The following is a 72,089-nucleotide window of genomic DNA, read 5'->3' on the forward strand; positions in this document are numbered from 1 at the left end:
GAAGAGGTATGCAGTTTTTATGAGTAGAAAAGTTTTCCAGATGGTACTCCTGTTCTTGGGTAGAGATGAACTCTCCAGATAGGCTGTTCTTAACACACCAAAACAAATGGACTCCTTGGATAAAAACAACCATACCCTATAATTAGAAAGAACACCAAAAAAGTGGAGAATATCCTGATATTTATATTTCTTTCTTTTAATCAAACTGAGTCAGATTGTTGTTACCAATTAAAACTTTTTATGATCAGTAAAAGAAATTGTTTTAAATTTATTCAAATATTTAATCCAAAATTATCGAGTACTTCTTAAATGTAAAATGCTATTTCTTATCTACATTTTAGTAATACTGAATTTGTTTCCATATTTAGTATTGAACCCAAACATACATCTCTTTATCATTGTTTCCAAGCTTATTTATAGCCAATGTCTTGAAAATGGTCTCTATTTGTTATCTTTACTTTCTGCATTCATTCCTCAACCCATTCCAACATGGAAAATAAGAGAAAAAAACTTCAAAAAGAAACATTTAAATTGTTAAAAAGGAGATAGGTCAATTACAATAAAAATTGGGTAAGGTTAAACTGCATATTGATGCATTGGATAGAACAATTTCAGTAGGCTGGTGAAGGGTTCTTTAGGGTAGTTCTGTGACTCATAAATGTGGTGTACTCTCCACCTATCCTATTTCCCTGAAATTCTCAAATAATTTCTTTCTTGAATTTATTTAGTGTAGGAAACTTTTGAGACCAAAAGTCAATAAACAACCAAGTCAGTAGTTAGAGTCAGTCCTAGTTGCCTGAGCCAGCACGTATACCCTTGTCCTATGGTAAGTGCACCTTTATTGATATATTCAGCCTGATGGAAAGTGTGTTGTTCCTCTGTCCTTGGTCTGGTGTTCTCAGATATATTCCTACACCTGTTCTCCATATTTTTGCCAATATGAATGAGCAAAAATTTGCAGTTGTTTGGTTGTTAAGCTTTCGCCTCTGAAGTTTGATTCTGTGACCCTGTCCCTCACCCAAAGCAGGGATATAACTCTGATTATAGGCCTTTAAAAACCCAAAACCAAACCCATTGTTGTTGAGTTGATTTTAACTCATAGCAACTCTGTAGGACAGAGTAAAACTGTCCTATAGCGTTTCCAAGGCTGTAAATCTTTATGGAAGCAGACTGTCACCTTGCAAGCATAGCTACTGCTTTAGATGTAGGTTACTGCAATTACTAGTAAAAGTCCTTGGGTGGTGCAAACACTTTGCATATGTCTACTAATCAAAAGATTGGTGGTTTGAATCCACCAAGCAATGCTGTAGAAGAGAAGGCCTGGTGATCTACTTCCATAAGATTAAACCCAAAAACCCAACGCTATTGCCATCAAGTCAATTCTGACTCATAACAACCCTACAGGAAGAGTAGATCTGCCCATATAAGATTTGCAAGGCCATAAATACAGAAGCAGACTGCAACATCTTTCCCCCATGGAGTAGCTAGTGGGTTCAAATTGCCAACCTTTTGGTTAACAGCTGAATGATTAACCACTGCACCAAAAAGTCTCCTTTATAGTTCTATAGATAATGGGGGATGTGGCTTGAAGGCACTGAGCTTCCCTTCATAAGGTCATCCCTCAGTCAACATCATTCAAACAAGACAGGAAAAATTCTATCAGGCAGAGAGAGACAGGCAGCTTCCTACAGCCAGCATCACTCTGTAGGGCTTTAGAGCTCAGGTTCCCTGAGTTGTCTAAATGCATGGTCCGTACTTGCTACGTCCAATTGTTTTAATTCATTCTTTTTTTTTTTTTTTTCTCTGATTAATAGCTAAACTTTTTCGCAAGAGACATGACAAGTCTGTGATTTAAAACTAGCAAACAACAAACGGAACTTTTAACTGGCTTTTTGGCTATGTCAGACAAGAATATGCTGGGTTTCCATCGTACAACTCATAACACTAGAGATATCTATCTCTAAATTTACTACCTTTAATCATAATATAAGCAATAGCAGAAATTTGTCTCTAATTTTACTATAGTTACCTCCCATATTGTTTTGTTAGGTGCCATCGAAACGGCTCCGACTCATAGCGACCCTATGCACAACAGAACGAAACACTCCCCAGTCCTGTGCCATCCTTACAATCTTCATTATGCATAAGCCCATTGTTGCAGCCACGGTGTCAATCCACCTCATTGAGGGTCTTCCTCTTTTCCACTGACCCTGTACTCTGCCAAGCATGATGTCCTTCTCCAGAGACTGATCCCTCCTGACAACATGTCCAAAGCATGTAAGATGCAGCCTCGCCATCTTAGCTTCTAAGGAGCATTCTGGTTGTACTTCTTCCAAGACAGATTTATTCCTTCTTCTGGCAGTCCATGGTATATTCAATATTCTTCACCAAAAGCACAATTCAAAGGCATCAATTCTTCTTCAGTCTTCCTCATTCATTGTCCAGCTTTCACATGCATATGAAGCGATTGAAAATACCATGGCTTGGGTCAGGCACACCTTAGTCTTAAAGGTGACATCTTTGCTCTTCAACACTTCAAAGAGGTCCTTTGCAGCAGATTTACCCAAATGCAATGGGCCTTTTGATTTCTTGGTTGCTGCTTCCATGGCTGTTGATTGTGGATCCAAGTAAAATGAAATCCTTGACAACTTCAATCTTTTCTCCATTTATCATGATATTGCTCATTGGTCCATTTGTGAGGATTTTTGTTTTCTTTATGTTGAGGTGCAATCCATACTGAAGGCTGTGGTCTTTGATCTTCATTAGTAAGTGCTTCAAGTCCTCTTCACTTTCAGCAAGCAAGGTTGTGTCATCTGCATAATGCAGGTTATTAACGAGTCTTCCTCCAATCCTGATGCCCCATTCTTCTTCATATAGTCCAGCTTCTCGGATTATTTGTTCAGCATACAGATTGAATAGGTATGGTAAGAGAATACAACCCTGGCGCACACCTTTCCTGATTTTAAACCAATCAGTATCCTCTTGTTCTGTCCGGACAACTGCCTCTTGATCTATGTAAAGGCTCCTCATGAGCACAATTAAGTGTTCTGGAATTCTCATTCTTAGGAACGTTATCCATAATTTGTTATGATCCACACAGTCAAATGCCTTTGCATAGTCAATAAAACACAGGTAAACATCCTTTTGGTATTCTCTGCTTTCAGCCAGGATCCAGCTGACATCAGCAATGATATCCCTGGTTCCACAACCTCTTCTGAAACCGGCCTGAATTTCTGGCAGTTCCCTGTCAATATACTGCTGTAGCCATTTTTGAATGATCTTCAGCAAAATTTTGCTTGCAAGTGATATTAATGATAGTGTTCTATCATTTCCATGTTTTGTTGGATTACCTTTCTTGGGAATAGGCATAAATATGGATCTCTTCCAGTCAGTTGGCCAGGAAGCTCTCTTCCATATTTCTTGGCATAGACTAGTGAGCACCTTCAGCTCTGCATCTGTTTTTTGAAACATCTCAATTGATATTCCATCAATTCCTGGAGCCTTGCTTTTTGCCAATGCCTTCAGAGCAGCTTGGACTTCTTCCTTCAGTACCATTGGTTCCTGATCATATGCTACTTCTTGAAATGGCTGAACATCGATTAATTCTTTTTGGAATAATGACTCTGTGTATTACTTCCATCTTCTTTTGCTGTTTCCTGCATCATTTAATATTTTCCCCATAGAATCCTTCACTATTGCAGCTCAAGGCTTGTCAGTTTGTCATACTGTAGGGGCTTGTGTGTTTCTGTGATGCTGGAAGCTATGCCACCGGTATTCAGATACCAGCAGGGTCACCCATGGAGGACAGGTTTCAGCTGAGCTTCCAGGTTATGACAGACTAGGAAGAAGGACCCGGCAGTCTACTTCTGAAAATATTAGCCAGTGAAAACCTTATGAATAGCAGTGGAACATTGTCTGATATAGTGCTGGAAGATGAGCCCCACAGGTTGGAAGGCACTAAAAAGTTGACTGGGGAAGAGCTGCCTCCTCAAAGTAGAGTCAATCTTAATGATGTGGATGGAGTAAAGCTTTTAGGACCTTCATTTGCTGATGTGGCAACACTCAAAATGAGAAGACACAGCTGCAAACATCCATTAATAATCAGAACCTGGAATGTACGAAGTATAAATCTAGGAAAATTAGAAATCGTCAAAAATGAAATGGAATGCATAAACATCAATATTCTAGGCATTAGTGAACTGAAATGGACTGGTATTGGCCATTTTGAATCGGACAATAATATAGGCTACTATGCTGGGAATGACAACTTGAAGAGGAATGGTGTTGCATTCATCATCAAAAAGAACATTTCAAGATCTATCCTGAAGTACAGTGCTGTCAGTGATGGGATAATATCCATACGCCTACAAGGAAGACCAGTTAATACGACTATTATTCACATTTACACAGCAACCATTAGGGACAAAGATGAAGAAATAGAAGATTTTTATCAGCTGCTACAGTCTGAAATTGATCGAACATGCAATCAAGATGCATTGATAATTACTGGTGATTTTAATGCAAAAGCTGGAAACAAAGAAGAAGGATCAGTAGTTGGAAAATATGGCCTTGGTGATAGAAACAATGCTGGAGATCGAATGATAGAATTTTGCAAGACCAACAACTTCTTCATTGCAAATACCTTCTTTTACCAACATAGATGGCAACTATACACATGGACCTCACCAGATGGACCACACAGAAATCAAATAGACTTCACCTGTGGAAAGAGATGATGGAAAAGCTCAATATCATCAGTTGGAACAAGGCCAGGGGCCGACTGTGGAACAGACCATCAATTGCTCATATGCAAATTCAAGGTGAAACTGAAGAAAATCAGAGCAAGTCCACGAGAGCCAAAATATGGCCTTGAGTATATCCCACCTGAATTTAGATACCATCTGAAGAATAGATTTGATGCATTGAACACTGGTGACCAAAGACCAGATGAGTTGTGGAAGGACATCATCCATGAAGAAAGCAAGAGGTCATTGGAAAAACAGGAAAGAAATAAAAGACCAAGATGGATGTCGGAGGAGACTCTGAAACTTTCTCTTGAACATCGAGCAGCTAAAGCAAAAGGAAGAATTGATGAAGTAAAACAACTGAAGATTTCAAAGGGCAGTCCGAGAAGACAAAGAAAAGCGTTATAATGACATGTGCAGAGAGCTGTTATCTCCCATAAATTTATATATTTTCATTTTGATTTTGTTTGAAATATTTTCTTTTTTCCCTTGTGATTTCTTCTTTGACAGATAAGTTATTTAGAAGTGTGTTAGTATGTTTTATCTATCCTTTTACTTTATATATATATATATATCTTTAAGATTAGGATGTGCTTCTAAAGAACAAAATACAGATTTTTTTTTAATGCGGTTGATAATCTTTGTCTTTTATCTGGTATATTTGATCCATTTATATTTATGAAATGGATTCTGTATTTAATTTTAAATATACTATTGTATACATTCTGTGTGTCCAACTTATTTTATATTTATTTTGTATGTCCTTTCTAACTTAATTATTTTTATCACTCTGCTATGCTTTATAAAATTCATATGTAGTTTATCAACATCTAAAATTAATCTTGTCTTTACCTTCCTCTTGTATAATCCTGGGATGTCACATTTTGGCTATAGTTTCTTCTTTCCCTGATTAACATGCTGTTGTTGCTATGTGTTTAAAATGCTTTTCAGCCTAGTAAAATAATATTATTGCTCTATACAGTTAATACTCCTCTTAATTACCTGCATATTTACCACTTTCATTGATCACCATTCCGTCTTGCATCTCACACCTTCCATCTGCTCATTGTAGGGTATATCCCTTCAAAGAAATTTTACTTTTTTTCCTGCAAAGTAACTACATAGTCAGTGGTATACCAAAAACAAAACAAAACAAAAAAAAAAACAGTGCAGTCAATTCCAACTCATAGCAACCCTATAAGACAGAGTAGAACTGCCTCCATAGAGTTTCCAAGGAACACCTGGTGGATTCGAACTGCCGACCCTTTGGTTAGCAGCCACAGCACTTAACCACTACGCCACCAGGGTTTACAGTCAGTATTTTTTTTTTTTTTTTTTTTTTTTAGTATAGGACTAGTTTATTAATGTCATGGACTGTTCATGTGTGGTAAATTCATAATCATGGAGTCTCGGTAATTTTTTTTTTTTTCTAGACCACCCAAAGTCTTGAGAACCTGGCCTGGTATCTTATTTATATACAATCTCCATGATTATTTACTATCCCAATCTCCATGATTACTGGAGATAGCAGCCAATCTTGGGCAGCTCAAGACTGAATACACTTGCATCTATTGCTTTGAATTTCTACATTGCTTTTGTTTCCACTACTTAGCTGTGTATTTGAGAATTTATCTGTATTTTAGTCATCATTTTTAGCTTTATTTTTTGTAACCTAAGATGTTTTTGTGTATTAATCCTCCAAAATGATCAAAGTATTAATCAATTTTGTTATTTTTAAACTATGCATTTTCTGGTACATGGACAGTTGCAGTAGTATAATTAGTAGTCCACACTGTCATTGCAATATCTACTTTTTTTTTTTTCTTTAAATATACCCCTTCCCTGGAATAGCACGTAGCAGAATGTGAAGGAGCAGACAATGTAGGTCCTCATAATGTCCATACTTTGAATAAAGGTTTTGAAAGAATCGTGATTTTTTTTTTCAGTGCAGTGAGCAATTTTTAGTTTTTATAACACACTTAAAATATTTTGTGCACTATAAATATTTTGTAACTTTGTTTTCATCATTTTGCAACATATGCAGAATTGTATTATCAAGAAAGCAACAAGATTAAATACCTGATTTGATAACTCCTAACCTCTAATATTATGATGATTTGTTATGACAAATTTTTCCTGAAGTGGCATATCATTAGTTTTAAAATGACAGTCATTTAACAAATGGGCTTAATGTACTTTTTTTTTTTTTCTTTTCAAGGCATATACATATTTTCTAACAATTTAAGATAAAACTGTAAAATCATATGGGAAATATTAGGGGACAAACATGTTAAAAATTAAGTAGAGGGATATCCAGGTCCAATGACTTGGAATTTCCTGTCTGTTCACTTACGTATCAGTTCATGGACATTTGTTGGAAACAGCAATTCTAGTTTTAAACTTGAAATACTGTTTTACCCAATGATATAACTTTAAGTCAGTGTACAAACCAAAACCCATTGCCGTTGAGTCCATTCTGACTCATAGCAACCATAGGGCAGAATAGAACTGCCCCCTAGGGTTTCCAAGGTGTGCCTGGTGGATTCGAACTGCTGACTTTTTGGTTGGCAGTTGTAGCTCTTAACCACTATGCCACCAGGGTTTCCTATGTCAACATAGTAATGGACTATTTCTACAGTGACTTTGTGGTAAGTTACTATTCTGTACCATGTAGTTGACTGATCTAGAAAAACATGAATGCTATAGAGATGCTGCATGCCCCAGAAAACAATCTGCTTCATCCTTGGCATTGATTACTAACCTTATTTAACCCTGGAATTTTATGCTTTGAATTTGGCAGATCATGTAGGATCATCCTTTGGTCCTATTCACCTTTAGACTGTTGCCTAATATAATATTGAAGCTGACACATAGCTCTCAGCCTTGATATTTGAAATTCCATTTTATTATGTGATATGATAAATGAAAGAAATAATATTAATAATGTCCGACTACATCAGTTTTAAAACAAAATTCATAGTTTGGTAATTTTAAAATAGTCTTCCAAACTAGGCAACATAGCATCCTAGCTATAAAAATTGATAGATAGATAAGTCTTTTTTCTCTTTCTTCTTCTTAATTGCAGTTTATCGTATACAGACTTTGATAGAGATATTTACAGTACTTCGCATCAGAGAAAGTTTAGGCTTTTGAGTTAAAGAGGATGATGGCTTATCCACAGAGATGATTGCATATGTACAGAGACTGAGAAACACCTGAACTATCAAGTCCAATCAGAGTAAAGTTTGCATCTGATACTTCCCAATCCACTCGAACCTCTTTCTTTGAGATTTTGTCAATGAGATTTATGTGAGTGAGATTTAGGCAATGCCATAGTACAATAGTGTAGAATCCAAATCAGAAGAAAATTCAGCCGCATTGTATCCTTCAACATGCAAATCAGGGAAATCAGGTGTAACATGAAACTCTCTGTATTGAGTTGTTGGTGAGGGGTGGGGGTGAGCAATGCTATGATTCCTCTGTCCGCAAAGGAACTTCGATGTGTTGAATTACTTAGTATGGTCTTTCTTGTGATGGTCTTGTAACTCCTACCCAGGTGATTGAGAGGGGCTGTGCAAATAACTGTGGCCTACCAAGAGGATTGGTCAGTTTTGCCTTAAAAGAGAGCCAATTCCAGAGCAGAGAAAGGATCTTACCACCACTAAGGAAGAGCAGCCAGGAGCGGAGAGCATGGCCATTGGACCAGGGATCCCTGTGCTGAGAAGCTCCTGAAAGCAAGAGACAGAAAGAGAAAGAGAGACAGAAACAGAGAGAGAGACAGGGACAGAGAGAGAAAGATAAAGGGAAACAGAGACAGAGAGAGAGACGGAGGGAGACAGAGAGAGATAGAGAGGGAAGGACAGAGAGATAGAGAGAGGGAGGGAGGGAGAGAGACAAAACAGAGCAAGAGAGAGAGGGAGGAAGAGAGACAGTGACAGAGAGATAGTCAGAGACAGAGAAAGAGAGGGAGGCAGACAATGACAGAGACAGAGACAAAGAGATAGAAAGAGACATAAACAGAGAGAGACTGAGAGGGAGAGAGAAAGAGAGAAAGCTTTAATACTGAAGATGGTGAGAAGTAGTGGCAGGAGATACACAGCAACAGAGACCCGACAGCAAGGAAACAGTGCACTGGGCTTCCCAGCCCATGGAGAGAGAAAGCCGAGTGCCTTTAGTGAGGTGCCTAGGGCCAGGAAGAGGCATGCCTGTGAGCACAGTTGGGATGAGGCTGTCCTGATGGAAGAACTGTATCCTGAGTGTTCCTGAGCCTGAATTACAACTGTTACTTTCCTATTGAAATGCATAATCATGAGTACTGTCTGCGAGTTCTGTGTGGTCATTGCAATGAATTTTACCCAGCATAGAAATAGAGAGTGCTGTGGGGAGAATGGCTGGTGTCAGAATTGGTAAAGGTGGTAGAGAATGGAGGTGTGTGGGACCTCAATCTCATAGAAATCAGCCTTGGGCTACTGGTTTTGGTTCTCGTTCCACCTGGTGGAAACCCTGGTGGCATGGTGATTAAGAGCTACAGCTGCTAACCAAAAGGTAGGCAGTTCAGATCCACCAGTGTTCCTTGGAAAGTCTATGGGGGCAGTTCTACTCTGTCCTATTGAGTCATTATGAGTCAGAATCAAATCAACAAGTTTTTCTCCCCCATGGTGAAGTTGGAGGAGGTCAGACATCACCTCCATGCCATTATTACAGGAATATGGTAGATCACTGGCTTTTCAGTGAAGCCCCTCTGTGTTCCCTGTGCATTAATTGGCATAACCCCAGGACTACATTCTGCTGCATAGATATACTCTTCATATTGCAAAGCCTCTGCTTTAGTTAGAGCAGATGAGTGGAAAGGGGAAGTTCTTTTCCGTGGCGTTGGTACAGAATGAACCAACTTGTTATTAACAAATGCCAAGTTAGTTCAGAAGGCAGGAAAAAGTGAGTTTACCAAAATAAATTTAATTGAATGTTAGACTAGAGTCAAAAATCTAGTAATGACTGTTCTGAAAGGTAAATCAGTATCTAACTAATAACTCTCAGATAATATCCAATACTTTGATTACCTTCGGTCCACAGAGTTAGGAAATGTTAATAAAGAGACCAAGAAGTACAACGTGTGCTCTAAAATTGTAGTTACTAGCATAGCACCATGTATAGATAGGCATTAAGTAAATATTTTCGTATAGATATTTGATAGAATAGTGGTCACCCAATATGGTTATTTATTAAATAAGAAAATGAAAATGTTAAAAAAATAGGTTCATAAATTATTTTCATCCATTTTTCTTTGTTTGGGATCCACTAAAAGCATTTAAATTAAATAGCAATCAGCAGTTGAATGCAGGCTTGATTATTCAGATGATTTAGGGCTTTGTCAATGTTCTTCAAGAACATACTGATGTGATCATAAAATGGAATGCTGCTTACAAAGTATGAATAGAGTATGTCTAAAGGTGTGAAAGTATGATGGCATCTTGATCAGGTGTTAGTTATGTTGAGTGTGTTTGCTGTGTGAAAATTAATCAGACTATACTCTTACAATTTTTATGCATTTTTGTATGTGTGTTACACTTCAACAAAAGGTTTTGTTAAAACATTATGATACTATTTGTTGTCCATGATTATACTATATTCTCCAGTTAATGCTGGTTTCATGAGCATGTATATGAGGGATGAGAAAAAAGTGTATAGAGCTAGAAAACAAGCAGATTGAAATATATATGTGGGGGATGGTCTGTATGTGAAAAATGTTTTGGATAGACAAGTGTGGAAGCCTTAGAAAGGTTTTTAAGGTGACCAAAACTTCTTTCTTTCTTTTTTTTTTATTGGTCAGTCATTTGTTTTCATACACCTACAACTGTTTTCCTTCTGTTAATATGTACCAAAAAAAAAAAAAAGTTGCCATCGAGTCGATGCTGACTCATATCTACGCTTTAGGACGGGGTAGAACTGCCCCACAGAGTTTCCAAGGAGCATCTGGTAAATTCAAACTGCCAACCTTTTGGTTAGCAGCCATAGCTCTTAACCACTAGGGCACCAGGGTTTCCGTTCATACTCACAGTTATTATTAAATAGCACAATTACTGTGCTGCAAATAAAAAAAAAAAAAAAAAAAAAATTTTTTTTTTTTTTTGCAAATAAGCAGGGGGATAACTTGCCTGTTCATGGTTCTTGTTAAATTAAAAGGAAGACAACAGAGTGCAGTACTGACTTGAAAGTCATGAAACCTGTTTTGGAACCATTTTTAGTATTAAATGTGTGTATAACCTTGAGCATGTCAACTGATATTTCTAGATGCTAACTGAATCATCTACAAATAGGAGGCTGATTTCTAAAACTTCTTCCAGATATGGATATTCTGTCATTATATTATTAGAATTCATTTGAAAAAGTTGAAATTATTTGTCATAGTAATTCTGAAATGTTCTGTGATTTTATTTTTGGTTAATACACGCCTGTACAATGTATATTTTTCTAGAGAATTAAGAAGTCACTAAATGTCTTTTATGCCTTTTAAGCCACGTGTGTCTTATATGTGATTTAAAAGTTGAGAAATCTTTCACTGGTGCCTCTCTTAGCAAACTCTACGTAAAACTCTCATAAGGAGTTTCTTCGATTATAGAGTTGCCTTAATATCTCGGTTGAGTCTACTTAAGTTTAAGGTTTATTACAAACTGTCACCTTTTTTTGTTGTTATCTGCTATAGAGTAAGGTTTGATCTTATAATAAAGCTGAAATACTGACTACATTGGTTAACTTCAGGATTATTATAAGTATTAGGGTTATATAGGGTTAGGGCTAGGATTTCCTCTTCTCATGGTATTATTGGTCCAAGAATCCCAAAAACCAAACCCACAGCCGTGGAGTCAGTTCCAACTTCTAGTGACCCCATAGGGTTTCTAAGGCTGTAAATCTCTTCAGAACCAGACTGTCACATCTTTCTCCTGGGAGCTGCTGGTGGTTTCAAACGATCAACCTTTTCATTAGCAGCCAAGCACTTTAACTACTGTGTCACAAGGGCACCTTAGTCCAAGAACAAGAGAATATTAACTTAAGTTTTGAACTGCTGTTATGAAAGCCAAAAATACATAGAGACAGAAAATGCTTCCCATTAGTCCATAATAGGATTTGATGTGCTCTGATTCTTCCACTGTCAAGTTTAAGCTTGACATGTTTTTAAATTTTCCTGATAACTTCTCCTTATATTTCTGCAGTGATATCTCACATTATTCAAGCTCACATGTCCTTTTATTTACCTTGATAAACTGATAGACACCTGTCATAGGGTACTATGGGCCATTAAGAGAAAGGTCTTATATAATTCATCAAGGAAATTAGGATGCCAGCAACAATAGGTTAATTTCATCGATACTTTTTTGGAGTATACTTATAGAAAACTCTTTTTTTCTATACACATATATATATATATATATATATAGAACTGGATTCAAATATTAAATGTAGATTGTTAAAACCATATCATCTCCTAACTGGTGAGTTTGCTGAAGTAATATTAATGAGGCTAAGGTTATTTTGTATTTGAACAAGAAACAAACCAACAAACAAAAAAATAAAATTGTTCCCTTAGAATAAAAAAAGACTTACGATTCCAAGACTGAAATTTTTAAATGCACATGTTTTATCACAAGTAGAGAAAGTGAGTAGCTTAAAATTATCCATTACCAAGTCTCATATAGTACTAAAGAATAATAACATTTTCATTTGCAATAAGGATGGCTATTCTTTTTCTTTAAGACCTTATTTTCAACATATTAACATTTGCCATTTTTTTGACATGACAATTATAAGCAGAGAGTGGAAAAGGACTAATGAACATCTGGAGAAAAAATATTAGAAGTTGATAGTAAAAAAAGAGAGAGAGAGAGGTATTATTGCAAGAGAAAAGGGAGGATTATATAAAATTATTATCTTCCATATTATCGCCTTGGCTTGCCTTCTTTTTATTATTCTAACTTTTCATCATCAACATGTTTTATAGTCCCTGGCATGTTTCTCAGAAACTCCGGTGGTGTAGTGGTTGAGAGCTATGCCTGCTAGCCAAAAAGTCAGCAGTTCAAATCCACCAGGTGCTTCTTGGAAACTCTGTGAGTCAGTTCTGCTCTGTCCCACAGAGTCGCTATGAGTCCGAATGGCCTCGATGGCAATGGGTTGTTTGTGAATGTTTTTCAGTCATTATTCGTTGAATTTTTGGATGGCTATTAAGTTCTTTTTCAAAGTTTTTTAAAAAAAAAAGGTGTCACTTTAATGACTAAGGTGCATTTTACCAAGCCATGGTCTTTTCAATCACCTTATATGTGTGTGAAAATTGAGTAGTGAAAAAGGAAGACAGAAGAAGAATAGACCCATTTGAAATATGGTGTTGACAAGAAATATTGAATCTACCACAGACTGCCAAAAGAACAAACAAGAAATACAACCTCAGAAGAAATATAATCAGAATGTTCTTTAGAGGCAAGGTTGGCAAAACTTTGACTCACTTACTTTAGGCACATTATTATTAGGAAAGGCCAATCTCTAGAAAAGGACATCTTGTTTGGTAAAGTAGAAGGCCAGTGAAAACAAGGGGAACCTTCAATAAGATGGACTAACACAATAGCTGCAACGATGGACTCAAACAATTACGAAGATGGTGCAGGACTGACAACATTTCATTCTGTTATATGTAGAGTCACCATAAGTCTGAACTGATTTGACAGTACCTAACAACAACAAAAACTTAACTAAGTTATATCGTATATAGTAATTCAACTAAAATTAGAGTTGACAAATTTTGAAGAATTGGAGGTAATTACAAACATGAAAGTAAAGTAAATGAGTAGTTACAGGTGTGGTGATTGTAAGGTAAGAAGATAAATAATTCTTCTAATCAGTCCCTCACTCTATGTTGCATTTGAACTTGTGGCAATCAAGTCAAAAGAATAAATCAATGTTCATTCCAAAAATCATCAGAACTTTGCTTTAAACTTTCAGCTGAAAGTAGGGGAAGCCAAAGACTATTAACACCCTACTAATTCCAATGTGTAACTTTTCCTTGGACTAGTTTGTTGTCATAGATTGAACTGTGTCCCCCCAAAATATCTGTCAACTTGGCTAGGCCATGGTTCCCTTGTATGATTGTATAATTGTCTACCATTTTATCTTCTGAGGTGATTTCCCTGTGTGTTGTAAATCCTATCACTATGATGTAATAAGATGGATTAGTGGCAGTCATATTGATGAGGTCTACAAGATTAGTGTCTTAAGCCAATCTCTTTTGAGATATAAAAGAGAGAAGTGAGCAGAAAGACATGGGGACCTCATACCACCAACAAAGCATTGCCTGGAGCAGAGCACTTCCTTTAGACCTGAGGTTCCTGCACTGAGATGCTCCCAGATGAAGGGAAGACTGAAGACAAGGACCTTCCTCCAGACCAACAGAGAGAGGAAGCCTTCCCCTGAAGCTGATGCCCTGAATGGACTTGTAGCCTACTTGGACTGTGAGAGAATAAATTTCTCTTTGTTAAAGCCATCCATTTGTGGTATTTCTGTTATAGCAGCACTAGATGACTAAGACACTTGTCATTTCTGAGCTGGTAAAATCCATACAGAAAAGATAAATACCAAAATTTGTGGAGGCTAGTCCCATGCACTTCAGTTCAAGCAACATTCCCAGGATACTAGACAAGATATTAGAGAAGATGTTTTCTTGATTTTCCAGAATATATTTGCAACTCAGAACGGGCTAGATTATTCAGATAAACTATGGATCTGACCACAAACTTTACAAGGCTTTTCTAAAGTGGGCTCAACCTGGAAACCTGATCACTTCTAATGGAAAATGTTTTGAATTTACAAAATGGCTATTGTGCTTAATGAAGCATGCATTACCATGTAATTTTATAATATTGCTCATTTAAGAGTGGAACTCAACTGATTATAGCTGCATTGCAAATACAATTCTGCTCAATAAGTTACAGCCCAGTACATCCCTGGGTACATGGGAAGAGATCCATGAGAAGGGGCCAGGTGGGCAAGGAAACAAAACCATATACATTATGCTAATGGCTGAGAAGTGGAAGCAAATAATACATTTACTTATTTCTTGGACAGTTCTCAACTACCACAGCTTTGGGGGCTATTTTTTTCTTTTTCTTTCCTCCTTTTTATTTTTTTGAGGGGGTGTAGCACAAAGTCTACTAGCCAGAAATTTATAATAATGCAGGTTATACAATGCAAAAAAGATTTTATGTTCATCTCTGGGAGGATTTTCTCTGCCAAAAGGAAAGTTGATAAAAACATAAATGTGCATGCATTTTGTAGTTGTATATATAATTTATTAATGTTCATTTTTTTTTAATGCTAGAATGTTCACTAATTTATTGATGTAAACATCACTGAATATATAACATCTGATCTGGTAGTGTGAGTAACCATAGATTAAGGCTCAGAAAAAAAAAATTGCAAGGGGGAATTTAATTTTACTTCATTAGTCACTGAGCATTTATTTAGTATTAATATGTACATGGAGGAGCCTTCGTGGAACTGTGGTTAAGAGTTAAACTCCTAACCAAAAGGTCGGCTGTTCGAGTCTGCCAACTGCTCCTTGAAAACTCTGATGCAGTTCTACTCTGTCCTGTAAGGCCACTGTGAGAAGGAATTGACTTGACGGAAATGGGATTGATTTGATTTGTTTGGGGGCATAGCAACCCATGTTGCTTTGAAAAGCCGTTATTGAGTGGGGGAGAGGATAACTTTTTTTTTTTATAACTTTTATTAAGCTTCAAGTGAACGTTTACAAATCCAATCAGTCTGTCACATATAAGTTTACATACATCTCACTCCCTACTCCCACTTGCTCTCCCCCTCTTGAGTCAGCCCTTTCAGTCTCTCCTTTCTTGACAATTTTGCCGGCTTCCCTCTCTCTCTATCCTCCCATCCCCCCTCCAGACAAGAGTTGCCAACACAATCTCAAGTGTCCACCTGATATAATTAGCTCACTCTTCATCAGCGTCTCTCTCCCACCCGCTGACCAGTCCCTTTCATGTCTGATGAGTTGTCTTCGGGGATGGTTCCTGTCCTGTGCCAACAAAAGGTCTGGGGACCATGGCCGCCGGGATTCCTCTAGTCTCAGTCAGACCATTAAGTTTGGTCTTTTTATGAGAATTTGGGGTCTGTATCCCACTGATCTCCTGCTCCCTCAGGGGTCCTCTGCTGTGCTCCCTGTCAGGGCAGTCATCGATTGTGGCCAGGCACCAACTAGTTCTTCTGGTCTCAGGATGATGTAGGTCTCTGGTTCATGTGGCCCTTTCTGTCTCTTGGGCTCTTAGTTGTTGTGTGGCCTTGGTGTTCTTCATTTACCTTTGCTCCAGGTGGGTTGAGACCAATTGATGCATCTTAGATGGCCGCTTGTTAGCATTTAAGACCCCAGATGCCACATTTCAAAGTGGGATGCAGAATGATTTCATAATAGAATTATTTTGCCAAATGACTTAGAAGTCCCCGCAAACCATGTTCCCCAGGCCCCCGCGCTTGCTCCGCTGACCTTTGAAGCATTCATTTTATCCCAGAAACTTCTCTGCTTTTGGTCCAGTCCAATTGAGCTGACCTTCCATGTATTGAGTGTTGTCTTTCCCTTCACCTAAAGCAGTTCTTATCTACTGATTAATCAATAAAAAACCCTCTCCCACCCTCCCTCCCTCCCCCCCTCGTAACCACAAAAGTATGTGTTCTTCTCAGGTTTACTATTTCTCAAGATTTTATAATAGTGGTCTTATACAATATTTGTCCTTTTGCCTCTGACTAATTTCGCTCAGCATAATGCCTTCCAGGTTCCTCCATGTTCTGAAATGTTTCAGAGATTCGTCACTGTTCTTTATCGATGCGTAGTATTCCATTGTGTGAATATACCACAATTTATTTACCCATTCATCCGTTGATGGACACCTTGGTTGCTTCCAACTTTTTGCTATTGTAAACAGAGCTGCAATAAACATGGGTGTGCATATATCTGTTTGTATGAAGGCTCTTGTATCTCTAGGGTATATTCCCAGGAGTGGGATTTCTGGGTTGTATGGTAGTTCTATTTCTAACTGTTTAAGATAACGCCAGATAGATTTCCAAAGTGGTTGTACCATTTTACATTCCCACCAGCAGTGTATGAGAGTTCCAATCTCTCCGCAGCCTCTCCAACATTTATTATTTTGTGTTTTTTGGATTAATGCCAGCCTTGCTGGTGTGAGATGGAACCTCATCGTAGTTTTAATTTGCATTTCTCTAATGGCTAATGATCGAGAGCATTTTCTCATGTATCTGTTGGCTGCCTGAATATCTTCTTTAGTGAAATGTGTGTTCATATCCTTTGCCCACTTCTTGATTGGGTTGTTTGTCTTTTTCTGGTTGAGTTTTGACAGAATCATGTAGATTTTAGAGATTAGGCGCTGGTCGGAGATGTCATAGCTGAAAATTCTTTCCCAATCTGTAGGTGGTCTTTTTACTCTTTTGGAGAAGTCTTTAGATGAGCATAGGTGTTTGATTTTTAGGAGCTCCCAGTTATCGGGTTTCTCTTCATCGTTTTTGGTAATGTTTTGTATTCTGTTTATACCTTGTATTAGGGCTCCTAGGGTTGACCCAATTTTTTCTTCCATGATCTTTATCGTTTTAGTCTTTATGTTTAGGTCTTTGATCCACTTGGAGTTAGTTTTTGTGCATGGTGTGAGGTATGGGTCCTGTTTCATTTTTTTGCAAATGATATCCAGTTATGCCAGCACCATTTGTTAAAAAGGCAATCTTTTCCCCAATTAATTGACACTGGTCCTTTGTCAAATATCAGCTGCTCATACGTGGATGGATCTATGTCTGGGTTCTCAATTCTGTTCCATTGGTCTATGTGCCTGTTGTTGTACCAGTACCAGGCTGTTTTGACTACTGTGGCTGTATAATAGGTTCTGAAGTCAGGTAAAGTGAGGCCTCCCACTTTCTTCTTCTTTTTCAGTAGTGCTTTGCTTATCCGGGGCTTCTTTCCCTTCCATATGAAATTGGTGATTTGTTTCTCTATCCCCTTAAAATATGACATTGGAATTTGGATCGGAAGTGCGTTAAATGTATAGATGGCTTTTGGTAGAATAGACATTTTTACTACGTTAAGTCTTCCTATGCATGAGCAGGGTATGTTTTTCCACTTAAGTATGTCCTTTTGGATTTCTTGTAGTAGAGCTTTGTAGTTTTCTTTGTATAGGTCTTTTACATCCTTGGTAAGATTTATTCCTAAGTATCTTATCTTCTTGGGGGCTACTGTGAATGGTATTGATTTGGTTATTTCCTCTTTGGTGTTCTTTTTGTTGATGTAGAGGAATCCAAGTGATTTTTGTATGTTTATATTATAACCTGAGACTCTGCCAAACTCTTCTATTAGTTTCAGTAGTTTTCTGCAGGATTCCTTAGGGTTTTCTGTGTATATAATCATGTCATCTGCAAATAGTGATAACTTTACTTCTTCCTTGCCAATCCAGATACCTTTTATTTCTTTGTCTAGCCTAATTGCCCTGGCTAGGACTTCCAGCACGATGTTGAATAAGAGCGGTGATAAAGGGCATCCTTGTCTGGTTCCCGTTCTCAAGGGAAATGCTTTCAGGTTCTCTCCATTTAGAATGATATTGGCTGTTGGCTTTGCATAAAAAGCATAGATGCCCTTTATTATGTTGAGGAATTTTCCTTCAATTCCTATTTTGGTGAGAGTTTTTATCATAAATGGGTGTTGGACTTTGTCAAATGCCTTTTCTGCATCAATTGATAAGATCATGTGGTTTTTGCCTTTTGTTTTATTTATGTGATGGATTACATTAATGGTTTTTCTGATATTAAACCAGCCTTGCATACCTGGTATAAATCCCACTTGATCAGGGTGAATTATTTTTTTGATGTGTTGTTGGATTCTATTGGCTAGAATTTTGTTGAGGATTTTTGCATCAATGTTCATGAGGGATATAGGTCTATAATTTTCTTTTTTTGTAATGTCTTTACCTGGTTTTGGTATCAGGGAGATGGTGGTTTCATAGAATGAGTTGGGTAGTATTCCATCATTTTCTATGCTTTGAAATACCTTTAGTAGTAGTGGTGTTAACTCTTCTCTGAGAGTTTGGTAGAACTCTGCAGTAAAGCCATCTGGGCCAGGGCTTTTTTTGTTGGGAGTTTTTGGATTACCGTTTCAATCTTTTTTTTTGTTATGGGTCTATTTAGTTGTTCTACTTCTGAATGTGTTAGTTTAGGTAGGTAGTGTTTTTCCAGGAATTCATCCATTTCTTCTAGGTTTGCAAATTTGTTAGAGTACAATTTTTCATAATAATCTGAAATGATTCTTTTAATTTCATTTGGTTCTGTTGTGATGTGATCCTTCTCGTTTCTTATTCAGGTTATTTGTTTCCTTTCCTGTATTTCTTTAGTCAGTCTAGCCAATGGTTTATCAATTTTGTTAATTTTTTCAAAGAACCAGCTTTTGGCTTTGTTAATTCTTTCAATTGTTTTTCTGTTCTCTAATTCATTTAGTTCAGCTCTAATTTTTATTATTTGTTTTCTTCTGGAGCCTGATGGCTTCTTTTGTTGCTCAGTTTCTGTATGTTCAAGTTGTAGGGACAGTTCTCTGATTTTGGCTCTTTCTTCTTTTTGTATGTGTGCATTTCTCGATATAAATTGGCCTCTGAGCACTGCTTTTGCTGTGTCCCAGAGGTTTTGATAGGAAGTATTTTCATTCTCGTTGCTTTCTATGAATTTCCTTATTCCCTCCTTGATGTCTTCTATAACCCAGTCTTTTTTCAGGAGGGTATTGTTCATTTTCCAAGTATTTGATTTCTTTTCCCTAGTTTTTGTTATTGATCTCTAGTTTTATTGCCTTGTGGTCTGAGAAGATGTTTTGTAATATTTCAATGTTTTGGACTCTGCAAAGGTTTGTTTTATGACCTAATATGTGGTCTATTCTAGAGAATGTTCCATGTGCGCTAGAAAAAAAAGTATACTTTGCAGCAGTTGGGTGGAGAGTTCTGTATAAGTCAATGAGGTCAAGTTGATTGATTGTTGTAATTAGATCTTCCGTGTCTCTATTGAGCTTCTTACTGGATGTCCTTTCCTTCTCCGAAAGTGGTGTGTTGAAGTCTCCTACTATAATTGTGGAGATATCTATCTCACTTTTCAATTCTGTTAAAATTTGATTTATGTATCTTGCAGCCCTGTCATTGGGTGTATAAATATTTAATATGGTTATGTCTTCCTGATCAATTGTCCCTTTTATCATTATATAGTGTCCTTCTTTATCCTTTGTGGTGGATTTAAGTCTAAAGTCTATTTTGTCAGAAATTAATATTGCTACTCCTCTTCTTTTTTGCTTATTGTTTGCTTGATATACTTTTTTCCATCCTTTGAGTTTTAGCTTGTTTGTGTCTCTAAGGTGTGTCTCTTGTAGGCAGCACATAGATGGATCGTGTTTCTTTATCCAGTCTGTGACTCTCTGTCTCTTTATTGGTGCATTTAGTCCATTTACATTCAGGGTAATTATAGATAAATAAGTTTTTAGTGCTGTCATTTTGATGCCTTTTTATGTGTGTTGTTGACAATTTCATTTTTCCACATACTTTTTTGTGCTGAGGCGTTTTTCTTAGTAAATTGTGAGATCCTCATTTTCATAGTGTTTGACTTTATGTTAGTTGAGTCGTTTCGTTTTTCTTGGCTTTTATCTTGAGTTATAGAGTTGTTATACCTTTTTGTGGTTACCTTATTATTTACCCCTATTTTTCTAAGTAAAAACCTAACTTGTATTGTTCTATATCGCCTTGTATCACTCTCCATATGGCAGTTCAATGCCTCCTGTATTTAGTCCCTCTTTTTGATTATTGTGATATTTTACCTGTTGACTTCCATGATTCCCTGTTATGTGTATTTTTTTTTAATTAATCTTAATTTGTTTGTTTTTGTGATTTCCCTATTTGAGTTGATATCAGGACGTTCTGTTTTGTGACCTTGTGTTGTGCTGGTATCTGATATTATTTGTTCTCTGACCAAACAATATCCTTGAGTATTTCTTGTAGCTTTGGTTTGGTTTTTGCAAATTCTCTAAACTTGTGTTTGTCTGTAAATATCTTAATTTCGCCTTCATATTTCAGAGAGAGTTTTGCTGGATATATGATCCTTGGCTGGCAGTTTTTCTCCTTCAGTGTTCTGTATATGTCGTCCCATTCCCTTCTTGCCTGCATGGTTTCTGCTGAGTAGTTTGAACTTATTCTTATTGATTCTCCCTTGAAGGAAACCTGTCTTTTCTCCCTGGCTGCTTTTAAAATTTTCTGTTTATCTTTGGTTTTGGTGAGTTTGATGATAATATGTCTTGGTGTTTTTCTTTTTGGATCAGTCTTAAATGGGGTTCGATGAGCATTTTGGATAGATATCCTTTCGTCTTTTATGATGTCAGGGAAGTTTTCTGCCAGGAGTTCTTCAACTATTTTCTCTGTGTTTTCTGTCCCCCCTCCCTGTTCTGGGACTCCAATCACCCGCAGGTTATCCTTCTTGATTGAGTCCCACATAATTCTTAGGGTTTCTTCATTTTTTTTAATTCTTTTATCTGATTTTTTTTCAGCTATGTTGGTGTTGTTTCCGTGGTCCTCCAGATGTCCCAGTCTGCATTCTAATTGCTCGAGTCTGCTCCTCTGACTTCCTATTGTGTTGTCTAATTCTGTAATTTTATTGTTAATCTTTTGGATTTCTACATGTTGTCTCTCTATGGATTCTTGCAATTATTAATTTTTCCACTATGTTCTTGAATAATCTTTTTGAGTTCTTCAACAGTTTTATCGGTGTGTTCCTTGGCTTTTTCTGCATTTATCCTAATTTCATTTGTGATATCTTTAAGCATTCTGTAAATTAGTTTTTTATATTCTGTATCTGATAATTCCAGGATTGTATCTTCATTTGGGAAAGATTTTGATTCTTTTGTTTGGGGGGTTGGAGAAGCTGTCATGGTCTGCTTCTTTAAGTGGTTTGATATGGATTGTTGTCTCCGAGCCATCACTGGGAAACTAGTTTTTCCAGAAAATCCGCTGCGTCCAGTCCAAATCCCGGCGGGACGGTTCCCTGGCTGGGACGCTGCTCTTCCTGCTCCAAGACCAGTCACTGCCTCCCGGGGACTTCTCCTACCGGCTGCGTCCCACGCCGCCCACGGAACCGGCTGGTCCCCCTCCCGGGGTTAGTTCAGGGGGGTGGAGCAGCTCTCTGTGCTTGTGCCGTACCTGACTGGTACGCTGGCTCCAGGCTCTGGAAACAATCGCTGCTTCCCCGTATTAGTTCGTTCTCCGTCTCTATATCTGTGTTTGTTGTTCAGGGTTCGTAGATTGTTATGTATGTGATCGATTCACTTGTTTTTCCGTGTCTTTGTTGTAAGAGGGATCCGAGATAGCGTCTGCCTAGTCCGCCATCTTGGCTCCGCCCCTCAAGGATAACTTTTAAGGATGTTTTATGATTAGCTGGGCCTCATGTTTCAAACAGGAGCTATCTAACTAAACATAAAGTTATGGGAGATTTAAATTCTTATATGTTATTGTTAGGTGCCATCAAGTTGGTTCCAAGTCATGGAGACTCTTTGTACAACAGAACAAAACATTGCCTGATCCTGTACCATCTTCACTGTGTTTGAGCACATTGTTGTAGCCATTGTGTCAATCCATCTCATTGAGGGCCTTCTTCTTTTTCGCTTACCCTCTACTTTACAAAGCATGATGTCCTTCTCCAGGGACTGGTCCTCCTGATAACATGTCCAAAGTACGTGAGAGGAAGTCTCACCATCCTCTCTTCTAAGGAGCATTCTGGCCATACTTATTCCAAGATTTGTTCATTCTTCTGGTAGTTCATGGTATATTCACTATTCTTCACCAACACCATAATTCAGAGGCATGAGTTCTTTTCCGGTCTTCCTTATTCATTGTCCAGCTTTTGTATACGTATGAGGTGATTGAAAATATCATGGCTTGAGTCAGACATCTTTGCTTTTTAACATTTTAAAGAGGTCTTTTACAGCAGATTTGCCCAATAAAATATGTTGTTTGACTTCATAACTGCTGCTTCCATGGATGTTGATTGTAGATCCAAGGAAAATGAAATCCTTCACACATTCAATCTTTGTTTTCTTTATATTGAGTTGTAATCCATACTGAAGGCTGTAGTCTTTGAGCATCATCAGCAAGTACTTCAAGTACTTCAAGCCCCCTTTGCTCTCAGAAATCAAGATTGTGTCATATGCATATCAAAGGTTATTAATGAGTGTTCCTCCAATTCTGATGCCAAGTTGTTCATATAGTCCAATTTCTTATATTATTAGCAAAGCATACAGTTAAAAAATAGTATGGTGAAAGGATAAAACTCTGACACACACTTTTCTTGATTTTAAACCATGCAGTATCTACTTGCTGTGTTCAAATGACTACATTTGTTCTATGTACAGGTCCCGAATGAGCACAATTAATTTTTCTGCAACTCCCATTCTTTGCAATATTATCCATAATTTGTTACCATCCACATAGTTGAACACCTTTGCATAGTCAGTAAAACACAGGTGAACATCTTTCTGGTAGTCTCTGCTCTCAGCCAACATCCATCTGATATCAGTAACGATATCCAAGTCCTCTTATGAATCCATCCTGAATTTCTGGCAGTTCCCTGTTGATGTACTGCTGCAACCATTTTTGAATTATCTTCAGCAACATTTTACTTGTGTGTAATATTAATGACATTGTTTGATAGCTTCTGCATTCTGTTGGTTCACCTTTCTTTGGAATGAGGACAAATATGGACCTCTCCCAGTCAGTTGGCCAGGTAGCTATCTTCCAAACTTCTTGATACAGATGAGTGAGCCCTTCCAGCATTGCATCCATTTGTTGACACATCTCATTTGGTATTTTGTCAATTCCTGGAGCCTTGTTTTTTGCCAATGCCTTCAGTGAAGCTTGGACTTCTTCCTTCAATACTGTTGGCTCTTGATCATATGCTACCTCCTGATATGGCTGAACATAAAGCAATTCTTTTTGGTCCACTGACCATGTGTATTCCTTCTATCATTTATAGGTGGTTTCTTAATCATCTAGTGATGCTATAACAGAAATACCACAAGCAGTTGGCTTTAAAAAAGAGAAATTTATTTCTTCACACTAAAGTAGGCTAAAAGTTGAAATTCAGGGCATCAACTCCAGGTGAGGCCTCTCTCTCTCTGTCTGTGGTCTCATCAACCTTCCCCTGACTAGGGCATGCTCTGCTCCTGGCGCTGCTTTCTTGGTGGTATGAGGTTCCCCACTACCTGCTTGTTTCTGTTTCTCTTTATCTCTTGTAAGGTAAAACGTGGTACAGGCCACACCCCAGGGAAACTCCCTTTACATTGGATCAGGGATGTGACCTGAGCAAGGGTGTTATGTCTCACCCTAATCTTCTTTAACCACAGGCAGGGGTTATGATTTATAACACATAGGAAAATCACAAAATGGAGGACAACTACATAATACTGGGAACCAAGTTGACACATATTTTGGGGGGGCACAATTCAATCCATGAGAGGTGGGAATTTTAGAGATTAGCTGATTTAGTTACAAAATAATAATAATAATAATAATAATAATAATAAATGTCTGTGTGTGTCTATATCTACATCTACACACACATATGTATAAATATGTCTATATCTATTAACCTGATCATTAATTAGATTTGTAATAGATTTTTTTTCCTTTGTTATAACCATCTGATTCCAAAAATGAATGCTTGATTCATACAAATTCAACAGCTTACTCTTTTACTGCTTTACTTCTCTTGTGTTTATCTGCATGGAAAAAGTTTTGTGTGTGTATATTTTCATTTTGACCTGGATGGTATTGTTTCTGTTGTAAGAAGTGTTCCATTGTAAATGAATGGAAGCATGGGCTCAATAAGTCTCCAGTCTCATTAAAATCTTTAAGAGAGTATGACTTGTTCTATCAATTTGCAAGGGAATGTCACTTTCTTTTTTCTGTATTGTGGGTTCACTATTGGTTGGGCCACAGATCATATGGCCCACTCCTGGCTTCTGTTTGGTGAGGGAACTTACTTGAGACAACATTCACAAGCACATACTGTGGACCAAACAAAGTGGCCTGTCCTTCTTATTCAGTGATTTGTCAAGTCAGAGCAGTGAAGTTCTCCTGGAAGAACCCCTGTTTCCTATATAAAAATGTACTATAATTCTAAATTTTGTGTTAAACTTGATAAATGGCTTTTTTTTTTTTTTTTTGGTCTGAGAACAACAATAACTATCAGAGGGAATTTTAATGTTTCAAAATATGTAAGTTAATCAAGAAAAACTCTTTAAAAAATAGAAAATAAAGCATCAAACTCAATAGTCAATATCCTTAATGGGTAAATCGAAGCCTCAAAATAAAATTCTAACTCCTAGTGATTCTTAAAGAATCTATAGGCGGAGCCAAGATGGCAGAATAGACAGATGCTTCCATCGAGCCCTCTTTACAACAAAGACCCAAAAAAACAAGTGAAATGAGTATATTTGTGACAAGCTGGGAGCCCTGAGCATCAAAGGCAAGCTTAGACAACGAACTGAGGAGCAAGGGGAGGAAGAGACCGTTCAGAAGCGGAGAGGAGTTACCGACCCTGAATCGCGGGGAGCCCTCAGGAGCCATTCCTGGAACGGCTGTGGCAGCAGCAGGCTGCTCTTAGCGTTCGGTCACGGTTTCCTCAGGGAGAAGTACCAGCCACACAGCCCACTCACACTTCCGGAACCTGAGGAGAAGGGCGCTCTCGGCAAAAGCTAAGTACTTGCTGATATTTTACCACACCCTCCCACCCGCAAGCCAGCTTCAGCGGCTGAATCCCTAGGCCTGAGATAGGCCCTGGTGAGCACCTGGAGCCATACTCCTGGCCATGGGGAAGGAAAAAATTTGCAACCGGGAGGAAAAGAAAATTTGCTAGCTCCCTTAACTGGGGATGCTCAGGACAGAAGCGACTCCTGTACAGGCATAAACCATCCGTAGACCTTGAACACTTTTCCGTTCTGCATGGAAGTGCGTGGGCCTGTTTCGGGAGAATAGGCTGTTGTTGGCAAACTCCAATCATTTCAGAGGTGCGGTGGATAGGTGGCTGTTTGATGTTTGACATAGCTTTTTGCCAATTAAATAAGGCCCTCACCTACCCACAACAGGGACCTAAGGACTGGTGGCTCCACTTGGGTCGCCCAGCAACCCATGACAGGAGCCCAGGGATAACTGGTACCTCCCAGTCCTTACAACAAAATCTTTGGGTGCCCATGGTCCCTCCGCTGAGCCCACCCACCAGCATGCTCTAGGAAACAGAGATGCATTTTCCTCAGAGACACTTGGGGGTTGGTTCTCAGCCCCCTGCCTTGTTCAGAGCATGACCCCCTGCTGCAATCAGATACTGGTATATACGCCAATCACCCCTGCCCCTCTAAGACTGTAGGACAGAGCCTGTACCACACACTTGATATCAGCTACCTGGAAACCTGAGCTGAAAATCACACAAGAAAACTGAATGGACTCCTAGGCTGATATACCTGATAACAGCTCTAGCCAGCTGGGGACAGGACAGCAGAGCTCCAAAGGTGAAAATAATCAAGCTAGCTCACTCAAGCAACCCATAGGGGTATACCAAAACAAAACAAAGCAAGCAGCTATGACACAGTAAACAAGGATAAACTAATACAGTAACTTATAGATGGCTCGGAGACAACAGTCAATATCAAGCCACATAAAGAAACAGGCCATGATCACCTCAACAGACTCTCAAAACAAAGAATCCAGGGATCTTTTAGACGAAAGTGCATTCCTGGAATTACCAGATGCAGAATACAAAAGTTTAATACATAGAACCCTTCAAAACATCAGGAAGGAAATGAGGCAATACGCAGAACAAGCCAAGGAACACACAGATAAAGCAACTGAAGAAATCAGAAAGATTATTCAGGAACATAATGAAAAGTTTAATAAGCTGGAAAAATCCATAGACAGACAGCAATCAGAAATTCAGAAGATTAACAATAAAATTACAGAAAGAGATAACTCAATAGAAAGTCAGAGGAGCAGAACTGAGCAAGTAGAAGCCAGAATTTATGAACTCAAAGATAAATCACTTGGCACTAATATATTTGAAGAAAAATCAGATAAAAGAATTAAAAAAAATTAAGAAACCTTAAGAATCATGTGGGACTCTATCAAGATAAATAACCTATGAGTAATTGGAGTACCAGAACAGGGAGGGATAACAGAAAATACAGAGAAAATTGTTGAGGACTTGTTGGCAGAAAACTTCCCTGATATTGTGAAAGCTGAGAAGATATCTATCCCAGATGCTCATCAAACTCCACGTAAGGTAGATCTGAAAAGAAAATCACCAAGACATATTATAATCAAGCTTGCCAAAACCAGAGATAAAGACACAATTATAAGAGCAGCAAGGGATAAAAGAAAAGTCACCTACAAGGGAGAGCCAATAAGAATAAGCTCGGACTACTCGGCAGAAACCATGCAGGCAAGGAGGCAATGGGATGACATATTTAAAAAATTGAAGGAAAATAATTGCCTGCCAAGAATCATATATCCATCAAAACTGTCTCTTAAATAAATATGAAGGTCAAGTAAAGACATTTCCAGATAAACATAAGTTGAGGGAATTTGTAAAAACCAAACCAAAACTACAAAAAAAAAAAACTAAAGGGAGTTCTTTGGTTAGAAAATCAATAATATCAGGTATCGGTCCAAGACTAGAACACTGGGCAGAGCAACCAGAAGTCAACCCAGACAGGGAAATCCAAAAAAATAAAAAAAGCCCAACACAGGGCAACGGTGATGTTATTATATAAAAGAAGACAACATTAAAATAATAAAGAGGGACTAAGAAATATTAATTTCTGACAAAATAGACTTTAAAGTTAAATCCATCAGAAAGGATAAGGAAGGACACCATATAATGATTAAAGGGACAATACACCAAGAAGATATAACCATATTAAATATTTATGCACCCAATGACAGGGCTGCAAGATACATAACACAAACTCTATCAGCATTGAAAAGTGAGATAGACAGCTCCACAATAATAGTAGGAGACTTCAACACGCCACTTTCGGTGAAGGACAGGACATCCAGAAAGCTCAATAGAGACACGGAAGATCTAAATGCCACAATCAACCAACTTGACCTCGTAGACATATACAGAACACTCCACCCAACAGCAACCAACTATACTTTCTTTTCTAGTGCACACGGAACATTCTCTAGAATAGACTATATATTAAGTCATAAAGCAAGCCTTAGCAGAATCCAAAACACTGAAATATTACAAAGCATCTTCTCTGACCATAAGGCCATAAAAGTGGAAATCAATAACAGGAAAAGCAGGAAAAAGAAATCAAACACTTGGAAACTGAACAATACCCTGCTCAAAAAAGACTGGGTTATAGAAGACATTAAGGATGGAATAAAGAAATTCAGAGAATCCAGTGAGAATGAAAACACTTCCTATCAGAACCTTTGGGACACAGCAAAAGCGGTGCTCAGAGGCCAATTTATATCAATAAATGCACACATCCAAAAAGAAGAAAGGGCCAAAATCAAAGAACTATCCCCACAACTTGAACAAATAGAGAGCAAAAACAAACAAACAAACAAACAAAAAAAACCCACAGGCACCAGAAGAAAACAATAAAAATTAGAGCTGAACTAAGTGAAATAGAAAATAGAAAAACAATTGAAAGTATTAATAAATCCAAAAGCTGTTTTTTTTAAAAACTCAACAAAATTGATAAACTATTGGCCAAACTGACAAAAGAAAAACAGGAGAGGAAGCAAATAACCTGAATAAGAAATGAGATGGGCGATATTACAACAGACCCAACTGAAATTAAGAGAATCATATCAGATTACTATGAAAAACTATACTCAAACAAATTTGAAAACCTGGAAGAAAGGGATGAATTCCTAGAAGCACACTACCTACTTAAAGAATCTGTAACTTTCTGGTATTTCAGCGTCTGCTTGCATCCATCTCTCTACTCAGCTTTATCTGCACAATCCATTTATGTTTCTATTTTTTTAGCCCTTTCCCCTATCCTTCTAAATGAGCTGATTTTTAGGATTTTCTCAGGAAAAAAAAAATGCTGGATTGAAAGGTGGTTCTACAGAATTTGAATTAAAGTTTGATCTAGATTTAAATTAAGAGTTAAAATTTAGCATTTTCTCATACCAAAGAAATTTGGTGCAGAATTCAAGATTTTGTTAGATTCTTATTGTCAGTAGCTACAGATCTCTGGTAACAAGTTTTTAGCCCTCATAGAAAAAAAAAAAAAAAAAATTGAAAAACAGCAGGGTAAGAAGAGTATCCAGCATTAGCCAAGAAACTGACATCTCAGTAACTGCTTATGTAACACTATATACGTCTGAAATTTCTTTCAGGAATGGTTCAAATGCCATCTCTTCTGAGACACCATCCCAATTTATTGAATCAGTGATTCCTTATTTCTGTAATGCTTGTGTAGCCAGAGGCAGTAGTCATTGAATGGTTAAACAGGAAGTATCCTAAGCTGCTGTAGCCAGAAAGGATGCTTAATAATGTCATGCAGAGAATATAAAGCTGCCAAAGCACCTTTCCAATGGAGAATCTGTAGTTGCATTCGACCTTAATCCTGCAGATGTTCTTTCTGCCAAGTTATGGAAAAATAAATGTTCCTTTTCAATACTACAATGAAGTCAGTAGGCACAGCTGGCCAGAGACAGAACAAAAGTGCTGGGCAGGTTAGGAAAAGAAATCTGGAAAAATACCAGCCTAGAGACAATTCTTTCAATGATTTTTAGATTAGGGTTTTTACACATTCTTGGAGAAGGAACTTAAAAGTTCTCTTTGAATCTTTCTGAATACAATAATATCATTTTACTTAAGTTTAATGCATAGTAATAAGCGATTCAGTATTCACTGTATAGTGTGAATTTAGTCATTATCAAATCACTGTATGACTTTGCCTTCCTAAATGTCAAGTTGAAAAAGTCTTATATTAATTGCAAAGAAAGATCTGTCTTACCTGGACCTTACATGATTTCTAAGATGAATGTGGCACCCAGTTTAAAAAGAATTGATTGTTCATGCTCTCTCTCCTATTTCTTACTGGGTGTACTAAACAATGATTAATCACATCACTTCATTATGACACCATTGTGTTATGATTACATAATGACTTTTCTATCAGATTATGTATTGCTAGAAGTAAGAGGTATATTATGTATCTTTATATCCAAAGGACATGGAAAATATCAGAAAATTAAAATAACAAGCATGCATTCCACAAAATTCTGGATTTGTTGATAAATGAATATGAATGAATGGATTAAAAATTTAAAAGTGAGTAAGTGGTGAGAAAAGGAGAATATTCATATAAAATCATCCTCTTGCAAGCTTGAATGTCAAGGAGAGGAGAGCATGGTTAAGAGCTAAAGGAAGTAAAGGGCTTTCCAGAATATAAAAGAACAGAGTATGTATATAATAGGACAAGAAACATTGAAAATAGAGACTTACATTGTCAGTGGTAAAGGATTTCCTATATAGAGCAGATTTTTAGAAGCAGCCAGAGGACATCAAACCAATAGCAAAGGTGGAATGCAATGTTTTGTCATAAAGCTTCAGTGAGACATTATTTTTCACAGGAAAAAGTTAAAGGTACAAATAATGGTGACAATGATGAGGGAATTTTGAGGTGGAGAATCAGAAATGGAAGACAGTTCCTGGGAGATAGCATTATTCACATAATGATATAGTAATCAAGTTGACTTTGTGAGGTAAATTAAGGGCCTGGTAGAGTGCATAATGTAAAGTAGAAAAAAGCGCTATGAAGATGAGACCATAGGTATAGAATCTGCACTTTCAGCAGTCTTTCTCCCAGGATAAATCCCTTATCACAGAAGATATCCTTCAACCTTGCTAACTGTGAATGTTCTCTAAGTTAAAAAAAAAAAATCACTGTCGTCAAGTCGATTCAGACTCATGCTGACCCTGTGGGACAAAATATAACTGCCCCGTAGGGTTTCCAAAAAGCAACTCGTGGAATTGAACTGCTGACCTTTTGTTAGCAGATGAGCTCTTAACCACTGCACCACCAGGGCTCTTTTCCAAGCTTAGGGGGGCTCTTATTGTTTGGTATGGAGTTCCTGGTTGGTACAAGTGGGTGAGGCACTGAACTACTAACAGAAAGTTTCACAGTGTGAGTCCACTCAGAGGCATCTCAGAAGAAGGGGCTGGCAATCTACTTTGGAAAAATCAGCCATTGAAAACCTTGTGCAGCGCGGTTTTACTCTGACACACATGGGGTCACTATCAGTCAAAATGGACTCAATGACAACTGGTATAAAGTTTGGTATTACTTCTTATTCCAGGAATAACTCCAATTCTTTTTATTGTTGTTTCTTTCTCTGTATAACCCCATATGGCAGATGTCATAATTTTATATGACTTTCAAGGGTCTAATCTCTACTATCTATAAGATACTGCAATACCTCGACAACAAAAAGACAAACAACCCAACTAAAAATGGGCAAAGGCTATGAACAGACACTTCACCAAAAAAGACATTCAGGCAGCTAACAGTTACATGAGGAAATGTTCATAATCATTAGCCATTAGAGAAATGCAAATCAAAACTACAACGAGATGCCATCTCACCCTGATGATCCAAAAAACACAAAATAATAAATGCTGGAGAGGTTGTGGAGAGACTGGAACACTTATGCACTGCTGGTGGGAATGTCAAATGGTATGACCACTTTGAAAATCAAATTGACACTTCCTTAAAAAGCTAGAAATTGAAGTGCCATACAATCCAGCAATCCCACTGGAGCATATCCTAGAGAAATAAGAGCCATCACATGAATAGATACATGCATACTCATGTTCATTGCAGCACTGTTCACAATAGCAAAAAGACAATTTCCAGAAAATTGGCAACTCTGAGAGCCCTAGACAAGAACCCTGCTTCCCCATAGCTCAGGGAGCCAGATCTCAGGAACTTCCTTTCACCTCCTTGCTCTGCCCATTGCAATAAAGTTACTTTCTTAAAGACTGGTGTCCAAATAACTGGCAACTCTGAGTGCCCTAGACAAGAACCCTCCTTTCTGGATTTGGCAACGGTATTTCTGTTATAGCAGCACTAAATAACTAAGACCGTAGGGTTTTAGATTATGAGCCCATCCCACTTAAAAAGATCCAATTAAACCCAGCCAGATCATGGTAGTAAAGTGCAACTTGAAATAGTAAATACCCATAACTAGTCAGTTCACTGACACTAATTTGATTGTGTATTGCAAATTATGAAGATGGCATAAGACCATCTTCCGGCAGTGTTTCATTCTGTTGTACACAGGCTCACTCTGAATCGGAACTGACTCAATGGCACCTAACAATGACATTGTAAATTAGAGTTCCTTTTTGTTTTTAAAATGAATAGACAAATATATTTTATAGTTAGCCCGACGGCCAAGAGAGAAACATGGTTGATTATTCTTTATGGGAATCTTTAAGTCATCTCTTTGGTCTTTTGGTATTGAGAAAAATGCTTAAGCATTTATTCCAGCAGTAGGCCCGCCTAATGTGAACAAGTTTTTGCCATGCCTTGTCAGCATTAATGCTAAATTACAGGATAATTTGCTTTCAGGTGTTTAAAAATTGGACGTGGTGAAGGTGTTTAATTACCAGCTTGATCATTCCCATTTGAGGATTATATTTTTCTCTGAATGAGACTTGATTTAACTTGGTCTTGGTCATTTAACTGAAACGTTGACATTTTAAACATTAATGATTTAGATTTCCAATTATTTTACAACATTATGGGAATCATGAAAACCTGCAATAATGCCTAGTCAGTTTTCAGAGAAAGCTTCAGGGCGTGAGAAGTGACATTAAAATCATTAGAAAGATGAACAGAGAAATGATCTCTTTTGTTTGAAAATCACAATTTTCAATCTGACAATCTTGCCTTTGAATGTTCTGCGAGTTGTTTAAAAAAAAAAAAAAAACAGGAATTTACAGCCAGAAACTTAACTCTAGACATACCATAGCCTTTTAACTTAGAAAGACACATATAAAAAGGGTATGCCAGTGTTAGAGCTGTGAAATAGTTAATAGCCAATCTGCAGGATTCAAATCTGGCTTTGGCACTTAATAGCTGTGCAACTTGGGGGATGGTGCTAAAAGCCTTGTGGATGAGTTTATATGAGGCCAATTTTGCTAGTTATTATAAGGAGAAAAGATATACTTTGACAAGTGCTTAAGTGTTTTCAGTCTTTATGAAGACTAAAGTTTTGAATTAGCTAGACGTGCCTGCATTTTGGCTCTGCTACTTATCAGTTGAGTAATCTTAGTGAAGTTTCTTTAACTTCTGTAAGCCACAGATACTTCATCTTAAAAACCAATTGCCAACAACTCTACCCTGACTCATGCCAACCACAGATATGCCAAAGTAGAACTGTGCTCCATAGAGTTTTCAATGGCTGATATTTCAGAAATAGATCTCAATGGTCTTTCTTCCGAGGTGTGTCTGGGTGGACTCAAACTTTCAAACTTTTGGTTAGCGGATGAGTGAGTTAGCCATTTGCACTACCCAGGGACTCCACCATGGTGGCATAGTGGTTAAGTGCTGTGGCTGCCAACCAAAGGGTTGGCAGTTTGAATCCTCCAGGTGCTCCTTGGAACCTCTACGGGGCAGTTCTACTCTGTCCTGTAGGGTCGCTATGAGTTGGAATTGACTCAACAGCACTGGGTTTGGTTTTGATTTGGTTTAGGGACTCCCCTTCATCTTGATAAGAGGAATATATGTATATATATAAAAAAAAAAAAATTTTTTTTTTTTATACTGGGGTATTAAATGAAATAGTGTGCCCTCGTGTCATGATGGTTAATCGCTCAGCTGCTAACTAAAAGGTCAGTGGTTCAAAATCACCCAGAGGCTCTGCAGGAGAAAAAACCTAGAAATTTGGTCCTGTAAAGATTACAGCCTAGGAAACTGTATGAGGCAGTTCTCTGTCCTATATGGTCGCTGTGGGTTGGAATCAACTTGACAGCACACAACATTACTATTAAGGTCCATAAAAAAAAAAAAAAAAAATGGGACAAATGGTTTGCACAAGACTGCTAACCGAAAGGTTGGTTGTTCAAATCCACCCAGTGCTAATGTGGGAGAAAAGGCCTGGCAATCTGCTTCCATAAGTTTACTGCCAAAAAAAAAAAAAAAAAAACCCTGTGGAGTACAGAAACCGTGTTCTGTAATGAATGGGGTCACCATGGGTTGGAATTGACTCAATGGCAAATAACAACACCATTATTATTCTCAGTTCATGCCACAGTATGTCCAGATGATGGAAAAATGTTTTTAAGTTCTTGACCAAATCACTATCCTCATTAACCCCCCCATACTAGTTTTAATTATCTATCTATATATTTCAACATAACCCCTTCATGTTTTGAGTATCTACGGCTTTCTTGGAGTGCCTGCTGTTTGACAGCATCTGAGAACCTAAATCTCTACCACATATTCACATCCTTTGGACCAAGCAAACTCCAAGTCATCGAGCTATGTAATATGTATGCTTAATACAATGGAATTAAAGCTTTTTCTTATATAATCCAAAATAATTATGAAAAGGTATGTATCCTCTCAGAGATTTTTAAAGTGCTGTCTTAAAAATTCCATGCTTAGTTAAAAAGTTGCAAAGGAGACATTTTCCACTGTATTATAAATATTGACATAAAAAAAGAAAAAAACTGTTACACTACTCTTTTAAATGAAATCAAATATCATACCAATTTTATACCCACCATTAAAAGAAAAAAATGAACAAGTTGTTCAAGTGTCACACATTTTCAATCTCTCCTTTTACTCTTCAATCTCATTTATCCATTCCTCCGTTCCACAACCCACCCTGGATTTTATCCTAATGTAATATTATTTTATGCTTTAAAGTATTTGTGTTTAACATATTATATTCTTATCTATGATAAGAATAACTACTTATGTAACATGTATAAAAAATATATACGTGTGTGTATATATACATATATATGTATGTATATAAATATATATATACGTATACACGTACACACACACACACGTTATTAGCAGGGACCAGTCCCTGGAGAACATCATGCTGGGTAAAGTAGAGTGTCAGAGAAAAAGAGGGAGACCCTCAAAGAGGTGGATTGAAACAGTGGCTGCAGCGATGTACTCAAATAGCGACAATTGTAAGGATGGGGCAGGACTGGAGATTATTTCATTCTGTTGTACATAGGGTTGCTATGAATCAGAACAGACTAAACAGCACCTAACAACAGAAACATATATATACGATGTTTAAAATTTCTTGTAAATCTATGTCTGTATATCTCTAAAAAAAATCTTCTGTATTGAGTTACTATTGTAGTTATCATTAGCTCAGAAATGAGCACAGCAACACATATTTTACAGGTTTTATAAGTAATTATAAAGCAATAAAAGTAATACTTTGTTAGTAATGAGTTGTCAGTGAGGTGAATTTTTTTCTCCCTAAGTAGTACTTGCATCCCTGTATGACTGCTATTTGTTGCTCACATTAGGAAGAGTAGATCCTCAATTATATTTCTATTTTATATTTTTATAAATGAAAGCAATAAAAAAACTTGTTCATATAAATAACGTGAAACAAAATCCAATCTAAGTTATGTGCAAAATAATCAAACATCAAATTTTATTTTTAATAATCCATCAACTGGAAACTCTGGCTCCTTCATGTTTATTGAAAAGAACAGTTTAAAGAAATGTCTTTGTTCACAAAATTGAATCATTTACTTAAATAATTTCCATAATGTGTATCACAGATACTTTGTTAGGGCTAAACTAATTGTTGTTCATTATACTCATTACTCCTTCATTTAGTGATGTCTGATTTAACTTGGCATATTCAGACATATTTGAGAATATAAAACTAATATTTACTTCAATATCTATTTGTCAATGCAACAAAATTGGTAACTTGCTTCATCTTATTATAGAATTTAAATATATTTTCATTGGAACATTGAATGTGCAGATGCAAACCAAGATTTGGGTGAATGAGAGGACTCTGGAAGGTCTTTCTTATTACTAAGAATGGCAAAAACCAGAGAGAATACTGAAAGGTGGATAGATATCTCTGAGCAGACTTTTAAAGTCATTTGACTATTCTGAATCTAAGAAATATGCATGGGTCAAATGCCTTCCCATGAATACTTAGGGTCATAATCTTGTAGGTCAATTCAGTCAATTGACATAAAATAGCTCCTAAGTTCATGGTCTATATCATAGTTTGGTTAGTAGCATGTGGGGTCTTGAAAGCTTGTGAATGGCCGTATAAAATGCAGCTATTGACCTCTATTCATTTGGAGAAAGAGAGAATGAAGAAAATCCAAGAATCATCTAAGGAACAGGAACACAGGATTGTCTCCATGAATCACAGCCTCCTTAACATCAATACTTCAACTATTTGTAGACCAGAGACTTGCACACTCTGAAGCAAGGCACCTTAGTAAGATTTGAGTGAGGTAAAAGTTTTACTTTCATAAATTGGGAGAAGGGCTATTGTGAAACAGGAAGTGGGAAAGGAAAGCCAGTAAGACATCACAAACACAGGTGTGTTCTGAATTTTAGGAGGGGAAAAATAGAACTATATGTAAATTAAAGATCTGAAAGAGCCTTTCTCTAAATTATCCATGCCCACACACAGCTTGGAAAATTTTTTTATCCCTTAGGATACGCATACCATATTTTTTAGTTCATAGCTTTAGAATAGTAAGAAGTGTGCTATGGTGGAAAGTCCACAGGGTGTTCAGGCTGTCTGACTTCTTTTTGAACCATGAGTCTGTTAATTTACTACCCTTGTGAATTCCTTAATATTCCCAAAATTTAGATTCTTTTTCTTCCCATAATCTATAAGAAAGGAGATAGCAATACATAGGGTAATGTCAGATTTATGCACAATGATATGTGTGAAATATCTAGCGTAACACCCGATACATAACTGATGTCCTAAAATGTTAGTTCTGTCTTTTGTTTCCACCATACAAAAAAAAAAAAATGCATAATTTTTCCCAGAAATTTCATGTTCTTGGTGATAAAAAGAAGATAGTAAATACTTCAAGTCACCAGTAATTTCTTTTATACCGTAAACATTTTTGAGTGCCTACTATTTGCAAAGCACTGCAACCTGCATGTGTTTTACGATATGTTATTATTGTTAGGTGCCATTGAGTCAGTTCCGACTCATAGCGACCCTATGTACAACAGAAGGAAACACTGCCCGGTCCTATGCCATCTTCACAATCCTTGTTATGCTTGAGCCCATTGTTGCAGCCACTGTGTCAATCCACCTTATCAAGGGTCTTTTTTTTTTGCTGACCCTCTACTGTGCCAAGCATGATGTCCTTCTCCACAAACTGATCCCTCCTGATGACAAGTCCAAAGTATGTCAGATGTAGTCTCACCATCCTTGCTTCTAAGGAGCACTCTGGATGTACTTTTTCCAAGACAAATTTGTTCATTCTTTTGGCAGTCCATGGTATATTCAATATCCTTTGCCGACAACGCAGTTCAAAGGCAATTCTCCTACGGTCTTCCTTATTCATCGTCCAGCTTTCACCTTCATATATGGCATTTGAAAGCACCATGGCTTGAGTCAGGCACATCTTAGGCTTCAAGGTGACTTCTTTTCCTTTCAACACTTTAAAGAGATCTTTTGGAGCATATTTTCCCAATACAATGTGTCTTTTGATTTCTTAACTGCTGCTTCCTTAGGTATTGAGTATGGATCCAAGTAAAATGAAATCCTTAACAAATTCCATCTTTTTTCCATTTATTATAATGTGGCTTATTGGTCCAGTTGTGAGGAATTTTGTTTTCTTTATGTTGAGGCATAATCTTACTAAAGGCTTTGGTCTTTGGCCTTTAGGAAGTGCTTCAAGTGCTCTTTACTTTCAGCAAGCAAAGTTGTGTCATCTGCATAACACAGGTTGTTAATGAGTCTTCCTCCAATCCTGATACTCAGCATACAGATAGAACAGGTATGGTGAAAGGATATAACCCTCATGAACACAATTAAATGTTCTGGAATTCTCATTCTTCGCAATGTTATCCATAATGTGTTAGGATCCACACAGTCAAATGCTCTTGCACAGTTACTAAAACACAGGTAAACATCTTTCTGGTATTCTCTGCTTTCAGCCAGGATCCATCTGACATCAGCAATGATATCCCTGGTTTCATGTCCTCTTCTTAATTTGGCTTGAGTTTCCAGCAGTTCCCAGTCAATAGACTGCTGTAACTGCTTTTGAATGATCTTCAGCAAAATTTTACTTGGGTGTGATATTAATACTATTGTTACATAATTTCCACATTCAGTTGGGTCACCTTTCTTGAGAATAGGCATAAATATGGATCTCTTTCAGTGGGTTGACCAGGTAGCTATCTGGCCAAATTTCTTGGAACAGACAAGTGAGCACTTCCAGTGCTGCATCCATTTGTTGAAACATCTCAGTTGGTATTTCATCAATTTCTGCAGTCTTGTTTTATGCCAATGCCTTCAGTGAAACTTGGACTTCTTTCTTCAGTACCCTTGGTTCCTGACCATATGCTACCTCCTCAAATGTTTGAACATCAACCAATTCTTTCTGGTATGGTGACTCTGTGTATTCCTTCCATCTTATTTAATGCTTCCTGCATTGTTTAATATTTTCCCGGTAGAATCATTCAATGCTGCAACTCAAGCTTTGAATTTTTTCATCAGTTATTTGAGCTTTTATGATATGTTGTTGTTGTTGTTAGGTGCCGTCCAGTCGGTTCCGACTCATGGCAAACCCATGCACGACAGAACGAAACACTGCCCGGTCCTGTGCCATCCTTACAATCGTTATTATGCTTGAGCTCATTATTGCAGCCACTGGGTCAATCCACCTCTTTGAGGGTCTTCCTCTTTTCCACTGACCCTGTACTCTGCCAAGCATGATGTCCTTCTCCAGGGACTCATCCCTCCTGACAACATGTCCAAAGTACGTAAGACGCAGTCTCGCCATCCTTGCCTCTAAGGAGCATTCTGGTTGTACTTCCTCTAAGACAGATTTGTTTGTTCTTTTGGCAGTCCATGGTATATTCAATATTCTTCGCCAACACCACAATTCAAAGACGTCAACTCTTCTTCGGTCTTCCTTATTCATTGTCCAGCTTTCACATGCATATAATGCAATTGAAAATACCATGGCTTGGGTCAGGTACACCTTAGTCTTCAAGGTGACATCTTTGCTCTTCAACACTTTGAAGAGGTCCTTTGCAGCAGATTTGCCCAATGCAATGCATATTTTGATTTCTTGACTGCTGCTTCCATGGCTGTTGATTGTGGATCCAAGTAAAATGAAATCTTTGACAACTTCAATCTTTTCTCTGGTTATCATGATATTGCTCATTGGACCAGTTGTGAGGATTTTTGTTTTCTTTATGTTGAGGTGTAATCCATACTGAAGGCTGTGGTCTTTGATCTTCATTAGTAAGTGCTTCAAGTCCTCTTCTCTTTCAGCAGGCAAGGTTGTGTCATCTGCATAACGCAGGTTGTTAATGAGTCTTCCTCCAATCTTGATGCCCCATTCTTCTTCATATAGTCCAGCTTATCGTATTATTTGTTCAGCATACAGATTAATTAGGTGTGGTGAAAGAATACAACCCTGACGCACACCTTTCCTGACTTGAAACCAATCAGTATCCCCTTGTTCTGTCCAGACAGCTGCCTCTTGATCTATGCAAAGGTTCCTCATGAGCACAATTAAGTGTTCTGGAATTCCCGTTCTTCTCAGTGTTATCCATAGTTTGTTATGATCCACACAGTCAAATGCCTTTGCATAATCAATAAAACACAGGTAAACATCCTTCTGGTATTCTTTGCTTTCTGCCAGGATCCATCTGACATCAGCAATGATATCCCTGGTTCCACGTCCTCTTCTGAAACCGGCCTCAATTTCTGGCAGTTCCCTGTTGATATACTGCTGCAGCCGTTTTTGAATGATCTTCAGCAGAATTTGCTTGCATGTGATACTAATGATATTGTTCTATAATTTCCACATTCAGTTGGATCACCTTTCTTGGGAATAGGCATAAATATGGATCTCTTCCAATCAGTTGCCCAGGAAGCTGTCTTCCATATTTCTTGGCATAGACGAGTGAGCACCTCCAGCGCTGCATCTGTTTGTTGAAACATCTCAATTGATATTCCATCAATTCCTGGAGCCTTGTTTTTTACCAATGCCTTCAGAGCAGCTTGGACTTCTTCCTTCAGTGCCATCTGTTCCTGATTATATGCAACCTCTTGAAATGGTTGAATATTGACTAATTCTTTTTGGTATAATGACTCTGTTATTCCTTCCATCTTCTTTTGATGCTTCCTGCATCATTTAATATTTTCCCCATGGAATCCTTCACTATTGCAACTCGAGGCTTGAATTTTTTCTTCAGTTCTTTCAGCTTGAGAAATGCCGAGTGTGTTCTTTCCTTTTGGTTTTCCATCTCTAGCTTTTTGCATGTGTTGTTATAATACTTTTTTTGTCTTTTTGAGAGACCCTTTGAAATCTTCAGTTCTTTTACTTCATCAATTCTTCCTTTTGCTTTAGCTGCTTGACTCTCAAGAGCAAGTTTCAGAGTCTCCTCTGACATCCATCTTGTTCTTTTCTTTCTTTCCTGTCTTTTCAATGACCTCTTGCTTTCTTCATGGATGATGTCCTTGATGTCATTCCACAACTCGTCTGGTCTTTGGTCACTAGTGTTCAGTGCGTCAAATTTATCCTTCAGATGGTCTCTAAATTCAGGTGGAATATACTCCAGGTCATATTTTGGCTCTGGTGGACTTGCTCTGATTTTCTTCAGTTTCAGCTTGAACTTGCATATGAGCAATTGATGGTCTGTTCCACAGTCGGCCCCCGGCCTTGTTCTGACTGATGATATTGAAGTTTTCTATCAGCTCTTTCCACAGATGTAGTCAATTTGATTTCTGTGTGTTCTATCTGACGAAGTCCTGGTGTATAGTCACCGTTTATGTTGGTGAAAGAAGGTATTTGCAATGAAGAAGTCATTGGTCTTGCAAAATTCTATCATTCGATCTCCAGCATTGTTTCTATCACCAAGGCCATGTTTTCCAACTACTGATCCTTCTTCTTTGTTTCCAACTTTCGCATTCCAATTGCCAGTAATTATCAATGCATCTTGATTGCATGCTCAATCAATTTCAGACTGCAGCAGCTGATAAAAATCTTCTATTTCTTCATCTTTGGCCCTAGTGGTTGGTGCGTAAATTTGAATAATAGTCGTATTAACTGGTCTTCCTTGAAGGCATATGGATATTATTCTATCACTGGCAGCGTTGTACTTCAAGATAGATCTTGAAATGTTCTTTTTGACGATTAATGCAACACCATTCCTCTTCGAGTCATCATTCCCAGCATAGTAGACTATATGATTGTCCAATTCAAAATGGCCAATACCAGTCCATTTCAGCTCACTAATGCCTAGGATATTGATGTTTATGAGTTCCATTTCATTTTTGATGATTTCTAATTTTTCTAGATTCATACTTGGTACATTCCAGGTTCTGATTATTAATGGATATTTGCAGCTGTTTCTTCTCATTTGAGCCGTGCCACATCAGCAAATGAAGGTCCCAAAAGCTTTACTCCATCCATGTCATTAAGATCAACTTTACTTTGAGGAGGCAGCTCTTCCCCAGTCATCTTTTGAGTGCCTTCCAACCTGAGGGGCTCATCTTCCAGCACTATATCAGACAACGTTCTGCTGCTATTCATAAGGTTTTCACTGGCTAATGCTTTTCAGAACTAGATTGCTGGGTCCTTCTTCCTGGTGTGTCTTACTCTGGAAGCTCAGCTGAAACCTGTCCTCCATGGGTGACCCTGGCGGTATCTGAATACTGGCGGCATAGCTTCCAGGATCACAGCAACACACAAGCCCCACAGTACGGCAAACTGAGAGACACGTGGGGGTTTATGATATAGATAATTAAAATAATTTTATATTGTGATTTTTGAACTGATATAGAGACTGTAAATTTCTATGGTGAAGAATTGTGTCCATGCTGAGAATACTCTTCTCATCCTAATCAACATATTCTGTTTCCTGAAGTCGAACTTCACTAAGGAGGCAAATCTTTCTTGACAAGCATGAGGTGAGAATAAGAGAAATAAAGAGGGGAGATAAATGCATTGCTTAATGGCATCAAGCCAATAGTTTGTATCGTTATAACAATTATTGCCTCCTATTTAGAACAACAAATGCTCAAGAATTTTTGACTAAAATATCCTCACTTTACTGCCTATTAGGGAAAAATTGTATATGGCCTTCATCTCCACTGGATAGTTTTGGATGAAAACTCTGTTTTGCCGTCTTGATTTATGTTATTTTCCCTGGGTTGCTTGGAATAATCAATCAGTATATCTTTTGATACGTTCTTTTTATTTAGTCACATTTCATAGGAAGTCCATTCAAATCCTGATGGCTTAGGAGCTAATTATCTTTCAGGTAATTTCCTGTATCAGTCTACTGATATGTTAATGATTGATTTTTTAAATCTTAACTCTCAGTGGAAAAATTTTATCTTCTTAATCCAACTTCTTAAATAAATAATAACTATGCAGTATCATTACATAATACTTTCATTGTTTTATTAAACTAAACAGGAGTAATAGAAGATAAATATACCAAAGAAATATGTATCACAACAATACCAAATAAGACAAGTTTTGGGTGGTGTCAGTAAAAGTCTTCATGTTTAAAATTGTCATACATTCATTTAGATAATGTTTCCTTTTGGGATTCCATTGTAAGCAAGTTATTTTTCTGGTTCTGTATAAAAATGTTATTTTATTTTTTAGTGGTTACGGTACTACGATGGGCTCAAACATATGAAATATCACAGAGATGGTGTAGGCCTGGGCAACATTTTGTTCTGATATACACAAGATCGCCATGGGTTGGAGCCGATTCTATGGCAACTAACAGCAAGAAGATATCACCATATTTTGTAAAGACTATATCAAGAGAGCCATGTCTCTCTAAAACACAACTGGAAAAAAATAAGAAGAAGGAAAAAAATTTTTTAAAAAATTTAAGGAAAGAAAGGGACAGAGAGGAAGGGGGGTTGCAGAAGGAAGAGATGAGAAGGAAAGCAAAGAAAGAGGAAGAAAAGGAAAAGAAAACAAGTGAAATAAAACTCCAATAACCTCCCAGAAAAACAATCACACAAACAATAAATATTTTTAATTTTAAAGCTGGGGTATGTCTTTTAACTGTGAAAAACAAAATGGTCACAGATGTAATAGAATTTTTCCTTCTTTTGCATACATACGGAGAGCAAAACAGAAAGAGTTGGTTATTTTGAAAATCCATAAACGGCTGCATAATTCCCAACTTTTTGTAAAGGAGTATAAACAATTATTAACGCATCTGTTTATTCATGAAATTTACCCAATTTCACAGAGTGTTTCAAGCAGCTCAAGGTTAGATTTCTAACATGTGACATGCCAATAGCACTACAGTACTTACTCTGGTCCCATTCTTTAAAGCTGCCACAGAATGATCTATTTACTCTGGAAACCAGGATCCTGACTACAATTGTCAATATGGTCCATTGGGCTCAGTGGTAGTACTGACAATTGCAATTACGGAGAAAACCACTAAAATTACTGAATCTACTTGATGGAATGAACCATATGTAAGTTGTTAGGCTATTAACCTAAACACATATTTTAGTTTCAACAAACCATAATTAATAGATCCGTCTAACTACAGGATGGTTGAAAAAGTTCCCAGCCAGAAGTGGATCTGGGATTTGCTTAATTTCCCAAACTTATTTTTTTTTTTCTCTTTCCTTTTGGAAAGTAATTCCTATCATATCTTTTCCAATTATTCATTGCAATTGCTCAAAGTTTGGAATTTCAATAACAGAGTATCCCAAATGTATTAGTTTAACCACTGATTTTTCTTTATCAATTATCTGTTTCTTAAATCCATGCAATATGCAATTTCAATGCTTGCTTTCAAATGTATGAGTAGCAGTCCTAACGCATATTTCCTAACAAATTTGGTGATGGTAAGTCAGGTGTAAAATGGGAAAGAGGAGCCTGGGAGGCCCCAGGAGTAACTAGGTTTATTATACTCACAGTTCCCAAAAACAAGGAGGCACAGCACGCCTTGTTTGAGGCAGGACCACCCAGGGGGTTGCACCCAGGGACAAGGTAACAACAAACTAGCATTATAGAAGAAGGTTCATGTACGGCAAACAGGGCTAAGTAGGTTGTGTGAGCTTCCTAGATTGGACATTATAGATAATTTTGTAGGCTCAGAGGGCATAGGGACTATCCCTAGTTGTTAGGAATCTGGCCCCAGGTGATTAAGACAAATGCATAGTGGCCTAGGAGCACAAGAACTTGATAAGGAGAGTGGTTGGGGGATGAATTTAATCAGCTGTTTAAGAAGAGGAACAAACTGGCCTTCAAACTTTAGAGCAGTTACCTTATTAATGCTGCTCTAGCTTTTAATACTCTATCTACACCCCTAAACATTCATTGGAAATATAAGATGAAAAATGATTAACCATAATATGCTCTGGTAAAGATGGCAGAAATTGTAACACATACATTGTTGGTAGGTGTGTAAATTGGTACAACCACTTAGGAAATCTTATTTGGTCGTATCTATGTACACATACCTTATGACCTAATTTTATGTCCATGTATATTTCTAACAGAACTACATGTATATATGTCCTAAAACATATGTTTAAAAATGTGCATAGCATTATTATATATAATAGTCCCAAATAGAAGGTAATCCAAATGTCCATCAACAGTAGAATGGTTATATACATTTTCAGTATTCATTCAATGAGAATCCAAATAAAAACAAAAATGAATAATTTACTGTTATTTGCAATTTTATAAATGAATCTCACATTGTAGAAAATAAGCCAGACACAAAAGATAATTCCAAGATTTTATCAGTCATTTATGTTTTGGGATGAAGCAAGTATGTATTACACCCCAACATAAAGTAAATAAAAATTCTCACTACTAGACCAATAAGCAACATCACGATAAATGGGGAAAAGATTGAAGTTGTCAAAGATTTCATTTTACTTTGATCCACAATCAATGCCCATGGAAGCAGTGGTTAAGAACTTAAAAGATGCATTGCATTGGGTAAATCTGCTCCAAAGGACCTCTTTAAAGTGCTAAAGAGCAAAGATATCACCGTGAAAACTAAGGTGCACCTGATCCTAGCCATGGTATTTTCAATGGGATCATATGTACGCAAAAGCTGGACAATGAATAAGAAAGGCTGAAAAAGAATTGCTGCCTTTGAATCGTGATGTTGGGGAAGGTATTGAATATACCATGGGCTGCCAAAAGAACAAACAAATCTGTCTTGGAGTGAGTACAACCAGAATGGTCCTTAGAAGCAAGGATGGTGAGACTGAATTTCACATGCTTTGGACATGTTGTCAAGGAAGTATCAGTCCCTGGAGAAGGCCATCATGTTTGGTAAAGAACGGGGTCAGTGGAACAGAGGAAGACCCTCAACAAGATGTATTAACACAGTGGCTGCAACAATGGGCTCAAGCATAACAACGATGGTGAGTATAGCAAAGGACCAAGTAGTGTTCCATCCTGTGGTATATAGGGTCACTATAAGTTGGAATAGACTCGATGGCACCTAACAACAAGTAATTATGGGGAACTAAGGAGCCCTCATGGCACGATAGTTAAGAGCTTAGCTACTAACCAAAAGGTTGGTGGTTTGAACACACTAGTGGCTTCACAGGAGAATATACCAGATGATCTCTTCCTATAAAGATTACTGCTTTGGAAACCCTATGGTTCTATTCTGTCCTATAATGTCGCTCTGAGTCAGAATTCACTCAATGGCCCATGATAACAACAGCAACAACACAAGGGAGCTTCTAGGGTGCCAGTATTTCTCTTACTGACTTGGATATTGGTTCACGGCTGTGTTTACTTTGTGATAATTCACCAATTTGTACACTTTTCTTAATATTAAAGAGGAACATGGTCAAATAAGAGGGTTTGGATATATGTAATGTAAATTCACTAAACATCTTAGACCTTCTCAATCTCTTATTCTGGAATCCTATCTATCTGGCCTTGATCTTCATAATTGATCCAATAAAGCACTGTGACCAGAGGTTCTTAGGACTTAAGTGTTGTCAGCAGTATAGGTCCAGAGAATCACTGGTTTAAAGAATGACTATTTTTGCATTATTGTATTTCCTCACCCTCCCAACACCACCCTGCTGCAGGGGATTATTTCCTGTTGTAATTCAATGAACATAGCTGCGATATAGCACAACCCCACCAAAGCGAACTCCTCTTGATACTGATAGCTCATTTGGTGAAATGAATGCCACTAACTTTTCCCCACCTGTGATAGAAATGATAAATAATTGTGTTTTCATTTCACAAAAGGGAAGCTGGGGAAGGAATTTAAGAGATTTGCTTGAGGTTGCACGTAGGGTTAGTGGCAAAGTTGGGACTGGCGACACTCAATCCATTTCTCCAAATGCCTGATTTCCCTGCCAGACATGTGTTTCCAGAGGGAACTTTTCCCAGGGCAGCACAACAGAATTCACTTGGCGGTGAAGGTCTTTGTTATATCTCGTACAGGAAGAATGAAAACTGAGCACACGCTTTCCTGATACCCTGGGATTATTGTGATGTTGGCCACAGTGGATTTACTCAACAGCTGTAAGATCACAAGTTCAAAGGATGTTAGATAAAATGACTTTCTGTTCAGGGGTTCACATTTGAAGAGTCATATTTCAAAGTCCGTTAGGGAATAACAACGAAAAAAGTAATAACAATAATACCACCACAACCTAAAAGCAGTAACCTTAATGTAGTATTTTGAACGGTTATCTGAGGAAAATCTGAGCAGCTTGTGTCTCACTCCAGCTCAGCACATCGTAAACATTCTGTGAGTCAATTTTCCCATGTAAATAGGCTGCAGATGCAGAGTTAAACAATGGGGATGATTTCTGGTGATGAAAGGTTAGGAAACCAGCCTGGATCCCTCATTGTATGTGATTGTCGGCTACATCTGCCATCTGCTGCGTTACAAGAGTTTGGCACTGGCCTAGAGGATTTACCCACCAGTCAAGTCAGAAGACACTTAACTTCTGTGACACCCATAAAACTATATAGGGGATGCAGTGGATTTCTTGTAGCCTTTAACAATATATTTTAAGTTAAAAGTTACAGTTGGGAGCCTTTTTCTCATCAATTGATTTAAATGTTCTATGTTGGTGTTTATGGGTTCCTGCTGGGTTATAGCCATGAAGTACTCAAATGTAAGAGCCATAGAAATAGAGGAAAAGAAAAAGACAACTACCAAACAACAAAGGCGTCTCCTCTTTCACACTTGTGGTTTCCTGAGTGAGGAGGTACTTTCTGTAATACACACAGGCTTGTGTAAGGATTCACGGTGGGCAGTTAACTGTGAAGACAAGGCTTTGAATGTTGGGCTTCAGAGGAGAAACAACACAATGCATTATTAGTAGTGTGAGTGTGGATAAAGCGGATTAAAATTGAGCACAAAGGCTCAACCTAAAAGTACCTCAACCAAAAAATCCTATTTCATGACAGCAAGACAGAATGTGTGTGTGTATTTTGAGGACACATATAAAAATGAGAGAAAAAGAAGTTACTTGGTAAAAGGAAATTTTTTAAAGGCCTAATTCTGTCACTACTTGAATTCTAGGATCAGCCAACTTCCCCAGAGTTTGTCTAGAATTTTGGTGTATGACTTAGTTGGCCTTTGAGGGAAAAGATAACACTTCCCCCTGAGTGTTAAAACAGAATACCATTTCAGGCCAGATGTAAAAAGAGTTTGTGCTTCTGGAAAGTACAGATTTGTCTCTTCTATCCAGTGAAACATACAGCACAAACACACATTAGCACACGCAATAAAAATGGATCTATATAAAATAATCCAGTTTAAAAGAAAGCTGGAGAAACCCTAAAAACTCGTTGTCGTCAAGTCCATTCCAACTCACGGCAACCCTATAGGACAGAGTAGAACTGCCCCAGAGAGTTTTGAAGGAGGAGCTGGTGGCTTTGAACTACCAACCTTTTGGTTAGCAGCCAAGCTCTTTAACCACTATGCCACCAGGGCTCCACTGAGACAAAGGCGGGAGCGGGGGAGAAGGGAAGGGAAGGGAGGACAAGAATTGTGTAGATTTTGTCTGATTTTCTGACTGAAACAAGTGATTACATCTCTCTTTCACCCACCTAAAAAACTAAAGGGATAATTTAAAAAGAAAGAGAGTAACTGTAAAGCAACTTACCTTTTACTGAACTTGTTTTTCAAGCTATAATGAAGTGAAATTTGAAGATTTTTAATTTCTCATGGATTCAGCATTCCAGAAGAACCCCAAAACACCAGCTAGTCATAACCTAAAGTCAGTTACAGAAGAAAGGCAACGAGTTAAATTTTGCATTGTTATTCAGAATAAAATTGTTCCTCCCTGTTTTCAAACTTCAGTCTTTTCTTATTCCACACCTTTCTCTATGCCTGGATCTACAAACACATATTTTAAGAATTTATTAGAGTCCTATATGACGAAAATCTAGAGACATAGTGGTTAAGAGCTACGGCCACTAACCAACAGGTCAGCAGTTCGAGTTCACCAGGCGCTCCCTGGAAACTGTATGGGGCAGTTCTACTCTGTCCTATGGGTTCACTATGAGTCAGAATCGGCTAGACGGCAATGTGTTTGTTTTGGATTTTTATGTGATATTAAGCATAACACATTTCCTGTAGTAATCATTTTCCTTCATTAAAGTTGAGGAAAGACTGAAAGGCACAGAAGAATGAATAAAATGAGTGCCTGACGTAGAGTACTTGAAACTTGGAAGAATGGAATCAGAGGTGAAAGTTTCTCATTTTTACAGCTTTTAGCTTGAGGGCAGGTCACATTTGGTTGCTTTGTGGGACAGTTAAAACCCCAACAGAAAAAGCTCACTGTTTCAAGTCTGTTTTTGAGGCAACCACAGCTGCTGGAAAGTAAGAAAGTAATCACAGACAGGAAAAAGCCAGAGAAGGGGAACATACAATTTTGTGCATAAGCCGTCCCAAATATCTGGCGGACTTTTGAAGTTCACATGTATGAGACAAGCTCCAGCTAAGGGTCAATAATAATAATAGTTTTCAGAGGGATATTAAAAAAAAAAAAAATCCACAACATAATATTGACATTGACCCAGACAGAATTCAAAATTTCATAACATTTGAAGAACCAGGAAAATAGTATCCTTTCTCAACTAAAAAGGCCATCAATATATAACAAACCCAAGTTGATCTAGATATTGAAAGTAGCAGACAAATGTTTAAAAGCAGCTGTTATAACTATGCGAGGATAAGATGGATACTGTTTTCACAGTGAGTAAAAACAGCCTAATGCATATTCTAGGATGGGAAACATGTACCCGAAAAGATTGCTAGATATTTGACAGAAAGATGATGACACAGAGAAGATTCAGTGAAATTGAAGATACAGTATTTGGAATTATCCAATCTGAAGAGAAAGAAAAATGACCAAAAATAAAAATAATAACCCTTCAGGTACTTGTAGGACAGTATCAATTGGCTTAAAGCACATCTGATTGGAAGTATAAAAGGAGAAGGAGAAATAATGGAGGCAAAAAAACATTGAATAACTAATAAGCAATTATTTCAAATTTTTGTAAAGACAAAGAACTATAAATTCAAGAAGTTCACTAAACCAAATATGAGAAATACATTTTAAAAAATGCTTAGATGCATTAGATTCAAACTTTTGAAAACCAAATATAAAAAGAAAACTTTGAAAGCAGCCAAAAGTGAATGATCCATTGATTCAAATTACTATTGATTTCTCCTCAAAAAACTATGGAGTCCAGAAAAGAACAGGGCATTTTTAAAGTCTGAAAGAAAAAAAGAAATTGTTAACTAAGAATTTATATCCAGCAAAAATATCCTTCCATATAAAACTTTAAATACAGGTGATTTCAGACTTAAAAAAAAAAAAAAGAACAAAACCAGAAAACAAAAACTAAGAGAATATGTCATCAGCTGACCCTCACTACAAGAATGCCAAAGGAAGTTCTCCTGGCTAAAGGGAAATCATAAAAAAGGGAAATCATAGTAGGTGGAAATTCAGGTCTTCAGAAAGGAATGAAGAATTTTGGATATTTTTTAAAAAATATTTGGGTAAATGTTCTAGACTGCTTCTACCATTTAATCTTTAAAGAATTTATGGCATTTGGAGCAAAAAATAAAGTAAAATGAAGCATATTACTTTGGAGTTTATAATGTACATAATTGTGATATATATTAAAACATAGAATAAAGGATAATGGGGGTAATAAATTATCCTAATTAGAAATAATTAGAGAAACCCTAAAAAAAAAAAAAAAAGATACAGGAAAAGCTAAAAAAACAAATCAATAAATCAAAATGTAATTTTAAATACCAGTCAAATTATCCAGAAGTAGGAAAGAGAGAATGGAAGAAAATATTTGGAGAAATCAAAGAGAAAACAATAAAATGGTAAAAATTAATAACAAATAAAATGGAACTTAAATATAATCCTGTATTTAAGTTCCATTTTATTTATTTATTTATATATAACAAATAAATTTTTTATCTGTATTTTAAACATTAATGGTGTAAATACTTGAATGAAAGGCACAGATTTTCAGAATGGATGAAAAAGCAAGATACAACTATATGCTAGCTACGAGAAATGCGTTTTTTAAATGTAAGGGCACAGATCAGTCCAAAATAAATTATACATACCATGCAAACTGTAAGCTTATATATGCAGCAGGGTTTACATTAATAAAAAATGAAGTAAATTGCAAAGCAAAGACTCTTGCCACAGATAAACTAGCACACTTCATAATGAGGTGTCAATTTACTAGGAAGACACAACAATTATAAATCTGTATGCATCTAATAAGGTGGCTTTAAATACATGATGCAAAAATTGTATCAATTAAAGAAAAGAGAAATTTGTAATTATTTCTGGGTATTGTAACACTTCCCTCTTAGTAATAGACGTAAGTAGACAAAAAATCAGTAAAGACACTGATAATCTGAGCAACACTACCAACTACCTGGATCTAATTGATTTTAATAGAACATTATATGAAACTACTGCAAAATGCACATTCTTTTCAAGTGTACAGTATACTTTAAATAAGTCTCAAAAAGATTTAAATAGTACAGAGCACATTCTCTATCTATGAGAGAGTTAAATTAGGGATAAGTAACATAAGGAGATCTAGAAAATTCCCAAATGTTTAAAAAAAAAAAAACACACTTCTAAATAACCCACTAGTCAAATATAAAGGAAATTAGAAATAACATCTTGATTAATAGTGAAAACTATTCAACATTTTTTAAATGCCCCTAAAGCAGCGCTTTCAGACAAATTTATAGCTTGAAATGCTTATACGAGAAAAGAATAAAGGTCTAAAATCAGTGAACTAAGGGATCACCTTAAGCAGCTAGAAAAGGATGAGGTAAGTAAACCCAAAGTAAAGAAGAAAATAATTGGCAGAAGAGCAAACTTCATTGAAATAAAAAAATCGACCAAAAATTGAGAAAATTAACATTTATGCTACTCTTGCCTACTACTAACTCAAGACTCCTATCATGTCAACACACTGTTACAGATATTCTCCCTCCTGCCAAGTCGCTATGGAAGCTCCACATCTCTCTCTTTATCAGATGAAGGCTACCTATATGTCTTTTGATCCACTTGGCACCCTCACTGCTACCATTTTTGGCTGCCATATGGACTTATTCCAAAATGTTTTGAAACCAGTCCCTTACTTATCATATCCTTTTACACTCCTCTAATACCCTTGTAGATTTCTTTCTCATTAATAGTCTTTCAGATGGCCTCATTTTGAAATTATTTTATTTACTCTTTTGAAGCCACAATCTGCTTTGCCACTACACATCAGTTTTCAATCAAAAAAGCTAGTCAAGGCCAATGGATCACAAAGTACCTCTCAATGACTAAGTTCATTTCTGGGAAACTTTCACTGTCACTTTTCTGCTTATGATCTTTTTCATTATCTCATATGTACAAAAATCTAGTTTCTACCTTTTCTGAGATGAAATAAATCCTTAATGCTTAAGTCACCACTGCATGGCTGTCCAAATTTGCATGACTATTTTAACCCAGATAATTTCTTTTCTTCTTGCTTGCCTGTGGTCTTATAAACACTCTTAGAGTAGTATTCAATAATGTTCCAGTATGCTTCATTTTGAATTCACTCTTGTAAGTCTTCAGTGGTCCTTGATTGATACTCAACAATCTTTTTAATTATGACAATGCATTTTAAAACACCTAACACAGAGCCTGGTATTTAAATGCCCAGTAGCTATAGTCTCCTCTCTACTCCCCCTAATTTCTCAGAGCCCTGTCACTTTTGAATCATCTTTTATGCAATTCGTGTTTTCCTCATCACGCTGGTGCTGTCAAATGCTTTCTCTGCATGAGTTTGATTCTTGTTTAACATGCCATCGGGTTGGTCATCAAGCACTCAATTGTGGATATATTTCTTCAAAACCACTATGTGAAAAACAGGAGGGAAGCCACTTTTATCCACTTTGGATGAAAAATTAGATATTTTTACAGTCCTGTCCTCACATTTTACTTGTCAGAGTCTAAAAAATATATTAAGAGTAATTATTTTTACTATTTATTTTTTATTAAAAAACAAATACATGCTCTTCCAAAATTCCATTATGCATATTCAGTATATAGAAAAAAAATCAACAGTATCCTATCCTTCAATCCTAAATCATTCCTTAAAGGCAAATAGTGTGGATTGACAATTTGAAGTGTTTTTTCACATTTTTCACTATGCCTATAACACATACACAGAATGAAAAGATAAATATTGTTTTGCAACTTGCTTTTTTTATACTTAAAAATCTAGTTTGGTCAGATTTTCCTATTATATACACAAACCAAATTATTTCCTTTTGATGAATAACCCGTTACCCTGTTGCTGTCGAGTTCGAGTCGATTCCGACTCGTATATGTAGTACATATAGATTAATTTATAAACTGAGATCAAGAAATAAAACAAATACTTCTGATAGCCACTAATATTGAACTCCCATTCTGTCTTTATTATGAAGTAATGTAAGAGAAAAAAAAAGTTTCTCTGTATGGTGATCCACTTCATTAATAATCTAGTTTTCTAAAAATGAGGACAATAACAGCTTTAAAAACAGGCACATATTCTCTCAGAAGGAGATCGCGTTCCTTTCACCATAGAGCTTTATATGACTCTCAAAAACCTCTCATAAAGACCTAGCCGTTGGGACATAATTTAGCCTTGATTTTGTGAATCTATGGATAACAATGAGGTATAGTGAGTTCCGATTGTACTTTCAAAACCACTTATACTTTAGAAGGTTCATTGGCCCTCCAAGTTGTGAATCTCCTGCGCGTCAAAGGTTGATAAAATCTGATGTGATAAATGGTCATTCTTATTCAACATGAAAGAGTACTATATGTCAGAACGCCTCTGATCTTGTATTGTAAGTTCTATTACCGGTTATTACAGATTTCCAAAAGCTCACAAAGCATATAATACAGAAGGTGTGAAAATGAAATGTTCAGCTTGGGAAATAAATCTAGAAAAAGTGAGATTTCCAGTTCTCAGTGAAAAATAATATAATACATTACATCCTTCTAGGAGCTTGCATTTCTGATCTTATGTTATTTTCATATTTTTGTAATAATAAATCAGGACATGCAACGCAAAATGGAAGAAGCCCCGCTGGTGCAGTGGTTAAGCACTCAGCTGCTAACCAGAAGGTCAGTGGTTGGAATCCACCAGCCTCTCCTTGGGAGAAAGATGTGGCAGTCTGCTCTGTGAAGATTATAGCCTTGGAAACTCTCTGGGGCACTTCTACTATGACCTATAGGGTCGCTACGAGTAGGAATCAGCTCAGTGCAATGGGTTGGGTTTTGAGTAAGGCAAATTGCATTTTTGTTATTGTCGTATGACCTTTTGATATCATTAAAAAATGTCCGGATTTTCTTAATCCAAGGGCAAATGTTTTGAAAGTGAGGAGTAATATTTCCTGAAAGTGATATTATTGTTAGATGGCACACAGTATCCCCTGTTCTGTTTGAGTGACCGCTTCTTGATTTACATGTGAGCACAATTAAGTGTTCTGGAATTCCCATTCTTCTCCATGTTATCCTTAATTTGTTATGATTCACAAGTTAAATGCCTCTGCATAGTCAATAAAGTACAGGTAAACATTTTTCTGGTATTCTCTGCTTTCAGCCAGGATCCATCTAACATCAGCAATGATATCCCTTTTTCCACATCGTCTTCTGAATCCAGCTTGAATTTCTGGCAGTTACTTGACAATGTACTGTTGCAACCAATTTTGAATGGTCTTCAGAAAAATTTTACTTGTGTGTGATATTAATGATATCGTTAGATAACTTCCGCATTCTGTTGGATCGCCTTTCTTTGGAATGGGCACAAATATGGATCTCTTCCTGTCAGCTGGCCAAGTAGCTGTCTTCTATATTTCTTGGCATAGATGAGTGAGCACCTCTAGCGTTTCATCCCTTTGTTAAAACATCTCGATTGGTATTCCATCAATTTCTGGACCCTTGTTTTTCACCACTGCTTTCAGTTCAGCTCGGACTTCTTCCTTCAATACCATTGGTTCATGATAGTATACTACCTTCTGAAATGGTTGAATGTTGACCAATTCTTTTTGGTACAGTGACTCTGTGTATTCCTTCTTTCTGCTTTTAATGCTTCCTGCATCATTCACTATTTTCCCATAAAACCAAACCAAACCAGTTGCTTTCCAGTTGATTCTGACTCATAGCAACCCTGTAGGACAGAGCAGAACTGCCCCACAGGGTTTTCAAAGAGCGCCTGGTGAATTTGAACTGCTGATCTTTCGGTTAGCAGATGAATGCTTAACTACTGTACCACCAGGGCCTTAGAAACCTTCAAAACTGAAACTCGAGGCTTGAATTTTTTCTTCAATTCTTTCACTTGAGAAATGCTGAGCATGTTCTTCCTTTTTGGTTTTCTAACTCTGGGACTTTTCACATTTCATTAGAATATTTTACTTTGTCTTCTTGAGCTGCCCTTTGGAATCTTCTGTTCAGCTCTTTTACTTCAATATTTCTTCCATTTGCTTTAGCTACTCGACATTCAAGAACAAGTTTCAAAGTCTCTTCTGACATCCATTCGGTCTTTTCTTTCTTTCCTGTTTTTTTTTTTTTTTTAAATGACCTTTTTCTTTCTTTATGTATGATGTCCTTGTTGTCATTCCACAACTCATCTGGCCTTCAGTCATTAGTGTTCAATGCGTGAAATCTATTCTTGAGATGGTCTCCAAATTCAGGTGGGATATACTCAAGGTTGTACTTCGGCTCTTGTGGACTTGTTTTAATTTTCTTCAGCTTCCACTTGAATTTGCACAGGAACAATTGATGGTCTGTTCCACAGTCATCCCCTGGCCTTGTTCTGACTGAAGATATTGAGGTTTTCCATCATCTCTTTCCACAGATGTAGTCCATTTGATTCCTGTGTATTACATCTGGTCCATGTGTATAGTCACCATTTATATTGGTGAAAAAGGTATTTTCAAGGAAAAAGTCTTCAGTCTTGCAAAATTCTATTGTGCAATCTCCAGTGATGTTTCTGTCAAAAAGACCATATTTTCCAACTACCAATTCTTTGTTTCCAACTTTCATATTCCAATCACAAGTAATTACGAATGCATCTTGATTGCATGTTTGATTAACTTCAAACCTCAAAAGCTGGTAAAAATCTTCAATTTCCTTATCTTTGGGATCGATAATTGTTGCATAAGTCTGAATAATAGTCATATTAGCAGGTCTTCCTTGTTAAAAAAATAGACTTATTGATGTTATTCTATCACTGACAGCATTGTACTTCAGAACGAATCTTGAAATATTATTTTCGACCATGAACATGACACCACTGCTCTTCAATTTGTTATCGTGATATAGTAGACCATATGACTGTCTGATTCAAAATGGCCAATAACAGTTCATCTCAGCTCCCTTTTACTTAGGATATCTATCTTTATGATTTCCATTTCATTTTTGATGACTTTGAATTTTCCTAGGTTCATACTTCATCCTGTCCACTTTCTGATTATTGGTATATGCTTGCAGTTGTTTCTTCTCATTTTGAGTTAAGCTACCTCAGCAAATGAAGGTCCCATAAGCTTTACTCCATCCATATCATTAAGGTCATTGTACTTTGAGGAGGAAGCTCTTCCCCAGTCATCTTTTGAGTACCTTCCAACCTGAGGGGCTCATCTTTCAGCACTATATCAGACACTGTTCCGCAGCTATTCTTAAGGTTTTCACTGACCAATTTTTTTTTCAAAAGTAGACTGCCAGATCCTTCTTCCTAGTCTGTCTTTGTCTGGAAGCTCCACTGAAACTGTCCACCAAGGGTGACCACGCTGGTATTGAAATACTTCTGGCAAATCTTCCAGTCTCACAGTAAGACAAAAGCCACCACGGTACAACAAATGGACAGATGTGTAGTGGTATGCCCAGTTGGCATTTATGAAACTGTTGCAGAAAGCCTAATCATATACTCTGCTTGAATGTTCAACAAAAACTTAAACCTTAACACTGAAAAGTTTCTGGAAAGTGTATGCCACAGTAATGCAATAGAGATTTTATGGTGAACAGAGAAAATTAGATTACTAAGATTACAATGCTAAAAATTAGCACACTTTGTATTCTAAAAAATAGCACTCTCAGATCTTTGCAGCTAATGTTAGCATTGTTGCCATTAGCTGATATTTGCATTTTATACACAGCTGATGTTATACATATGCATTTATTCAAAATTGTTAATATTTTATGCTTAGGAAGAAAAATAATAGATTCAATGACTAATATAATGAATAGTTTTGAAATTATTTCTGTAGTTTACACCTAATGGGTAGTTCTTTTTTCACTTCATTTCCCTTTATCACTGTGATCGTCACTGTCACCAACATTATCACAATCTCCATTTTGAAACATATTGTGTTAGATATTTTATATACAATCTCATTAAAATTATTATTCTAGGCATATGAAGTAAATCTTATGTATTTATTTTAAATATTAAAAAACTTAGGCTAGACTGGATGGGTTTAGAAAGAATGCCTAAAGTTTCGAGCTACTGGGTGGGAGAACCAGAAGTTAAATTAACACCTGACTCCAACATCCACACTCTTAAACAGATAACGATATTGACCAGCTGTCCCATAACCTTCAATATAGAAGAAAGAACAGGTAACATGGATATCTTTCTGTGAGAAATAAAGTTTTCAATAAACCCACCTGCCTTAGTTACCTAGTTTTTTTTTTTTTTTTATATAACAGAAATGCCGCAAGTGGTTGACTTTAACAATCAGAAATTTATTTTCTCCCGGTTTAGGAGGTTAGACGTCCAAATTCAGTGTGCTCACTGGCTCTAGGGGAGGGTTCTCTCTCTGTTGGCTCTGGGGGAAGGTCCTTGTCTTATTAACATAACAAAGAAAACTCATTTCCAAATGGGATTATAACTACAGGTATAAGGGTTAGAATTTACAACACATATTTTGGGGAACACAATTCAATCATAATACTCATTTTTTAAAAATATGAACTACTTATTACTTTTATGATGTATTTATGCATATCCTGTCATATATATATATCTACTTATAATATTCCATCTCTGAAACATTCTCTAACCCTTCATCTCAGTGTGTGTGATTGACTTCACATATGTTAATAGTAAGTACTATATACTTGGTGGCACAGTGGTTAAGAGCTATGGCTGCTAACCAAAAGGTCCGCAGTTCCAATCCACCAGCCACTCCTTGAAAAGCCTATGGGGCAGTTCTACTCTGTCCTGTTGGCTAGCTATGAGTCAGAATAGACTGGACGGCAACGAGTTTATGTATATTGTAAGGCAGTGGCAGTTTAGTGGTAGAAGTCTCACCTTCCATGAAGGAAAGAGACCCAGGTTTGATTGCTGGCCAATGCACCTGAAGTCAGTCACCACCCATCCATCAGTGCAGGATTGTGTGTTGTGATGCTGAAAAGATTTCAGTAGAGCTTCTAGATTATGATAACCAGTAAGAAAGGTCTGACAATCTACCTCCAATGATCAGCCAGTGAAAACTCTGAAGGTCACAGCAGTCTGATCCTCTTGTGGGTGGGGTTGCCATGAGTTGGAAGCCAACTCAATGGCAGCTAACAACAACAATATATACATTGTAAGGCAAAACAAATAATGTGTCTCAAGAAAATTTCAGCTGCATTTCAAACTAAAAGACAATGAGACACATTTAAAATCGGTAATATTTTCTCGAAGCTGTATCTGTTTATCATATTTAGAAAAATTTAATGTAATTCTTATCTGTTCTAGTGCATTTAAGTATATTCCATTATATACTTGTAGATTCTCATAATTATATAACCTTTTGAGGAGAACACTTTTAAAGGTTTACAAGGATTACTTAGTGTTCCCAGTAATACTAGTTTTAGCAACTTTCTCTGAAATTGTTTCCAGATGAGGATAATATTTTTTCTACAGAAATTTACAATGACTCTTTGTGTGTGTATGCACATATACATTCTCACAATGTGGAATGCTATTTACAAAAATGTTTTCATTTAAAAATAGAACTTTTTCAAATATATGTTCACTGAGGAATTTTTTTAAAATCAGAGAATAAAAGGAATAAATTTAATTTTACCTGTAACCTCATCAATAAAAAAATCACCTTTGATAGTTTGTTGAATTATTTCTTACCTTATTTTCTATGCCTATTTTAAATATATAGGACTTTTAGCAGATGTTTTGTAATGGAGTTCAGTTGTGTATATCTGAACAGTACATTGTTTGAACATAACTTTCAATGTTATAACATTTTCCATTGTTACAAGTGCTGTAATGTATTTAACTAATCCCCTATTATTCAATACTTGAAGTGTTTTACTTTAGAAAATAAAATATTATAAATAATTCTGCGATAATATACGTGGAAATATTGACAACCTACGAACCCTCACCATCAAACACAGAAACTACGGAATTGACCTGAGTGACAGGGGAGCTAGTTTTTTGTTTTGCTTCTAGAACTTCTACATCACAATTCACAGGGACTGGAACCTATAGATTTGTGTATGTGCATGTGTATGTGGGGGAGAGTGTCTTCCTGTTGTCATTTCCAAGTTTCTATGAAGATTTTTCTAGTTTCATTCAAGCATGTGAGTCATGTGGCAAGGATGTCTTAGGTTTTGAAAAATATCCAAGTTATATAAAAATTATTTATTCTATGCACATTTGGAAGAACTGTGCTGTAAAGTCAACTGAGCCCAATTTTTTTTTTTTTTTTGGACAGGATATTTGTCTCCCATGTATATTATTACCATGGTTATTATTCTAAAGATAATTGCTACTAATTTTTTAACTGAATTTAAATAATTACTTTTCTAAAAAAAGTATCTATTTTGGTGAATTTGTTGGTTTATTAACTTATATGCAGGCAGTAGAGAGAGAGTTTGACATAGTGACTCTTTAAGTCTCAGGCAATTTTCTAGCTATTGACCTCAGGCAATTTGGCTTCAGTTTCCTAATCTATATAAATCTATAACACAGAGCATATTAATAACATCAACAGCATGCGGGATTTGTTAGGGTTAAATGAGTTAAGACATAGAGCCTTTGGAGTCACTGCTGCTCATAGTTCGTGATGAATAAACATTGTTGTGGTCATAAGGTGCAGTCGAGTCAGTTCTGACTCATAGTGGCCATATGTCTACAGAACGAAACAGTGCCCCGTCTTGCACATCCTCACAATCATTGCTATGCTTGAACCCATTGTTGCAGCCTCTGTGTCCAGCCATCTCTTTGAGGGTCCTCTTCTTTTTTGCTGATCCTCTACTTTGCCAAGCAACCAAGCATGATGTATTAGCAAGGGGCTGGTCCTTCCTGATAACATGTTCAAAATAGGTGAGGTGAAGTCTCACCATCCTTGCTTCTAATGAGCATTCCAGCTGTACTTCTTCCAAGTAAATATTAGATCACAGAATGTATACTTTCCTTTCCAGTCTTCACCATTCACACTGAGGGTTGTGCTGAAAGCAAAGCCCACTTCCTTATCCTCTTCCTGATTTTCCACTTGAATTTAATTACCCGAGTCCTAGATAAACAAACTCTGAGTGTGGTATTTTTTTTTTTAATTAAATTGGAAAAACAGATACAGTTTTTTTTGTCATTATGGAAAATTAACTCCGTAATTGTTTCACTAAATCACGCTAATGATGAAAAGAATCAGGGCAGATTTTTCAAGGTTATATGAGAATAAATGCCCTTAATAGAAATTTAACCTAACTCGAAGCCATATTTTAATTTGTAGATACATTTTAACATATTTTGTTTTTGTTTTGTTTTTTTGAGCTGCATTTTTTTTTGTTTGAGTTGCATATTATCAGAACATGAAATACATAGAAATTTTTTACAGAAATATTTTCTGTATATTGAACTTTAATACATATGAGGTACTATATATGTATAGAATTAAATGAGGAAAAGTTTATATATAAATATTATATGCCCACTTTATAGATTAGGTCATAATTTTAAGTGGTTGAGGTAGAATTTATATTCCAATATTTCTAAACTTAAATGTTACTTTTTTCTTTGCATAGTTTTTCAATTAATAAACATTAATTAAATAATTTCTATGCACCAGGCATTTTGTGATGCAATACTTACTGTAAGAGGAAAATGTAAAGAAGTGGGGAGCAATGAATTCATTGCTTTTTAGAAAACATGTATACAAATATTTACTTTCCAAAGAGAAATCAGGTTTTAAAGTGAAGCTCATGCTTGATCCAAGGATGGAAAAGATAACTAGGTTGGCACAAAGAGCTGTGAGAGGAGTGTGGTTGGAGGAAAAAAATGGGATTATAGATGGGAGGAACAGCATGGCTGGAAACATCCAAGTTAGGAAGCCCATATGGTGACTAAGTGTAATTTTATTAGAAGCTGGGCCAATCCTAGCACAATTCTTTTTAAAGAAGAGTTTTGCAGACAGCACTAGATTGCTTCAATTTTACAACATGTTTAATCTCTTCATGTTTTATTAAAAGAAGAACTCTAGATAAGGCAATGCCCCTGGTTTCCTGCTGTCTCGTATCTCTCATATCACTTTTATGTTGGGAAAGCACTCACACCAAACTACTGACTCCTCACAATGATGGAAATGGGGAGTACTCATGCATAAATGAATTGCAATATTAATAGTAATCAGAATCAACACGTACTACTAGAAAATCAGCCTCAAATTTAACTTATGTGTCGTATGTTCTACCTACATTCATAATGATGGCAATAGAAGCAATGTGCATATACATAACCCAACAAAACTAAACCCACTGCAATTGAGTCAATTCCGACTCATAGCAACCCTATAGGACAGAGTAGAACTGCCCCATAGGGTTTCCAAGGCTGCAATCTTTATGGAAGCAGACTGCCAAATTTCTCCCACAGAGTGGCTGGTAGGTTTGAACCACTGATCTTTTTTGACTAGCAGCCAACTGCTTTAACCACTGTGCGATAAGGGATGTTTGCACGTACACAGGACTTTACATTTTGCTGGAGTCACTTCGTTGTGTAAATGGTTAACACGTTCATTTATTGACAATTAAAAGATTGACAATTCAAGCTCACCCAGAGACTCTTCCAAAGAAAGACCTGGCAATTTACTTCCGAAAAAGCAGTCATTGAAAATCCCAGAGAGCACTGTCCTGCTCTGACACACATAGGGTCACTGTGAGTTGAAATCAACTTGATGACAACTGGTCTTTACAATTTGCAAGGGTTTTTGATTGTTATGTGCATGTTAATGCTATTCTATTTAGGTCAAACTTTACTTTGGGGACACCAGAAGATGAAATTGGAAATCAGATCTTTGTACTCCAGGGACCCTCTCAACAACACTTAAAAATTTCTTCTCTGAATACCCTAAAGGTTTAGAGTCAGAGATCACTTGGATGGAATAGGATGCATTAATTATGCAGAATGATATAAAAGAGTTCAAGAAAATGACCATCTGATCATTATCCACTGTGTGGATATGTGTTCTATCAACTCCTTTTTTTTTTTTTTCTAATAACCCTTAGTTTGGATCATCTAAAAGCTAAACTTTATCTGCTTACCAGTAATTGTCCAAGATATTCTGGGTACCTCATATTTTCCAATTTTATGAATTTTTTTTATCTTAACAGAACTGTTGTTTCAACTTCTCTCTTATTTCCTCCTTCCATTGCTTCTGAGCAAACCCTGGTGGCGTAGTGGTTAAGTGCTATGGCTGCCAACCAAGATTTGGCAGTTCAAATCCACCAGGTGCTCCTTGGAAACTCTGTGGGGCAGTTCTACTCTGTCTTATAGGGTCGCTATGAGTCGGAATCGACTCGACGGCAGTGGGTTTGGTTTTTTTGGTATTGCTTCTGAGCAGACACTTCAAGCAGGCCCCTTTAATTTATTTTTGATTTATTAATATGCACATTTATCTATTATGAGGCACTGGGACCCTAAAAAGTATAAGCAATGAACCTTGCCCCCAAGAAACTCAATTCAGCAGGGAAAAGTCATAAATATTCAATTAACAACATTTGGTTAGCAGCTATCTATTCATATTCTTCTCCGTGAGATGAACTGCACACCAGAGATGTAAGCAAATATTTAGAATTGTTTGATTTCTGTCTTATCCCTGTCTCTTTAAATATCATAATTTTAATGATTGCTTTATATTTTCCCTCTCTCTCAGAACTTGTCTAGTCAAATAGTGTTTTAAAACATTTGTTGTTTCTATTAGACTTTAGAAACATCCAACTGTCTCCCCATGGGAAGTATTAGGTAAAGCTCTTCCTTTTTTCCTTTCTAGATGTATCTGCCACAAAGTCCTCTGAGACAACATTAACTCTGCAATTTTGAGCATCCTTATTTTCAAAGTCTATTGACACTCCACTTGATGGTCTACTTACGAGAGTGAGGATTTGTGGTTGGCATAGTACTGCATTTTAAACCTCCATAATTGAGAAACTGATTATGACATTTTAAACAATTACTTGGAAGGTCAAGGTCTTTGTGCCTTATGAGGTTGAAATTACTTGGGGAAATTTCCCTACTTAAATATGATATTCAGTGCTCTAAGAAAGCTATTAAGCTTAACATTGCTATCTTGGACCATACCAGTAAGAAAAGCTGCCATCATCAAATAGGGGAAAGAAAGAGTAAAAGCCTTTCTACTGCAAACACAAACTGTGCATCCCAGACAACCCATGTGAAATAGGAAGATCTAAAAAATATTATGTTAAGAGAAATACAAAATTCTCTAGTCAGTTTTAAAATGTAGACTTTTGCCCCTGTTGCTGCTTATCTATTGCATGGCAAATCCCAAGTATTTCTCTTAATGGCTTCTGGAAATGTTTTCTAATGAGGAGCAGATTCTGTTAATCCACACTGTGATCAAATTACTTTTGTAAGGGTCTTTCATTTAGTAATAATTAAATGCACAAAGTTTAATTTGATAGGTAAAAATGTTCATTTCTAAGCCACCCTGATTGTCAACTGTCAGCCACTGATATAGAATGACTTATTGTGAGACCACAATTAGAATCTTAAAATACTAATGGAAGAGTGCATAAATGGAATCCAAGGGGTTTTCAGATCCATTAAATACAGTAAAGCTTACTTATAATGTTCACTCAAAGCTTCTCTATACAATAACCGAAATAACTGAAAATTGGAAAATCCTGACCAATGGCCCAGAAAGTATTGTTTCCTGCATTTAAAATTTTTCTCTCTTCTTCATTCATTGCTTTCGAAAGGCTGATGTAAATTAATCTGTTTCCAACCATTCTGTGGCTTTTTGTACAGGGAAAAAACTATGTTAACAGGACCACATTGGCCATAAAATTTAGTCAGTTAGAAATGGGACACAATGAGATGAAACCCACAATGTATGGACCCTTTTACCTTCCATCAACCTTGGGGCTAAGGGTGTTAAGCCTTGAATTTCTGTTGAAACCACAAAGATGGAAAAATAATAGAGATCAGTACCCCTCACATTCTGAAGAGAGGTGATAGATTTTTCATGGCTGACTTGATAGAAAATAGAAGAACCAGTCCAGTAACTCTCAATCTTCATCAACTGCCTCTAGCTCCAAAAGAGAAAAACGGAGGAATTTAAAAGTAATCTAGTAAGTACAGTTAACAAGGTAATGAGATGTAGGCTTAAAGGCAGATTATTATGGTCTTTCTTCTCTCCTCTCTGTGGGGAAAGAGAAGAGTGATTCTTTCTTTCCCAACCAAGTAAAAACACTGGTGGTGTAGTGGTTAGGAGCAACAGCTGCTAACCAAAAGGTCGGCAGCTTGAATCTACCAGGTGCTCCTTGGAAACCCTGTGGGGCAGTACTACCCTGTCCCGTAGAGTTACCATGAGTCAGAATCGACTCGATGACAACGGGTTTTTTGGTTTTTCCAAGCCAAGTAAGAGGACTTCTAGGATCACAGGGTTGTTTTCAGTAAGGGTCACTAGCAAGCATCTCACTCCCTCGCTGGAAGACCGCTAGTACGTAGAAACTTCCGGGCTAATTTTAGTAGAGCCTCTGGGGGTCGCTATGAGTCGGAATGGACTCGACGGCAACAGGTTTGGTTTTTTTGTTTGTTTCTGGGGGACATGTTATGACAATTCCTGCTAGAAACTTATGTGTATTCTTAGGAGAGTAGAAACATATATAAACATGATCACTGGGACTGCTTTCTGCCTGGAGAATCCTTCGGGTAGAATATCCTTGGAAATTATCTCAGCGTCAGGGCAAGGAGAAAGAACACACAACTTCCAAGGTCTGACCTAACAAGGATATGAGATTTCTCATTAGTTCATGTGAACATCATGGAAAATAACTGCGCACAAAAATTTAAATAAGATACTCCACAAAGTTTGGTCTACTCTGTGTGAGTGTGTGTGTGTGTGCAATATCTCAGCACAACCTTTAAATTGTACTCATTGTCTAATCTTTACTATCAGCAAAAATTGTGCCCTAAAACCTTTAGGTAATCTAATTAGAGATGTTTTTGTTACAAACACTTTAGAAAGGATGCAAACAATGAGATAGTAATGGATTAGAAGATGAAATTAAGGTTCCTTTCAACTCAAAGGGGGGAATCCAACATTTGCAGGGTGAGTACAAGGATCCAAAAGGGCTATCCAACTAAAACTTCACTCAGAGTTGTTTTGGAAATACTTTGAAGTCTTTAAGAAATAATTTTCTCCTTCTAGATTATGAGGTCTTTCAGAACAGAAACTTTCTCTCCATCAATAAATGTCCTAATTTCTAGTAGATTTCCTGGTGATTTATGGACACTGAAAACACATTGAACAGAACCGCTGGTTTTGTGAGGAAACCACATTGTCCTAAACCCAGCTCAACTAGATTAGTAATTCTAGTGGTATTGTTGAGTAAGAAATAGAAAGACGGATGGTCATTGTTTGCACCACCATTTGTGCACCCATCAATCTAATGGTCTGCACTGAATTCATGGTCTGTTAGTCGACCTGCAAGACTACACCTCGATAACACATGCACCGAATCTGTCCATGGATTGAGACAGAATATCATCATCGATATTTCAACTTTAATATCCTTAAAAGCAGTAATGAGCACATAGGGACTGTGTCCTTACCTAAGCATGAATAAAACAACGACACATTTTTTGTGTTTTTTTTAATTGGAATATAAATTTAGATGAGGAAAGATCTTTTTTTTTTTTTAATTCCTTTATTTCATTCTCTTTCTTTAACACACTTGTTACAACAGAAAAATGTTCATTGACAGTCAAGGAAGTGATATTTTAAATTTAAGAGGGAAATTGCGATTTTAGTATTTTCTGATGAGATCAGTGTATATGTTTGTATGAGTTTCATGAAGCCTGAAGGTATAGGTAGAGTCATCACCTTTAATCTAACAATATGCTCATCTGTACTTGGTAAACTGGTAGGAGCTGAATCTGTAACAGGATAAGTTATATAGAGTAAGAGAAAAGTTTCAAAATTCTCACCCCATAAGAAACTACATTTACAAGGGAATAGTCTTTCAAAATCGACTTGATGGCACTGGGTTTTTTTTAGTCTTTCAAAGAGGAGCTCTAGTGGCTAAAGCTCTCAGCAGCTAACAAAAGGTCAGTGGTTCAAACCCACCAGCTGTTGTGCTGGAGAAAGATGTGACAATTTGCTTCTGTAAAGGTTATAGCCTTGGGAACCCTATGGACAGTTCAACTCAGACCTACAGGGTCTTTATGAGTTGGAACCGACTAGATGGCAATGAGTTTTAATCTTTCAAATGACAATGAAGGTAACTTCCCGCATCAACTTGTCTAGGAGAGAAATATGTCAGGATTTCCAACCAAATAAGGACATGATACGTAGCTGGCTACCCCTCAGTCAGCTAGTTAGGACATTTTCAGTGCTGAATTTCCTTTTTATTATCTTGTCCTATCCGTATTTCTTTAAAACTGTCTCCTAGAAAATTTGCTGCCTATTTTACCTTGTTAAAATGTTAAAAAGCAAAGATGTCACCTTGAAGACCAAGGTGTGCCTGACCCAAGGCATGGTATTTTCAATCGCCTCATATGCAAACTAAACCTGGATGATGAATAAGGAAGACCAACGAAAAATAGATGCCTTTGAATTGTGTTGTTAGTGAGGAATATTGAATACATCATGGACTGACAAAAAAATGAACAAATCCATCTTGGAAGAAGTACAACCAGACAGAATGCTTTTTTAGAAGCAAGGATGTCTCAAATATTTTGGACATGTTATTGGGAGGAATCAGTCCCCAAAGGAGGACATCATGCTTGGTAAAGCGTCAGTGAAAAAGAAATAAACCTTCAGTAAGATGGATTGACACAGTGGATGCAAGAATGGGCTCAAGCATGACAACGATCCTGTGGGTGGCACAGTATCAGGCAGTGTTTTCATTCTGTTGTACACAGGGTCACTACGAGTTGGAACCAACCTGATGGCACCTAACAACAACAACTTTCTGCCTTGTTGGCTATTGTTACCAAATGTTCCACTCTGCAAGAGAATTTCACTAGTAGAGCGCGTAGTCTTTTCTTCTTCTAAATACCCAGCTAGGAATAAAAGTATAGACAGCACAACGAAGAAGTACCCCATCCCATCCACCGGGGATTGAAGACAATTTCCTCTTTTTTTTTTTTTTTTAATACTTTTGACCTTACCAATAGCTCTGTCACCCATTTGAAAACACTTTATCATAAAGGTACCATTTGTGATTTTTTTTTCCTTGATTTTTCCTTTTTCCCTTATTTTCTTTGAACTTGACTGTGTAATACTTGGACAGATTTGGGGACTCCAGTGAGTCAAAGATGTCAAGCACATCTTGAATTCCTTTTTACTTGTATAAATCAGAGAATCTGAGATTCTGTCTTCATTTTGACCATAAAGATGAGAATACCCTCTTTCTTCCCTTCACTTTGTGTTCAGAGAAAATAATAAAAAAGTTTTTTTTTCCATTCTTATAGTTTTTTTTTTTTTTCACTGAGGGGTTGTAAATACAGAGTCTATACAGTAAAGATGGTCATGAACAGTGGTAGATATGGAAAAGCTAAAAAGCTAAATAATCATCTTTGAAATTATTTCCTTGAAATGTGGTAGAAAATACCCATTTTGGAACATGAACTTTTATTAAACACAGATGATTAAGAAGCTGGAAGTCAAAGTAAGGCAGTATCTGCAGGAACTTCTATATAAATGTAGTGAGACCTGTTGGGAAGAGGACCACTCATTGCATATAAGCTTACTGGATTTAAATTCTGGGTCTACACTTCATTGGCTGTGTAAATAACTCTAAGTTTCCTCATCCATCAATTGTGTCTATGTATTGGGATAGTTTTGTGGAAGAATTAATGTGTTAATGAATGCATGTAAGTTTTCTAAAACCTTATCTTTTAAAGAGTGGATACACATGATTGTGTTGGTGGTGGTAATAGTAATAGCAGTAATAGTAGTAGTGGTAGAAAAATAAGTAGAGGAAGTAGGATAAAATATATGAAGCATCTGGGACCTATTTACAATAAAAGATTACATCCCTTGTGAGGCTTGGTGGAACTCCTTTCCCCTTCTCCCTAACACGGATGTAACAACCTGTGATCTCTGTATTCACCACCACACCTGATATTGGGCCTATAGGAGTACACATTTCATAATCATAGGCCCCACAATGTGGAGAAGCAGGCCATGGTCTGTGACTAAAGCAGCTTTCTACAATCTACTGTGGGACAAATAAAGTGAAATTTGATGTTTTCTTTCCTCAGTAATGAATGTGACCCACTTGGCTCTTTGAGAACATTTCTGGAAATATCTCCAGCCAGTAGTAACTACTGCCTTTTAAAAATAGTCTCAGGTAATAGTAACCATCTGGCTAGAAGTCTGATCCAGAGAAAAGGGCTAGCACTGAGGCTAGGAAAGCAAGTCCAGCTGGACCAAAAGATAAAGAAGAAAGCTCGACTTGGAGATATATGGCTTGGACTGCTGTTCACTGGGAAGAAAGTGTTGGTCTGGAATAAAAAGAAAAGTGGAAGAAACTACAGAATTTGCTTTCTGAAAGGTTTACAAATGGTTAGAACATTTCCTATTTTAAAAATATATAATAAGCTTGAGGAGATGTCATACGTATTGTCTCCATTTCATTTCTGATTCATTTTGAATGTACTCTGTCATTATGTATGTGTGTGGGTGAATGGGTGGGCACACGTTTTATAGATAGTCCAGTACGTTTCATCTGATTGATCTGGATGTCCTTCTTGAGTTAACCTTCAAATGATTGTTAATACACTAATAATGTGATTGGGTCAGGAAAATGAAGACTATAACTTAAATAGCATCAAGTTCCTATACTTTTCCTCAATTCTTCTGAGAATTACCTTAGGGGAAAAAATGGCTTAAGTATCAAAATATTTGTATTGGTGTGTATGTTTGTGTAAATACACTTTTCTAAGGGGAAGTACAGATAAAAAAATTTCAAAACACTGCTAAGGATTCTTTGAAAAGAAACATTGGTCAGCTGAAGCTGTATAAGGACATTCACAACATTCTTAGGGTTTTTTGTAAAGATTTAAGGATTATATGCTGATTTTCACAAACCCTATTATGAAGAGAAGAAGAAGATTGAATTCCATAGTTACATGGCTATGAATAAGGTTTTAGTAAAGGTCACAGAAGCTATTGCCTGCTTCTGCTTTCCCCTCAATGAAACTCTTCCGTTGAATTAGTCTCTCATTCATTTTTTTTCAACAAGTATTTTACGCATCTAATGTGCCAGACACTCTTCAAGATGCTATTAATTCAGGAATGTACAAGAAATACAATGCTGATGTCCTCCTAGCACTCATAATCTAGTGAGTCACCAAACAATAAACCAAAAAGAAATAATTCCAGAGAGACACTGAACGCTGATGATACAAACAAATGTAATGAAGGTGAGCAAGTGAGGCTTAACAAAGAAGGAAGATACATGATGGGTAAGGCGATCAGGACAAACTTCTACGAGAAGATGGTGTTTCACGGGAAGTCCGAATAGTGTGAAAAAGCAGCCCATGACGGGGGGGGGGGGGGGCGGTATGGTTTACTTTTCAAGCAGTGGAAAGTCTAAGTATACACATTCTGAAATAACAGCATCATCAGAAGTTATTAAACAATTTTGAGCAAATGCTGAAGATCACTCTGGCTATGTAAGCAAACATATTCCATTCTTTAATTATTCTTTTTTTTTTTTTTTTTTTCCTGGCACTCTATATACCCTGCCTACAGCTTACCTGCCTCTGTAGCCACCATGGAAAATACATCCCTTTCTTTCCTTGCTTGAGAAAGTTGCACAAATTGATCTGCAACCACAGATGAGGTTTATAGTTAACTCCTAAAGTTAATCCAGCAACTGAAAATGCAAATTCTACAGTGCTTCAAAGAAAACTATGTCCTTCAAATCCCTCTTTCAGTATTTATGTATAAGAGATAGCAAAGGCGAGGGAATGACCCAGATTCCTTCAGGGTCAGGGAAGGACATGTACCTGCACATAGCACTGATACAGATAGCATACCACATGGCACATAAATGAAGTGGAAAGATGAGGAGAAGATAACATACCATTAGTTGAGTCACTACCATATGCCAGGTATTGCACTCATTAGCTCTTCAAAACAACCCTGTAGGTAGGAATTAACATTCCCATTTTATAGAACAGGAAATGGAGCCTGAGAAAAGTTCATTAGCTTGATCAAGTTCAAACAGTAAGAGAAAGACTTTGAATTTTCTTTTAGGTTGCTCTGCCTTCCTAGGCTTGCTGCATTGCTCTGTTACATCTCACTGGAAGGGTACTCAGACAGAGCATCATAGGAAATGAAGGAGGTAGAGGAGGAAGGGATTGGACAAGGAGAGCATTAAGGACAGGTTTGCCAGAACTGAGGTTCTGTGATTTCGGCTGATTGATGACATGGCACCTGTTCTTATGTGCACAGTCATTTTTCTAGAAAAAGATAAAAGGAGGCATGAGCCATAAGGGTATAAAATGATAATTCTATTAATTTTTTTTTTTATCTAATTGTTATGGAATCACATACTTTTAAACACAAATGTGCCAGGTGTCATGCTTTGATCCCTTAGGTTTTTAATTTTTTTTTCACACTTGGGGGAAAATAAGCAATGCATTTTCTTTTATTTGCAAAAAAATAATTTATCTGAAAGTAGGATATAAAAGGTTGGCAACAAAGTGCAAATTAATAGACTCTGTGATTTATATATTGAATAACACAGGTGTGATTGTCAAAGAGTGAAGTTTTAGGCATAGCATATTTGATATCAGCAAACAGAATTTCCATGAGACAAGGTATTATGATGGCTAAAAGCACAAACTCTTGAATTTGAAAATTTGCATCCACTTGAAAAGTACAAATCCTTTGGACCTCAGAGTATTAAAGAACAAAAACAAAAACAAAAAACATTGCCTTCTAGTAGATTCTGACTCTTAGCAACCCTATAGGAAACAGTAGGACTGCGCCATAGAGTTTCCAAGGAGTGGCTGGTAGATTCAAATTGGCGACCTTTTGGTTGGCAGCCAAACAGTTAACCACTGTGTCACCAGGGTCCTGTGTGTGTGTGTGTATATATATATACATATATATATATTCACTCATACATATATATATACACTCATACATATATATGCACTCATGCATATATATATACACATATACTCATACATACATATATATATATACACACACACACATGCCTTCAGTGCAGCTTGGACCTCTTCCTTCAGTACCATCTGTTCTTGATCATATGCTACATCCTGAAATGGTTGAACTTAAACCAATTCTTTTTGGAATAGTAATTCTGTGTATTCATTCCATCTTCTTTTGATGCTTCCCGGATCAATTAATATTTTCCTCATAGAATCCTTCACTGTGATTCCGATTCATAGTGATCCTATAGGACAAAGTTGAACTGCCCCATAGCATTTCCAAGGAGGGCCTGGTGGATTTGAACTGCCAACCTTTTGGTTACCTGATGTAGCTCTTAACCACCACTGTCAGTTGTGGTATCCGGGCACCATCTAGTTTTACCGGACTCAGTCTGGTAGATGCTGTGGTAGAAGTGGTCCATCAGCCCTTTGGACTAATCTTTCCCTTGTATCTTTAGTCTTCTTCATTATTCCTTGCTCCCAAAGGGGTGAGACCAGTGGAATATCCTAGATGGCCACTCACAGGCTTTTAAGACCCCAGACGCTTCTCACCAAAGTAGCGTGTAGAACATATTCTTAATAAACTATGTTATGCCAATTGAGCTAGATGTTCCCCGAGGCCATGGTCCCCACAGCCCTCAGCCCCAAAATTCAGTCCTTCAGGGAGTTTGGGTGAGCATATGGAGCTACCATGACCTTGTCTTGTACAGGTTGTGCTGGCTTCCCCAACATAGTGTATTGTCTTACCCTTCACCAAAGTTTCCACTTATCTATTTTCTACTAAGCGTTTTTCTATCCCCACCCCTCCCA

The sequence above is a fragment of the Elephas maximus genome, chromosome 10 (assembly GCF_024166365.1).
Source record: "Elephas maximus indicus isolate mEleMax1 chromosome 10, mEleMax1 primary haplotype, whole genome shotgun sequence".
In the NCBI taxonomy this organism is placed as follows: domain Eukaryota; kingdom Metazoa; phylum Chordata; class Mammalia; order Proboscidea; family Elephantidae; genus Elephas; species Elephas maximus.